Below are 56,363 nucleotides of genomic sequence, written 5' to 3' on the forward strand. Positions count from 1 at the left end.
TCGACTAAGATTCGACGTTTGCCCCAGGCCTTACTCACACGGTGGATTCAATAGGTGGATTCAGTTTCGTGTGTCATTACCCTGCATGGCCTGTTCATTTCGCTGGGATGATCATCTTTTCGTTTGTTGTTGTAAGTCGTAGTTTTTTTGCGTCGTTAATGGTAACCGGTTCAGATTTAGTTTTGTAGGCCACTGCCTTTATTTACAGTTTTTCGTAGCGTTTAATTGGGTTATTCTATTGTTAGGATGGGTTTTGTTTAATCAGTTGTGTATTAATGTTTAGTGGCAAGTACTCTATCTGTTTAGAAACGTGTCAATTAACTCGCGTAGTTGTTTTGGATTTTTTTTCAGAACAAACACCGGCAAACAAACTATATTCTGCATGGTGGTTAATGGTGGCCGGTTCAGATTTAGTTTTGTAGGCCACCGTCTTTATTTACAGCTTTTCGTAGCGTTTAATTGGATTATTCTATTGTTAGCCTCGGTTTTTCTAATCAATTGTGTATTAATTTTTAGTGGCAAGTGCTCTGTTTGTTTAAGAACGTGTCAAGTGATTAATTGCGCAGTTCTTTTCGATTTTTTCAGAAAAAAAACGGGAAATAAACTATATCCTGCATGGCTTCCATTTTCTAGGATAATACGTCTACTCGATTGCTACTCAGTTTTCAAATCAAATTAACGAAAGCTGTATCTCTTCTCTGAACAGCTCGAAATTAGCATGAAGTAACTTAAACTTTGAACATAGAATACTATTTCCACTGCTAATATAGTTCAGTATATCTCCCTGTGTTTGCACGCTATTTGCTTGTTTCTATTAGTCCCTTTATCTTACTTGTTTTGCACCTTAAAGGTAGGGGGATAACTCGAAAACCACAAGCTAGGTTCATTTATCCCCCTGACTTGACTTTTTACACACATCTCATCCCTTATATGTTGTAATTTATTGTAATTTGCAGTAGTTTTTTTGTGTATTAAGTGTCAAGAGAGTAATTTGTTATGAGTCTAATAAATCCACTCGTTTTTATTGTTGTTGTTGTGGTTTGTGTTTTTGTGGCTTTGGTTTGGCTTCCGTTCGGCTTTATCAGATTATTTTTTGTTAGTTTAGAAGGTGCACTGAGTCTCTAATTACCTACGGGCCCTTGTCCAGAGTATTTTCATTTGTTGAGAAAGCGCGTTGAGTCTGATTGGTTTCTGGTTCATTTTCAGAATGTTTTGCTCATTGAGAACGTGATGAGTCTCTGATTGGCTTCGGGCCCTTGTCAGAGATTTTTTTTGCTGTTGCTGAAAAAGCAGTGGGTCTTCAATTGTCTTCAGACCCTTAAAGAAGCAGAATGATTTTCGCTTGCCGAGGAAATTAATGGCATTGACTCTGATTGCCCCGTTTCAGAATCGTTTTGAGCGTTATTGGCTAAAAACATTGTGATTCTCTATCTAGCCTTGGACCTTTATCAGAGGGTTTGGTGTCTAATAGGAACACGTTGAGGTTTTGATTGGCTGCCGGCTTGTGGTGTCATTAATCAATGCCCAGCGTTTTTCCACCAAGTTTCTTGCAGCTGAGAGCCCTTATGGCCAAGACGAAGCAGAGTTACACAGCTGGGAGCGAAGCTAAGTCCTAAATATTGACGTTAATATATTGTCCCACAGAAAGCAGGAAGCGTGAATACCAGTAATGAGTTGATGGTTTCCGTGTGCCAGTAAAGGCAGAGTCAGGGATTTCAACCCGGATACTATGCGCAAATCAGAGTCGGGCATTTAAAATCCCTCTGGCATTTTACCGCATAACAAACCTCATTCTCTTGTAAATTGGAGGGAGAAAGGGGGGGGGGGGGTGAGGGTGAGTGGGGGCTTCCAAGCACTGGGAAAGACGCTACTGCCTACCATGCCCTCGAGTGGGGAATTTAAATGTCTTTTTTTAGTGGTAGCTAAGCAGTTTTCAAGGAGAATGTTTCTGCATCGTGAGCTGAAGTTGTAAAGAGTTTGACATTTTTACTGTTTCGGGCGGGGCGGGGTATAGACTACACTCGATAGTTTTTTAATGAAGCCACGGGCTTGTAATGTTGAGTTTGTACTTGAAAAGTAAAACGCTTTTTTTCCTAATTTTGTAGTCTATAACACATTTTTCAACTGATTGAACCATTTTTTTTCTACACGCTAGATGGTATATTGTTTTCAGCTTCTTCACAGTTTTAACCTTAAAGGAAGGCCGTTTAAAAATAGCCTTACACCATTCCTTAGGGCTTCTAGCACTTTCAAACTCTTCCAGCTGTTTTCATCCACTAAATTGTCAACTTCCAGTAAGTCACTACAGCCAAGGTACACTGCAGGTAGTAGTTTTCCCTCAAGGGCCTTGTTTCTTGGTGAGGGGGGAGGTACTCAGATAAGAGACGGTCAGGTGGGAGTGAGGATATGGTGTTATACCCTCATTAGTCCGAAGGCTGGGCCAAAAGCCCAGAACATAGTTTGTCACTCCAAAAGTAAATTCTTCTCCACATAAATATTCCATCACATTTATTCCATACAATTTGTAGTTGCAGAAAATACCCAACATCCATATATCCCCCTCCCTCTCACCAAGAGAGATTGGAAATTCCACAATGGGGGAGGGCTCAAAGTTTCAAAGTTCTACACTTTTGGAAGTACATCTTAGAGTCCAATGTTTTTTAAAAGGCACAGCCTTTCTTAAGAATAAAGGTAGTGCCTTTCAAAATATTGGATTCTACAATTTATTTTCCCAACGGTGAATTCAGCCATCCTATTTGTTGACTGGAGAGTAGGCTGGCTAGCAGGTGTTTTCTCCCCCTCCCCACTCAGAGATCCACGGATAGATAGTGGGGACAAGGAAAAAGTCAAACTGGGCGGGAAAAGTTCGAGGAAGAAAAAAACCAAGTACCCTCCACTGTTCGACTTTTTTTCTCATACCCACTATCTGTCCCTGTCTCCAAGGATGAGGACTATCAGTCTAATAGTTACTGCTGGGAATTTGATATGCGTAAATATGAAAATAAACTACAGTCGGACCTCTATTAAGCAGCCACCCTCCATTAAGCGGCTACTTTCTAAAGTCCCAAATTATTTTTTTGTCAGTAAAGTGCTGTATTCGATACCTCTATTCAACGGTCAACCTCTATTAAGCGGCCAGTTTTCAAAGTCCCCAGGGTGGCCACTTAATAGAGGTCCGACTGTATAAGAAAGTTAACATCTTGTGTAACAAGCAGCTGATAGCCTCGCAATGGAAACTCTCTATTTCTTTTAACATACATAGAGCATCCCTGAAAAGGCTTTTCAGCACCAACATTTAAAATGAATTTAACAAAAGGTGACAAATTAAAATAAAGTAGGCAACTAAGGCCCAGCCGAACTTTTCATGAGCCAAACCTAATACATTGAATTAAGTACATGAAAAGTTCAAGGTCTGAATCAGTTGAGAACGGCTGTTTCAATAATTGGAACGGCTCAGTCGGGAATTTCAGCTTTGGAACGGCTTTGATTCAGACGCCGAACTTTTCATGAGCCGAACCTAATGCAAAAATTATTATAATGTATTTCAAAGAAACAAATGGAAAATAAAAAAAAAAAACGCTTACATTTTGATTGGTTTTGCTTCAAGTAAATTAAGTTCGGCTAATTAAGTTCGGTGTCTGAATCAAAAGGTGGGATTTTGGTGATTTGGGCCGGCCTTGATTTGAATTAAATTCGGCTCATGAAAAGTTCGGTGTCTGAACTTGGCCTAAATAATTCTAATAATGGAGGTTTTTGATAAACAATTTCAAATACAAAAAAGCGATCATAATGTTGACTGAGGTTTAGATGACTCCATGCTACCATGTTCAAAGTTGTGTAAGTCAATTATGTGGGTAGTTATATAAAAAAAAGTGTGCTGAAGTTTAGTTGCATGTGATTAAAAGTAAAATCTGACATGCAAAGGATAGTGCTGACACCGAGTTAACATCAGCCAACATTTATATTACTTTTTTTACTTTAAATAAATAAATAAACAAACAAGTAAACAAATATTGGCAATACTAAATATTAATAGTAGACGCGTACTTGTGAGTCACAAGGAGAGCTTCAACACCTTACAGTTCAAAACCTTACAGTTCCTTCTGTATTTCTTTTTCTGTATATTTTTTGGAGACTTTCAAGCCATTTTATCTTAACTTTTGTGATCATTCATTTATTCTCCTGCCCTACATTTTTGTAAAAGTAACAACATTGACTGGGGGCCAGAAAATAGATGCTAGGTCACACTCTAGTCATGACTGACACCATGAAACCATGTTTTCACCCAAACTCCTCTAATTAAATTAAGCTCAGTAAGCAACTGCGACGACCATTGGAAATTACCAGAAGGTTTTTTGCTTTGTTTGCAAGCTCTTTTAAGCGATCACTCAAAGACTTTGATGTACTGTTTGATGTTAACACTTAAATAAAAATTGACCCTTCTAACTCTCAAACAACCATCAATCATGAAGTCCTAAAGTCAAAATGTTGTACTGTCATGTGAAACAAAAGACAAAAACAAAAAAAAATTAAAATGAAATAAAACAATGCTTTATTAAATGTGTACTTAACTGCATTTTAATGCATGCTGATGTATTTTTCAAGTGTTTTGGGAACCACTCCTAGATAATGAAGTCCAAACTTTTTTACAGCTCTGGCACTGATGCACTTAAGATCCAATTTTTTTCTTTCTGAAAGAATCCTGCGGGCATCATCAGTTTTAGCTTTGTCAAAAGCGGTTTCACCCTTGTTGTTGACAAAATCATGATGAGCACCTCCATCTAACAAAACCTCCAACATCTCGGTCAAAATGTGAAGTTGGTCATTACTTCTTGGACAAAAAAGAACGGCTTCATGAAGTGGAGTATCTCCCTCACTGTTGGTAGCATTGACATTGAAACCTGTATCTAAAAGAAATTTCACTGTTTTCAAGGGGCATGGTGGTTTATGAAAGATATGTCCACATCCATCAACACAAACCATATGTAACAATGTATTTCCTTCATTATCACAGGGGTTGATATGGACAAGTTTCCTTAATACTGATAGATCTGAGGTTTTCTCTTCCTCACAAAGTTCAGCTTTTGAAAATAAATACAACAGTTCCAAAAAGAAATCTAGAAAGTCTTCTGGCTCCTCTGGTCTCTCCTGGATCAATATTTTATCAAAAGATCCAGCTTCACGTAACCTGTCCAACTCCTGAGTGAACTTCAGCTTTAATGCTGACAGTTTCTCAAAAATAAGGATGGTTTCCTCAAGTACTTCAAGGACTACTTTTCCTGCTTGAGGGAAAATGTTTTTCGTCATTCTGTAAAGTACCTTAATTAACCTTTTGAGATTGTAACGGATTGATTTGTTACAGTTCTGGGCTATCTTAATCACATGTCTGTGCAGTGCTATACAGGCATACAAATTCCTGTTACCCCCACAGTAAGAAGCAAACTTTTCAATGGGCTTTAGAAGCAGTTCGCTTTTTGTTCCAAGGATTCTCTCTCTTATGATAAGGCCCTCTATACAGATGACTTCATCATCACGTTCTATCTGAGCTAGTTCCTCAACAGTTTCACTCTCTTTTCTGTATTGATCAGCTTCCACAGGTTCCATGGGGTGTTTAAACAAAGGATTTAAATGGTCTTGAAACCGTTCTGTCATTCCACGCATCATGTACTCAAATGCACGCATACAGCCTGAGGCATCAGGAAACTTTTTACAAGCAATAGAGGCACCAAGAAGCTCTAAGGCATCAATTGATTGTTCCTTTGTGCATTCTGGTCTGTTGATTAACTCCTCTACCATAAAAGCCACACATTCATCGCTTGCTAACAGAAGAGGTGTTAAACCATCCTTGTTGACCTTGTTGTACAACTGGGCTGTTCCAAAATCCAACAACTTGTGAACGATCGTAAGCAAGCCACATGTTATAGCATGGTGAAGAGCTGTGTTACCGTCTTTATCTTGAAGATCCAAGTTAGCTCCATGCTCGACGAGGAAGGTGACTGCATTCGCTTGCTTCCTTTTGACTGCTATCATTAGAGGGGTGTAGTTCTCTTCATTAACTGCGTCCACATTGGCTCCATGTTCAACTAAACAGCTCATAACACCAACATGGCCATGTTCAACAGCGACAAATAAAGGTGTACCACAGTAGTTCCGGTACACTGTATCACCTCGACCTTCCACGTTTGCCTTGTAACTCAAAAGCACTTTCACACAGTCAATATTTCCCATTTGAACAGCAATCATCAGCGGAGTATCCTGGCGTTCAAACAAATGTAAGTTTACATAATTATAATTAGGGTAAACTGTTTCCAACGCCGAAGCTCTCTCGCTGGGATTCATCTGCTGAAGCAGTTCAGTGAGTAAATCAGGAAATCCTAAAGAAGCAGCTTCAAAGACTTCTTCGGATGGATCAGGATATTTCCTCCAGACATCACGCTGAAACCGGGAAGGAGCTTCGCCATTTGCCATTCCGAAGGTCTCGTGGAAGGCCGAATAACAATAACAAGTTAGACAGTGACTTGTTTTCACTATTACCCACTTTGGAGAGAGAGTTGATCACGATTCAGTTTGTTAACGCTGGATGTCCAGCGTTTTGTCCCAGATCCATGACACCTGCTTCGAAAGTTCCGAAGTGGCCAGTTTGGAAAATGTTGATTTCGCGAAAGCTCGCGCTTAGCATGCCCGGAAAGGAGTTATTTCCCTCTTCCTCGTGCCCAGCTTCTAGCGGTTGAGAGTACTGGGTTCGGTTTTAGTTTCGTTTTAGTTTGGTTTTAGTTTGGTTTTAGTTCACCCTTCACCCATAAACAATCTCGCCCCCAGGACTGTGTGCGCATGCCTCGTCGTGCATTCTTCCCCTTCAAGGGGCAGTATGCCAAACTTGCCCATTTCTCCAAGAAGGTCAAACGAACTACATTTTTTTCAACACTAACGAATCACGCAAAATTACTGACTACATATCTTGCAACTCCAAAAACCTAATCTATTTAATCCAGTGTAAGAAATGCCACTCCCAGTACATTGGGGAGACAAAGCGCAAACTTAATGAACGTTTCGGGGAGCATCGCAGATCTATCCTGAATCACCATCAACTACTCAACCCTACTCCTGTCTCGCTACATTTCAACCAACCTGGCCACTCAATCAACGACGTCCAACTAATCCCCCTTGAACTTATACACAGCAAACGTGACTCCGTTAGAAAAGCTCGTGAAGCTCATTTAATCAACAAAGCTAAAACATTGCACCCTCTTGGTATAAATAGACGTGACGAAACACGCCAATGACATGTCTCACACTTGTAACTTAGTCCTAAACAACCAATCATTGTCATGCATTTTATATTTTAAATCTTCTTTGTAACGATCCTTTTATGTTTCTCACTTTTCTTTTTCGTTCAGCCCCCGAGGAAGGTTTGTATTGCAAACCGAAATATCGGGCAAAATTTTGTTTTTTTAAAAAACAAATATATTTCAGTTATTCTAGCTTTTGTTGTTTGTTCTATCAAGCTCGTCACCTCCGCCGTTGGGATCAGTCTGCCGTTAATATTTTGTCATTCAGTAAAAACCAGTGATAAACTGTGTTTGCAAGGACCACCGTGACAAAATAAAAGTACCGGATCCTGTAGTGAAGGATCTAATCAGCAAAAAAATTGTAAAGCAAATAATCTAAAAAAAGAGCAAGGCTGATTTCACGGTCAGGGAAGTATATTTTCCAATATTTCGAAAGGCACGGCCTTTCTTCTTCAGGGTATGTTTGAGACTGACCCTGTGGCAAGACACGTTACGTTACGTTAACGTATCTTGCCACAGGGTCAGTCTCAAACATACTCTGAAGAAGAAAGGCCGTGCCTTTCGAAATATTGGAAAATATACTTCCCTGACCGTGAAATCAGCCTTGCTCTTTTTTTAGATTATTTGCTTGGCAATATCATTGCCAGATTTCATACCGTGGGGGTCTGGGTACAAGTCTGTGTATTATGGGATATGGGACTCAACACCCAAATAGCCAGAAAGAGCACATCTAACTTTACAACATCCTTAAGTTTGGTGTTAATCAAGCGAGTATTAGGCGAGATACAGCCATTCAAAACCTAAGAAAATTTGGAACGCCGGACAAATCGTCCGTCACGTCCGGCGTCCAATACAAAACTGAATGCAAGGCTGGCACTACGGCAAAGGGCAGATTTATTAGTGGCCAATATTTCGACTAATAGAATTAGTCTTCCTCAGGGCCAGAGCTATAAATCTGCCCTTTGCCGTAGTGCCAGCCTTGCATTCAGTTTTGTATTTTCACGTTCAAGTGACGCCTGACACGAGGTCTTTCACAAGAGAGATCCGGCAAAATTACCAGCAAGTTTAATTCCTGCGTTGTGTGGACCTCTGCATTCAAAATTGAAGTTTTTGAATGGCTGTATCTTTCCTAATATTGGCTTGATTAACACCAAACTTGAGGATGTTGTAAAGTTCGCTGTGCTCTTTCTGGCTATGTGGGTGTTGGGTCCCATATCCCATAGTACACAGACTCGTACCCAGACCCCCACGGTATGAAATCAGGGAATGGGAGATCGATGGGAGATATCATGATTTTTGGCCAAAATTTACTAAATTTAAACTTTGAACACTGTGTTCTCAATCGCTAATTTAAAGAAATATTAATAGTGATTCTAAGACGAAAGGTTGAACCAAAATATAGTACAAACAGCGATTATAGTGCGTTACAACAGCGAAATTTGAAAACGTCCGCCAGACGTTTTCAAATTTGAACCCCTCTCCATCTTGGTCATCTGCCACCGAAAATATCCGCGGATAGTTTCTTTGCATTCTGATTGTCTTTTAATGGAATTTTGTCATTATATCTTGGCTACTATCAACCGAATAGCGTCTTCCCGATTTTCAATGTGTTACTAAAAATAGCGTGATACTGTCCCTTTCAGCTCACAGGCAAGCCAGCGCAGCAAGCCAGGCGTTGGGAAGGAAGAAGGGGAAGCGAGCGCGCGAGCTAAGCGAGAGAACGCCAAGTAAAGGGAAGAGGAAACCTTCCTTTTATAACCTCGGCGCCGCGTTCCCCTCGGTTCGTGTTCCCCTCCCGCGTGTGACTCATTTTCCCTCTCTCATCCCCCTTTCTAGCCCTTGGCAATTGACTCACGATTCGCGAAGCATATCTTTCATTTTCACCAACCTGAAACATTTCGTGGAACTCTGCGACACATGATAAGACGAATTTCTTATCTTTCCATTTTTCAGTATAATAATGCTTAGATGGAAGTGACTAAGGTATTCCAGTTTTAGCACCACGGAGACTATAACCAACTAAAAAAAAAAAAAAAAAAAAAAAAAAAAAAATAATAATAATAATAATAATAATAATGCAAATTAAAAATAAATATCTCAACTGGAAGGGAGGCCTACCAGTTGGCTATTTACAAAGCGTGGTCGAGGATTTTAAACCGGGGACCACCACTACCATGAAACAAATCCAGCTATTGGTCAGCCAAGGTCCTTGAGCTAGGGACGGTGCCTCCCCTTCCCTGTTGGAGATTTTGTGCCTGAAATTGTCATAACATCAATTGGAAACTATTTTATTCACGATGGCATTGATACTAAGCACAATAAAACTTCGGCCATTGAAGACGGCGTTCTCCTACCGCAAGTGAAACTTCACTTCCCTCGATGCCTAGCCTCCCACGCAGACTTTCTCAGGGGTTCGCCACGCGTGGGGCAGAAACGCGTGACGAACCCCTAAGAGCGTCTGCGTGGGAGGCTACTCGATGCCGGGATGGGGCTAAATATAATAGAAGAGGACAAAGGCGTAATACAGAGTAGACTAGCCACGCACTGGTCATTTTACCTTGAGTACAACTCCCTTCAAATCGACTGCGTTTGACGCTAGTAGTCGGCTCAATAGAGAGTAATGGAGACAGGGACTTTATTGACGGGGAGTGGGGACTCAATGAGGGGATGGGAGCTTTATAAAGGGGGTATAATAGTGACGGGGACCTAATAAAGGGAGGCAAGGGCAGAATATAGCTTAACATTTACAAGTTTGTAGCCGATTCCTTTTAGCAGCTTAACATTTACAAGTTTGTAGCCGATTCCTTTTAGCAGCGTTAAGCGCTTTATATTTCTTGATACTAGTTCGCTGTAGGGATACATTTATTGAGTAAACTCACATGTAGTCTTTTTTTGTCGTACACTACTTAATCTTGCCCGTTGAATCTTCACTCACTGTTTCGTTCCCCCTTTTCCCCGAGCTTGTTGCAAATTTTTCTTTCAGTGTTCCCTACCTCGTTATCGTTTAATACCTCGCAGGGTTTCCGTCATCCTTGACTGATAACCGTGTTTGCTCAGGTACGCCGTTCGTGTTCATTTCCTCTCAGGGTAGATTTTTCATATCAATAGGTAGATACAGTGTGTTCCTTCAGTTTCGTGTGTCATTACCCTCGCCTGTTCATTTCGCTGGGATGTCTATCTTTTCGTTTGCTGTTGTAACTCGTAGTTTCTTGCGTCGTTAATGGTGGCCGGTTCAGATTTAGTCTTTTAGGCCACCGTCTTTATTTGCAGCTTTTTGTAGCGTTTAATTGGGTACATTCTATAGTTAGCCTGGTTTTTTTAATCAATTGTGTAATAATTTTTAGTGACAAGTGGTCTGTTTGTTTAATTAATTGCGCAGTTCTTTTCGATTTTTTTCAGAACAAACAACGGGAAATAAACTATATCCTGCATGGCTTCCATTTTCTAGGATAATACATCTACTCGTTTGCTACTCAGTTTTCAAATCAAATGAAGGAAAGCTGTATCTCTTCTCTGAACAGCTCGAAATTAGCATGAAGTAACTTAGACTTTGAACATTGAATACTATTTCCACTGCTTATATAGTTCAGTATGTCTCCCTGTGTTTGCACGCTATTTGCTTGTCTCTACCAGTCCCTTTATCTTACTTGTTTTGCACCTTAAAGGCAGGAAGATAACTCGAAAACCACAAGCTCTGCATGTAGGTTCATTTATTCCCCTGACTTGACTTTTTACACACATCTCATCCCTTATATGTTGTAATTTATTGTAATTTGCTGTAGTTTTTTTTGTGTATTAAGTGTCAAGAGAGTAATTTGTTATGAGTCTAATAAATCCACTTGTTGTTGTTGTTGTGTTTTGTGTTTTTGTGGCTCTGGTTTGGGTTCCGGTTTTTTCAGATTTTTTTTGTTAGTTTAGAATGTGCAGTGAGTTATTGAATACCTCAGTCCGGGCCCTTGTAAGAGTATCATAGTTTCATTTGTTGAGAAGGCGCGTTGAGTCTGATTGGTTTCTGGTCCATTTTCAGAATGTTTTGTTCGTTGAGAACGTATTGAGTCTCTGATTGGCTTCGGACCCTTGTTAGTGTTTTTTGGTGTTGCTAAGAAAGCAGTGGGTCTTTAATTGGCTTCAGTCCCTTTTTAGAAGCGGCATGATTTTTGCTTGCCGAGGAAATTAATGGCATTGAATCTGATTGCCCCGTTTCAGAATCGTTTTGAGCGTTAAAAACATTGTGATTCTCTATCTAGCCTTGGACCTTTATCAGAGGGTTTTGTGTCTAATAGGAACACGTTGAGTTTTTATTGGCTGCCGGCTTGTGGTGTCATTAATCAATGCCCAGCGTCTTTCCACCAAGTTTCTTTCAGCTGAGAGCCCTTATGGCCAAGACGAAGCAGAGTTACACAACTGGGCGCGAAACTAAGCCCTAAATATTGACGTTAATATATTGTCCCACAGAAAGCAGGAAGCGTGAATACCAGTTAGTTGATGGTTTCCGTGTGTCAGTAAAGGCAGAGTCAGGGATTTAAACCCGGATACTATGCGCAAATCAGAGTCGGGCATTTAAAATCCCTCTGGCATTTTACCGCATATCAAACCTCATTCTCTTGTAAATTGGAGGGAGAAGAGGGGGGGGGGGGGATGAGGGGGAGTGGGGGCTTCCAAGCACTGGGAAAGAGGCTACTGCCTACCGTGCCCTCGAGTGGGGAATTTGAATGTCTTTTTTTAGTGGTAGCTTAGCAGTTTTCAAGGAGAATGTTTCTGCATCGTGAGCTGAAGTTGTAAAGAATGTGACATTTTTACTGTATCGGGCGGGGCGGGGTATAGACTACACTCGATAGTTTTTTTAATGGAGCGGGCTTGTAATGTTGAGTTTGTACTTGAAAAGTAAAACGCTTTTTTCCCTAATTTTGTAGTCTATAACACATTCCCAACTGATTGAACCATTTTTTCTACACGCTAGATGGTATATTGTTTTCAGCTTCTTCACAGTTTTAACCTTGAAGGAAGGCCGTTTAAAAATAGCCTTACACCATTCCTTAGGGCTTCTAGCACTTTCAAACTCTTCCAGCTGTTTTCATCCACTAAATTGTCAACTTTCAGTAAGTCACTACAGCCAAGGTACACTGCAGGTAGTAGTTTTCCCTCAAGGGCCTTGTTTCTTGGTGAGGGGGGAGGTACTCAGATAAGAGACGGTCAGGTGGGAGTGAGGATATGGTGTTAGACCCTCATTAGTCCGAAGGCTGGGCCAAAAGCCCAGAACATAGTTTGTCACTCCAAAAGTAAATTCTTCTCCACATAAATATTCCATCACATTTCTTCCATAAAATTTGTAGTTGCAGAAAATACCCAACATCCATATATCTCCCTCCCTCTCACCAAGAGAGATTGGAAATTCCACAATGGGGGAGGGCTTAAAGTTTCAAAGTTCTACACTTTTGGAAGTACATCTTAGAGTCCAATGTTTTTTAAAAGGCACAGCCTTTCTTAAGAATAAAGGTAGTGGCTTTCAAAATATTGGATTCTACAATTTATTTTCCCAACGGTGAATTCAGCCATCCTATTTGTTGACTTGAGGCTAGGCTGTGTAGCAGGTGTTTCCACCCCTCCCCCCTCAGAGATCAAGAGGGAGATAGTAGGGACAAGGAAAAAGTCAAACTGGGCGGGAAAAGTTCGAGGAAGAAAAAAAAGAACCGCCCACTGTTCGACTTTTTTCTCATACCCACTTTCTGTCCCTGTGTCTTCAAGAATGAGGACTAATAATAATAATAATAATAATAATAATAATAATAATAATAATAATAATAATAATAATAATAATAATAATAATAATAGCCGTTTATTCACAAATCCAAGTGAAAAGGAGATAAATGAGGTTTTCCCTTTCTAGTTTATCTCCTGATAAGAAAATAAATTAAAACATTAATTATTTACAACTGTTTGAAATACTTAACATAATTAAACGTATAAGAGTATCAGTCTTATAGGTTTCCCTGGGAATTTGATATGCGTAAATGGGAAAATAAGCTATGAGAAAGTTCACTTCTTGTGCAACAAGCCGCTGATAGCCTCGTCATGGAGACACTTCATTTTTTTTTAACATGAGCATCCCTTAAAAGGCTTTTCATCATCAACGTTTAAGATGAATTGAATAAAAACATGACAAATTAAAATAAAGTAAACAAATGAATAAATGGAGGTTTTTGATAAACAATTAAAAAAAAAAACAAGCGATCATAATGTTGACTGAGGTTAGATGACTCTGGCATGTTACCATTTTCAAAGTTGTGTAACTCGGTTATGTGGGTAGTTATATAAAGAAAAGTGTGCTAAAGTTTAGTTGCATGTAATTACAAGTACAATCTGACATGCAGAGGATTTCAAAAAACCCAAACTGAACACTCAATCTGACTCTTTTAAAGCAAATCTACTTATCTCATTAACACCCTGTGCATGTCAGTTGTGTTTTTAATCAAAAGCAACTAAACTTTCACACGCTTTTCTTTGAAAGTGGTGACATGGAGTCACCTAAACATCAGCCAACATTATTATTTACCTACCCGCCTCGACTAGCCTCAGCTATTTGTGGGTAGGTATATAACCAGCTTGTAACTGTCTGTTTTAATAAAGTATATATTGTTGTATTATCGCTTGCTTTTATTTAAAAAAAAAACAAAACAAGTAAACAAATATTGATAATAATAAATATATAAGGTAGAAAACAAACTTGTGACCAGTTTAATGGACAATTCAATTAATATTAACCCAGTGGTGACTAGCATCTATTTTCTGGCTTCCAGTCAATGTTGTTACTTTTACAAACACGTAGGTTAAGAGAATAAACAATATGATTACAAAACTTAAGATAAAATGGCTTGAAATTCTCCAAAAATAGAGAGAAAGAAATACAGAAGGAACTGTGAAAGAATATAGATTATGATGATAATAATAATAATAATAATAACAATAATAATAATAATAATAATAATAATAATAATAATAATAATAATAATAATAATAATAATAATAGAGATTAGTGTGCGATCACTGGTTGGACGAAAGAGTACTCAAGTCCTAGAGAGAATGCAGAAGGCGGTTTTATCGGCGACGCTGAACATTACAAGAACTTTCAAAGTAGTAACATGATAATGTTTTATTATACCAAGATTGATAGACCAGCCATGAATAGACCAGCTATGACTTTTATACATTTTTATATAGACTATGACTTTTATATATTTTTATATATTTTATATTTTTTATATATGTATATATATTTTATTGATTTATTCACATGCTATTTTAAGTTTCGCTTGGCTCACAGGTTACGCTACGCGCCCCGTGGTGCTTCATTATACTGTGCATACAGATAGTTTTACTGCACATAATAATAATAATAATAATAATAATAATAATAAACAATTTCTTTATTAACACACTCCAAGCTATTTACAAGTTAAGAGTTCTAATTTTAAAATATCCAACTCACAAAAAATTTGCTAAGAAAAGTTTGATGCATTGAAATATTATGAACAATAAAGCTAAAATTAAACCAGGAAATCAGCCAGCAAAAATTCAGAGTAAAAATCCCAAGTCACACATGTCATCAGTGAAATCCCCTTGTGGAATTTTGTGGAAAGGTGTCCTGGAGCCTCTTATGTATATGTGTACCGACCTTAAAATCTAAAAAGAAAGCAATGTTCTAATCCAAGTGATGGTAATATAATGGCTTTATTCACGGTATGTCCACTAGGTGGCTCTTCACCTGTGAATATTTAAAATTACAAAACTGTTAAGAAATGCAAATAAAAAGTAAACAACAATATTTTGAACTAACAAATTAACTATAAAAACTATAAATAGTGTTTCTCCATGACTGAAGACTGTCTATGATCAGTTCAATTAGATCAAAATTGAACCACAAAAAAACAACAACAACAACAACAACAAAACACCAATGCTTGACTAAATGTGTACTTGACTGCATTTTAATGCATGCTGATGTATTTTTCAAGTGTTTTGGGAACCACTCCTAGATAAGGAAGTCCAAACTTTTTTACAGCTCTGGCACTGATGCACTTTAACTCCAATTTTTTTCTTTCTGAAAGAATCCTGCAGGCATCATCAGTTTTTGCCACGTCAGCAGCTGTTTCACCCTTGTTGTTGAGGAAATCATGATGAGCACCTCCATCTAACAAAACCTCCAACAGCTCGGTCAAAATGTGAAGTGCGGCATTACTGCTTGGATCAAAAAGAACGGCTTTGTGAAGTGGAGTATCTCCCTCACTGTTGGTAGCATTGACATTGAAACCTGTATCTAAAAGACATTTCAGTGTTTTGGGCAATCCAACCAAACAAACCATATGTAACAATGTATTTCCTTTACAATCACGGGGGTTTATATGGACAAGTTTCTGTAATACTGATAGATTTGAGGTTTTCTCTTCCTCACAAAGTTCAGCTTCTGAAAATAAATACAACAGTTCCCAACAGTTATGTAGAAGGTAATCTGGCTCCTCTGGTTTCTCCTCCTGGGTCAATTCAAATATTTTATCAACAGATCCAGCTTCATGTAGTCTGTCGTACTTCTGAGTGAACTTCAACTTTAATGCTGATAGTTTTTCAAACTCAAGGATGGTTTCGTCAAGTACTTCAAGGACTACTTTTTCTGCTAGACGAAAATTGTTTTGAGCCATGTTGTAAAGCACGTCAATTAACCTTTGTAGATTGTAACGGATTGATTTGTTACAGTTCTGGTCTATCTTAATTGCATGTCTGAGCAGTGCTATGCAGGCATGGAAATTCCTGGTATTCTCAGAGTAAGAAGCAAACTTTTTAATGTACTTTAGAAGCAGTTTGCTTTCTGTTCCAAGGATTCTCTCTCTTATGATAAGGCCCTCTATGTAGATGGCTTCAACATCACCTTCTATCTGAGCTAGTTCCTCAACAGTTTCACTCTCTTTTCTGTACTGATAAGCTTCCACAGGTTCCATGGTGTGTTTAAACAAAGGATTTAAATGGTCTTGAAACCGTTCTCTCATACCACGCATCATGTACTCAAATGCATGCATACAGCCTGAGGCATCGGGAAACTCTTTACAAGCAATAGAGGCACCAAGAAGCTCTAAGGCATCAATTGATTGTTCCTTTGTGCATTCTGGTCTGTTGATTAACTCCTCTACCATAAAAGCCACACATTTATCGCTTGCTAACAGAAGAGGTGTTAAACCGTCCTTGTTGCACAACTGGGCTGCTCCAAAATCCAACAACTTGTGAACGACTGTATCAAAGCCACATGTTATAGCATGGTGAAGAGCTGTGTTACCGTCTTTATCTTGAAGATCCAAGTTAGCTCCATGCTCGACGAGGAAGGTGACTGCATTTGCGTGCTTCATTATGACTGCTATCATTAGAGGGGTGTAGTTTTCTTCTGTAACTGCGTCCACACTGGCTCCATGTTCAACTAAACAACTCATAACACCAACATGGTCATATTGAACAGCAACAAATAAGGGTGTAGCATCATGGTAGGCTATTACTTCACGACGTATGTTGTTGATCACTACAATACAATGAGGACCACCTCGACCTTCCACGTTTGCCTTGTGACTTAGAAGCACTCTCACACAGTCAACATTTCCCGTTTGAATAGCAATTATCAGCGGATTATCTTCGCGAAAATTTTCCTCCCAAAAGTAAACTGTTTCCAACGCCGAAGCTCTCTCGCTAAGATTCATCTGCTGAAGCAGTTCACTGAGTAAATCAGGTTTTTCAGAAACGACAGCTTTAAAGACTGGATCATCAGGATACACTGGATATTTCGTCCTGATATTACGCTGCAACAGGGAAGAAGCTTCGCCATTTGCCATTCCGAAGGTCTCGTGGAAGGCCGAATTACAATGACAAGCCAGACAGTGACTTGGTTTCACTATTAACCACTTTGGAGAAAGACTGGATCACAATTCCGTTTGTTAACACTGGATGACCAGTGTTTTGTCGCAGATCGATGACACTGTTTCGAAGTGGCCATTTTGGAAAACGTTGAATCCGCGAAAGGGGCGCGCCAAGCATGAAGGGAGCTATGTCCCTCTTCCTCGTGCCTAGCCTCTGGCGGTTTAGAGGACATGTCGTGTTTAGGGGAGGACTAAGACCCCTGCGCGCTGCATTCCTCCTCTTCAGCTCACAGGGAAGCCAGTGCAGCAAGCCAGGCATTGGGAAGGAAGGAGGGAAAGCAAGCGCGCGTGCTAAGCGAGAGAGCGCCAAGGAAAGGGACGAGGAAGCTTCCTCTACCTCTGCGCCGCGTTCCCCTCGCGCGTGTGACTCGTTTCCCCCCTCTCCTCCCCCTTTCTAGCCCTTGGCAATGTAATAAGACACGATTCGTGAAGCATATCTTCAGTTTTCACCAACTTGAAACATGTCGTGGAACTTTCCGATACATGATCGGACGAATTTCCTATCTTTCTATTTTTCAATATAATAATGCTTAGAAGTGAGGTAAGTAATTTATTCCAGTTTTAGCAACACTGAAAAAAAATGATGCAAACTAAAGATAAACATCTTTAAAAATCCCAACCCTGGCAGGCAGGCTTGCCAGTTGGCTATTTACAAAGCGTGGTCGAGGATTTGAAACCGGGGACTACCATCACACAAATCCAGTGAATGGTCAGCCAAGGTACTTGAGCTGGTACTTCTGTGTTGAAGATTTTGTGCCTGAAATTGTCATTTAATTAATTGGAAACTATTTTATCCACGATGGCATTGATGCTCGAGTACAATAAATCTTCAGCCATTGAAGATGGCGTTCTCCAAGTGGAACTTCCCTTCTCTCGATGCGGGGATGGGGATTAATATAACAGAGGAGGGACAAAGGCATAATACAGAGTCAGGACTAGCCAACAACAACAACAACAACACTTTATTAAAAAAGGCTGTTACAAGTTAGTTATATACTTACCCGCAGATAGTTAATGCTATTCGAGGCAGGTAGGTATGACTATAGTGAACTTAAAGGGGAAGTATCATGGGGTTTTTGATATTTTTTGTTAAAAATGATGAAATGAGACCTTCAGATCAGCTGCCAAATAATTCTAGAATGACGAGAGGAAAGAAATCAACTCAATTCTTGAAAGGAACAACTCGTGATCTGTTTTAGTGTATTTTGGAAACAAATTTGCGAGAACTTGAAAAACATTAGCCTAATATTTTTCAAGTTTCAATCCATACCGGCCTACTCTGTCTCTGGCCATAGGCACTAATCGACAGTTTTATTGCACTGGGTGGATAATTTATAACAAACTTAACAATTATTTTGTTGTTTCTGCTGACAGACAAACATTTTTGGGTTTTGAAATGACAGCAAATTTGCGTGATACTTGACATACTTCCCCTTTAAGTACAAATAAATTTGGTGTTAACAAGTTGACAGCCATTTTACCTTGTGTACAACTCCCTTCAAAACGACTGCGTTTGAGGCTAGTAATCGGCTCCGAGTAGAAAGTAAAAGAGACAGGGACTTTATTGACGGGGAGTGGGGACTCAAAGAGGGGATGGGAGCTTAATAAAGGGGGTATAATAGTGGGGTGACAAGGACGTAATATATAAGGTAAGGTAAGGTAAGGTAAAATCTTTATTTAGACACGGTGTTTCCTTCAAGACTATACAATATTTAATTTAAAATCTAACTACCTAACTTAAATTAATGTTGTAAATAGCTACTACAACAAGAGAAATGATAAAATCCTGCTTTACAAGGAAGCCGTGTATAAAAACAAAATAAAATTTATATAAGACTACTGTCAAAATCATGATTCTTTAGCTTAGATTCAAATTCATTAAGAGACAGCGACTTTCGAATATTCAAAGGCAGACTATTCCACAGTACAACTTCGCTGTAAGACAGACTTCTTTTACAATAATTAGTGCGGGGCGGTGGGATAGCAAGCATACCATCACTATCTCTTAGATTATAAGTTAAAGTATTAGAACGGAAGGAGACAAGGGCTCTTATATAGGGGTATGGGGGCTGAACAGAGGCGGTAGGAGGATTATTGTTAAAAGAGATCTTTAAAGTGATGCCCCTGACGAATAATCTTATGATTTTGCAAACCTTTCCTAAAATGCTAAGAATATAGCTCAACATTTACAAGTTTGTAGCATTCCTTTTAGCAGCATTAAGCGCTTTAAATTTCTTAGAATACTAGTACGCTCTAGGGATACGTTAACTGAGTAAGCTCAGATGTAGTCTTATCTCGTCGTACACTACTTCATCTTGCCTGTTTAATCTTCATTCGCTGTTTCGTCTTCCCCTCCCCCTTCCTCCCCAAACTAGTTGCAAATTTTTCTTTCAATGTTCCCTACCTCGTTATCGTTTAATACCTCGCAGGGTTTCCTTCGTCCTTGACTGATAACCGTGTTTGCTCAGGTACGCTGTTCGTGTTCATTTACTCACACGGTGGATTCAATAGGTAGATGCAGTGTGTTCCTTCAGTTTCGTGTGTCATTACCCTGGCCTGTTCATTTCGCTGGGATGTCTATCTTTTCGTTTGTTGTTGTAAGTCGTAGTTTTTTCCGTGGTTAATGGTGGCCGGTCCAGATTTAGTTTTCTAGGCCACCGTCTTTATTTACAGCTTTTCGTAGCGTTTAATTGGGTTATTCTATTGTTACGAAGAAGCAAAGACTTAGAAAAACATTTGACTATAAAAAATTGCGATAAAACATTTCGTAAAAACATTATAAAAAGGTTAAAAAACACGACGTTTCGATGTACATTACATCATTATCAAGTGAAATTAAAAATGCAAGATTGCGGCTATAAATACAAAAATGGACAATAGACATTAATTAAAATAGTAGCATTGAAGAATGCTACCAGTTAAACAAAAAGTTTCGCACGTATAGAGTCCGTTTGAGTGTTCAAGCAAGGCTTAAGTTTCTTGATGTACAGCATTTCAAATACCAAACAATCAAATTTGCTCCGACACCTTCTCAAGATGTTAAAATGGCCCTGATTCAATAGGTGTTTGCTCCCGTGAGCTTCAAGAAAATGTTTGCCAATTGCCGAGTTCTTGTGCTCAGCAACGCGTTGAAAAAGGTGTCTGGCTGTATAGCCGACATAATCTGCATCGCACAGATCACATGAGAAATAGTAAACAACGCATTGCTGATTCACAATCGACGGCTTAACTTCCCTAGGCTTAAGATCATGTTCTAATTTCCTACTAACAAAAACTGGCTGCAATATGGGGCCAATCTTATTACTTAGGTCGTTAAATTGCCTGCGAACCGCATTGGCAGCTACTTGATCCTTAAAAGGAAGGATAATTCTGATCTTACGACCGCCTTCAGGCTTCTCTTCCGCTGCCTGTTCCGATACATTACGAAGAAAATTACTAATGATGGAATCTATGAGAGCCCTAGGATAATCTAGGCGACTGAAAATTGAGCGCAATTTGTTACATTCTAAATTGAAAGCTTCTGTTGTGGAACATAGAGCGTACGCGCGATGTAACATTTTTGTTTAACTGGTAGCATTCTTCAATGCTACTATTTTAATTAATATCTATTGTCCATTTTTGTATTTATAGCCGCAATCTTGCATTTTTAATTTCACTTGATAATGATGTAATGTACATCGAAACGTCGTGTTTTTTAACCTTTTTATAATGTTTTTACGAAATGTTTTATCGCAATTTTTTATAGTCAAATATTCTATTGTTAGCCTCGGTTTTTTTTAATCAATTGTGTATTAATTTTTAGTGGCAAGTGCTCTGTTTGTTTAAGAACGTGTCAAGCGATTAATTGCGCAGTTCTTTTCGATTTTTTCAGAACAAACAACGGGAAATAAACTATATCCTGCATGGCTTCCATTTTCTAGGATAATACATCTACTCGTTTAATTTGCTACTCAGTTTTCAAATCAAATAAAGCTGTATCTCTTCTCTGAACAGCTCGAAATTAGCATGAAGTAACTTAAACTTTGAACATTGAATACTATTTCCACTGTTTATATAGTTCAGTATGTCTCCTTGTGTTTACACGCTATTTGCTTGTTTCTATCAGTCCTGCAGTTTGTCGTACTTGTTTTGCACCTTAAAGGCAGGGGGATAACTCGAAAACCACAAGCTCTGCATGTAGGTTCATTTATTCCCCTGACTTGACTTTTTACACACATCTCAACCCTTACATGTTGTAATTTATTGTAATTTGCTGTAGTTTTTTTTGTGTATTAATTGTCAAGAGAGTAATTTGTTATGAGTCTAATAAATCCACTTGTTGTTGTGTTTTGTGTTTTTGTGGCTCTTTTTTGGGTTCCGGTTTTTTTCAGATTTTTTTTGTTAGTTTAGAATGTGCAGTGAGTTATTGAATACCTCAGTCCGGGCCCTTGTAAGAGTATCATAGTTTCATTTGTTGAGAAGGCGCGTTGAGTCTGATTGGTTTCTGGTCCATTTTCAGAATGTTTTGTTCATTGAGAACGTATTGAGTCTATGATTGGCTTCGGACCCTTGTTAGTGTTTTTTGGTGTTGCTAAGAAAGCAGTGGGTCTCTAATTGGCTTCAGTCCCTTTTCAGAAGCAGAATGATTTTCGCTTGCCGAGGAAATTAATGGCATTGAATCTGATTGCCCCGTTTCGGAATCGTTTTGAGCGTTTGGACCTTTATTAGAGGGTTTGTGTTTAATAGAGTTTTTTATTGGCTGCAGGCTTGTGGTGTCATTAATCAATGCCCAGCGTTTTTCCACCAAGTTTCTTGCAGCTGAGAGCCCTTATAGCTAATACGAAGCAGAGTTGCACAGCTGGGCGCGAAACTAAGCCCTAAATATTGACGTTAATATATTGTCCCACAGAAAGTAGGAAGCGTGAATCACGGCCAGTAAGTTGATGGTTTCCGCGTGCCAGTAAAGGCAGAGTCAGGGATTTCAACCCGGATACTATGCACAATTGAGAGTTGGGCATTTAACATCACTCGGGTATTTTACCACGTATCAAACCTCGTTCTTTTGTAAATTGCGGGGTGGGGGGGGGGGGGGAAGTGGGCAATGGGGGCTCCCAAGCACTGGGAAATAGGTTACCGCCTACGGTGCCCGTGAGTGGGGAATTTGAATGCGTGTACCTTAGTGCTAACCGTTTTTCTATGGCATGAAAAAATGAAATACAACTTTTATTTTTGTTTTCCGTTTTCCTACAACATTGAAAAATGGAATTCCAAGTTCTATTTTCGTTTTTGGTTTGTTTACGACTTTGGAAAACGGAATTCCAATTTCCATTTACGTTTTTCGTTTTTTTTATGTCTTTGGAAAACGGAATTCCAATTTCCATTTTCGTTTTTCGTTTTTTTGCGACTTTGGAAAACGGAATTCCAATTTCCACTTCCGTTTTTCGTCTTTTGTTTTCCTACGACATTGGAAAACGGAATTCGAACTTCCATTTTTGTATTTAGTTTTTCTATAGCATTAAAAACGAATTTGATTTTTCTTTTTCGTTTTTTTATGGCATTGAAAAAACGAAAAAGGTTAAATGAGCAAAAACAGTCGCTCTGCACGTGCGTCTTACATTTTGGTACATTTTTTTGCCGTCCTCTGCAATGCAATAACGTGAAATGACCACATTTAACTTGTACGGCGCTCCTACCAATTTGATTCCTGGATAGTTCACCATTTTTGTAAAAGTTGAGCGCGATGAAATTTGTGCGAAGTAGCACAAATGAAATAAAGGTATATTTTAAGGTGACATTTTCGTTGCCGTTGCCGTCGTCGTTGCTTAAGCTCTCTAAAGTTAAAGCTTCTGCCTTATGACTTACCCCAAACATTTGAGCCAACCTTTCTGTAGTCACTTGTGATTTTTTGAGTGTTCTTTCGACTCTTCGTTCTCCTTCGCCGGTGAAAAATATCAAATAATCCTCCTCTGTCATTGCTAGTATAAAAGTATTAAGACTATAAAAGTGAACACGAACGCGATCGAAGCTAGCCCACGAACTATCAACTGCTGTAGAAAACAAATATTGGGCGGGAAGCTATTGTATCGTAATTGTTTTTTTTTTTCTCATTTATTATTTCCGGGTGAATGTCAGTTTCACTTCCGTTTGGAATCTCATTCTTAAAAAATGAAAATCGAAAATTCAATTTTTCGTTTTTTCAATGCCATAAAAAAACGAAAAAGAAAAATCAAATTCGTTTTTAATGCTATAGAAAAACTAAATACAAAAATGGAAGTTCGAATTCCGTTTTCCAATGTCGTAGGAAAACAAAAGACGAAAAACGGAAGTGGAAATTGGAATTCCGTTTTCCAAAGTCGCAAAAAAACGAAAAACGAAAATGGAAATTGGAATTCCGTTTTCCAAAGACATAAAAAAAACGAAAAACGTAAATGGAAATTGGAATTCCGTTTTCCAAAGTCGTAAACAAACCAAAAACGAAAATAGAACTTTGAATTCCGTTTTTCAATGTTGTAGTAAAACGGAAAACATAAAATAAAAGTTGTATTTCATTTTTTCATGCCATAGAAAAACGGTTGGCACTAAGGTACACGCATTATTTGAGTTTTAAGGTGATGCATCTTTTTTTAGCGGTAGCTAAGTAGTTTTCAAGGACAAAGTTTCTGCATCGTGAGCTGACCTGACCTGAAGTTGTAAAGAGTGTGACATTTTTTCCTGTATCGGGCGGAGCGGGGTACAGACTACACTCGATAGTTGTTTTAATGGAGCCACGGACTTGTAATGTTGAGTTTGTACTTGGAGAGTAAAACGCTTTTTTCTTAATTTTGTAGTCTATAGCACATTTTCTACTGATTGAACCATTTTTTTCTACACGCTAACTGGTATTAGGTTTTCAGCTTCTTCACAGTTTTAACCTTAAAGGAAAGCCATTTAAAATAGCCTTACACCTTCCTTGGGTCTTCTAGCACTTTAAAACGACAACTCTTCTAGCTGTTTTGATCCGCTAAATTGCCAACTTCCAGTAAGTCACTACAGGCAAGGAACACTGCATGTAGTAGTTTTTCCTCAAGGGCCCTGTTTCTTGGTGAGGGGGAAGGTCCCTAGATAAGAGACCTTGAGGTGCGAGTGAGAATATGCCGGTGTAAGACCCTCATTAGTCCGAAGACTGGGCCAAAACCCAGAACATAGTTTGTCACTCCAAAAGCAAATTCTTCTTCACACAAATATTCCATCACATTTATTCCATAAAATTTGTAGTTGCAGAAAATGTGCAACGTCCACATACCCCTTCCCCCCTCCCACAACAAGAGAGATTGGAAATTCCACAATGGGGATGGGAGCTCAAAGTTTCAAAGTTCTACAGTTTCAGAAGTACATCTTAGAGTCCAATATCTTTTTTAAAGGCACAGCCTTCCTGAAGAATTAAAGCAGTGCCTTTCAAAATGTTGGATTCTACAATTTACTTTCTCAACGAACGGTGAATTCAGCCATCCTATTTGTTGACTTGAGGCTAGGCTGGGTAGCAGGTGTTTCCACCCCTCCCCCCTCAGAGATCAAGAGGGAGATAGTGGGGACAAGGAAAAAGTCAAACTGGGCGGGAAAAGTTCGAGGAAGAAAAACAAACCGGGAACCGCCCACTGTTCGACTTTTTTCTCATACCCACTTTCTGTCCCTGTGTCTCCAAGAATGAGGACTATAAGTCTAATAGTTTGCCCTGGGAATTTGTAAATGTGAAAAAAAGCAATAAAAAAGGTCCCTTCTTGTGCAACAGCTGATAGCCTCGTCATGGAGACACTTTATATTTTTAACATACATAGAACATCCCTAAAAAGTGGAGGGGGACAGGGGGGCGGGAGCCCGGGAGAATAGGGGGCGGGAGGGGTACGGGAGACGGGAGAGGAAAGGGCGGGAGGCGGGAGTTCTAAGAGGACGGGAAGCGGGAGAGCAATACAAAACGGTGAATTTCTTCACTTATTAATGCGTTAGAACACTAGCAAAAAAAGAACTCAACAATGTTGTACAATGTTATTTGTCTTCCCTATAGCGTCCTCCGAGGCTTTACACAATATTTTATATCCGAGGGCACACGAAAATTCGTGCTCAGGCGATAAACAGGGTTACTTCCGGTGAAATTGTAAACCCTTTCATGGTGTTACGCCATCATGAGCTCATGAAATGTCAAGCGTGGCATGTGTACACATGTGTGAGTGCCGCGCAAGTTTTTAGAAGTCTTAAAAGAGGTGAGCAAGGCGAGCAAGTACGCGTCTTGTAAATTTAGTATCAGAGATATAATCAGAGATATAAAAAAATTCAATGTCGTCAAAGACCATTTTAGTAGTTCTTAGTATTTCTCAGTGCGGTAGTAAGAAATCTGGGGCATGGACGACTTTCTTGGGAGTTAGCTCCCAATGACCGTCAATCAGACTGTACAAAAGATTTTGCTGCATGGTGTATGGGAATTTGCGAACGGAATGCTGTTTCAATGAGCACATGGAGAGTGCGGAGTGGTTCGTTTAACGACACCGGTTTTTTCTTTGGACAAGGCAAAATCGATTCCTATTACAATAGGCAGCCAGCATGGGGAGCAGTCAGGAGCGACTTTATAGAAAAGAGGAGTAGGATTAGGAGTAGGAGGAGATCAGTGCAGCCTCCTCTGCACATTGATGAAGACTTCTTTTTGATGAACAGTTTGTCCGGCCTAATTTCGGACGCTTTTTGCATTTAATGCATTAATTCTTTCCTTAGAGCAGTAGCAGCGAGCTTAGAATTCACCACCAGAGATTTAAACCTTGGATTGAAAGTAGGTCCTAAAGTTTTATTTTACCATTTCCCGAACTAAAAGCAATTTTTTCACGCAGTTTTAGGGAGTAAGGATATCGAGAAAGATATCAAGATTATAATTAGTGTATCAAGTAAACGCGATGGATCCGCAATAAGGCGCCGAGAATTAGGCAGACATACCACGCTCTAACTGGGGCGTTTGGCTGCCAGCTCGCCATGTCCTACTTCCCCATTTGAATTACATGATCCCAGCAAATGAATAATTAAAAAATGCAACAATTATTACACTGCACGATGGACTAAGACTGTTGTCATTAAAAGAATGGTTAAACCGTCAAACAAGACGAACATGTTAGTCAAAAATTAAATACAAACAGCGGTGATAAACATAATAAACTTGCGCATTTTAGCTTGACCTGGCATATGAAACGTCAGGTTACATAAAATGCGCAAGTTTATTATGTTTATCACCGCTGCTTGTATTTTATTTCTGATTAAGCTACGATGGCTCAAGAACAAAAGTCTCTATGTTAGTCAAAACTTCATTACTTCAGAGTACAAAACCTATCAATAATGTTAACGTTAATCAAAATATATATAGTAAAAAAATGAATAATGAAAGGCCTGAGAATGGTACGTCCTGGTACAGCTTTATGACTAATACGGGTTTTAAAGCCTTCTAATTTACTTGGCGACGGGAGAAACGCGAAAAAGGGCGGGAGGCGGGAGGCAAAGGTACGGGAGGCGGGAGGTTCCGACCCCCCTGTCCCCCCCCACTAAAAAGGCTTTTTAGCATCAACGTTTAAAATGAATTAAACAAATATATGAAAATGAAATTAAAATATACAAATAAATAATTCTAGTAATAGAGGTTTTTGACAAACAAAATAAAAAAAAAAAAAACAATCATAATGTTGACTAAGGCTTAGAGCACTCCATGTCACCATTTGTAAGTCGATTATGTGGGTAGTTATATAAAGAAAAGTGTGCTTAAGTTTAGTTGCATGTGATTAAAAGTACAATCAGACATGCAGAGGATTTCAAGAAACCCAAACTGAACACTTAATCTGACTCTATTAAAGCAAAACTATTTATCTTACTAACACCCTCTGCATGTAACATTGTATTATTAATCACATGCAAGTCAACTTTTGCACACTTTTCTTTATATAACTACCCTTATAATCGGACTTACACAACTTTGAAAGTGATGACATGGCATGGAGTCATCGAAACAACAGCCAACATTATTATTGATTGCGTTTATTTTAAATAAATAAATAAATAAATAAATAAATAAATAAATAAGTAAACAAATATTAACAAAAATACTGTATAAATGGTAGAGCACAAACTTGTGACCAGTTTAATGGACAATTAAATTAATATTAATCCAATGTTGACTAGCATCTATTTTCTGGTCCCCAGTCAATGTTGTTACTTTTATGTAGGTCAAGAGAATAAATGATATGATCACAAAACTTAAGATGAAATGACTTGAAATTCTCCAAAAACACAGAAAAAGAAACACAGAAGGAACTGTGAAGAGAACATAAAATTTGATAATAATAATAATAATAATAATAATAATAATAATAATAATAATAATAATAATAATAATAATAATAATACTTTAATACAGTTGAAGCTCTCCTTGTGACTGCTCTCGTAGGCGACCAGCTCTAGTATTATTTATTAAAAGCTCCCGTAAGCGACTGCGGCCACTTTTGGAAATTACCAAGAAGTCTTTTGCTTTGTTTGTGAGCTCTTTTAAGCGACCATTCAAAGACTTTGATGTACTGTTTGTAGAATTCAACACTTTAATAAAAGTTGACACTTCTAAATCTCAAACAACCATCAATCATGAAGTCCTAGAGTCAAAATGTTGTCATGTCAAACTTCAATGTTTAATTTGTCCTTTACATATGGTGAACTGATATTCCTCAGTCAGACACATTATCACTTTAGCAACACATCAGCACATTCTTTATTAGCTGTTGTGCAAATTATACTATTTTTTAATGATAACAATTTTTATTTGCCTTACGTGACAGCACATTTACAATACTGAACACTACTAACATTCCTTACAATACTCACAATACTAACCGCAATAACCATATCTACATCGTTAACAGTACTTACTATACTTACAAATACTAAAATAACTAATACATCCTGTCCATGCTACATGGAAGAAAAAAAAGGAAAGAAAAATACACTTATTTGAGTCTAGACAGGAAATAAATTGTAAAAATAGGTAAAAACAACAATGATAGTAATACGGGATGGCATGAAAGAAGAATGACTGTGTCAGACTGTGCCACTGAGAAATAAATTTTTTTGAGATAAAGGGTTGCCATTTGTTGTTAAAGACAGTGATAGTATTGTTTTTGGTGGCTATAAATTGTTCCGTGAGGGCTTTCTCATGCAGTTGTAGTTTAAAGAGCTTGAAGTCTAAGGATTTCTCGTTTAAGAAGCACTTATGTATGAAATATTTTGCAACGAGTAGAGCAAGATTTGTTAAACCTTTAAACTTGCGAGAGCAAAAATAACCATACAGTATTGACTTGTTTGATAGATTGAGATTTACATTTGTCATTATAAACCACTATGCGCGAAAGGATCTCCAAAAATGTTGGACAAAGGGACAGTCAACCAGCAAAATGCTGTAAAGTATGTGTGTCAAGATTGCATAGGTAGCACGTGTTGCTGGTAGACATTTTAGCTTTCATAAGTTTATCCTAGGTGTAGAAGATATTATGATTTATCTTAAATTGAAACAGTGCTAGTTTGACTTCCTTTGTCATGTGAAAGGGGCATCACTAAAGTTTTGGGAGCTCCGAGGCTCTGACGCCTTGGCTTAACATTCCTGCAAATTATGCTATACATACATCTGATATTGCAATCATCTGAATCAACATTTAAAAAGTTTTTGTCTAAGTAGATGCATGACTTTTACTTTCACCAGCCATGCATGAACAAAAACTCCGGTCAGCGACCTGCCTCTATTGTATCAGTGATTAGTCACTTCAAGAGCATATTCTTTTAAGTGACCAGCCCTTGTTACGATCACTTTTTCAAATAATTTCCCGAGGTGATTGCTTACAAGAACTTCCAAAACTATAAATAGTGTTTCTCCATGACTGAACACTGATCAGTTCAAATAGATCAAAATTGAACCAAAAAACAAAACAAAACAAAAACAATGCTGGAATAAATGTGTGCTTAACTGCATTTCAATGCATGCTGATGTATTTTTCAAGTGTTTTGGGAACCACCCCCAGATAAGGAAGTCCAAACTTTTTTACAGCTCTGGCACTGATGCACTTTAACTCCAATGTTTTTCTTTCTGAAAGAATCCTGTGGGCATCATCAGTTTTAGCCACGTCAGCAGTGGTTTCACCCTTGTTGTTGGCAAAATCATGATGAGCACCTCCATCAAACAAAATCTCCAACATATCGCTAGGATCTATGCTGGGACCGATATCGGGATCAATACTGGGATCAATACTGGGATCAAAAGAAACAGCTAAGTGAAGTGGAGTATTTCCAGCACTGTTGGTAGCATTGACATTGAAACCTGTATCTAAGAGAAGTTTCAGTGTTTTGGGGCACAGTGGCAGTGGTAGCCATGTATCATAGGAATGTTTACATCTACCACCACAAGCCATATGTAACAATGTATTTCCTTCACAATCACGGGGGTTCATATGGACAAGTTTCCGTAACACTGATAGATCTGAGGTTTTCTCTTCCTCACAAAGTTCAGCTCTTGAAAATAAACACAACAGTACCAAAAAGAAAAGTAGAAAGTCATTTGACTCCTCTGTTTCCTCCCGGGTCGATTCAAATATTTCATCAACAGATCCAGCTTCATGTAGTCTGTCGTACTTCTGAGTGAACTTCAACTTTGATGCTGATAGTTTCTCAAACTCAAGGATGGTTTCCTCAAGTACTTCAAGGACTACTTTTTCTGCTAGAGGAAAATTGTTTTTAGTCATGTCGTAAAACACCTCAATTAACCTTTCTAGATTGTCACTGATTGAATTGTTACAGTTCTGGTCTATCTTAATTGCATGTCTGTACAGTGCTATGCAGGCATAGAAATTCCTGGTATCCTTATAGTAAGAAGCAAACTTTTCAATGGGCTTAAGAAGCAGTTTGCTTTCTGTTCCAAGGATTCTCTCTCTAATGATAAGGCCCTCTATGCAGATGGCTTCATCATCACCTTCTATCTGAGCTAGTTCCTCAACAGTTTCACTCTCTTTTCTGTACTGATAAGCTTCCACAGGTTCCATGGTGTGTTTAAACAAAGGATTTAAATGGTCTTGAAACCGTTCTGTCATTCCACGCATCATGTACTCAAATGCACGCATACAGCCTGAGGCATCAGGAAACTTTTTACAAGCAATAGAGGCACCAAGAAGCTCTAAGGCATCAATTGATTGTTCCTTTGTGCATTCTGGTCTGTTGATTAACTCCTCTACCATAAAAGGCACACATTTATCGCTTGCGAACCGAAGAGGTGTTAAACCGTCCTTGTTGCACAACTGGGCTGCTCCAAAATCCAACAACTTGTGAACGACCGTATCAAAGCCACATGTTATAGCAAGGTGAAGAGCAGTGTTACCGTCTTTATCTTGAAGATCCAAGTTAGCTCCATGCTCGACGAGGAAGGTGACTGCATTTGCGTGCATTAGTTTGGTTGCTATCATTAGAGGGGTGTAGTTTTCGTCCGTAACTGCGTCCACATTGGCTCCATGTTCAACTAAACAACTCATAACACCAACATGGTCATGGTTAACAGCAACAAATAAAGGCGTAGCATGGTAGATTAGCTCAAAAGGTTCGTTCAATCGAATACAATAAGGACCACCTCGTCCTTCCACGTTTGCCTTGTAACTCAGAAGCACTCTCACACAGTCAACATCTCCGCTATTAATAGCAATTATCAGCGGATTATCTTTGCGACGAAAAAGATTCATATGTCTTAGGCGTCGTCCACACGTATCCGGAAATTTGTGAAAACGGAAATTTTTTTTTACGAATACGGCTTGCGTCCACACGAATCCAGCGTATTTTCCGGCCGTATCCGGAAATTTTTGAAAACGCTCTCCTGAGTGGAAATTTTTTTATCCGATACGAATACGTATACGTGTGGACGGTCGTATCCGGAAATTTTCGAATACGCTTTTCGTCATTCTCTTGGATCCAGTCTTCACGGCGAGCATTATAAACAAACATGGCGTACAGCAAGGTTGTAGCTTCTTTGTTAGTTGCTCTGATTTCTAGTTTGATATCATGCGTTCAGATAAATGCAGCTGTGATAAATTTACACAACCAATACATTAGAGATCGACAGGATGTTTTGAGATTGTTATCAATGAACAGTGGGCATCATAAAGTCAAAAAAAGAGCGAACCATCACAGCAGGCGATTCTGGACGCGACCAGGAAGGACAAGCGCATGGTGGGACAATTTTATCAATGGCACAATGATCGAAGAAGAATGGAGAGAGAATTTTAGAACTGGGCACTAGAGCAAATCAGAAAATTTCCAGATACAATCGGATACGTGTGGACGGCTGAAAACGATTCGAATACGCTGCGTGTGGACGAGAAAATTTTTCGCATCCGCAAAAAAATATTTGCGGAAAAAAAAATTTCCGGATACGTGTGGACATGGCCTTATATCCTTATCCGAATACAACAAAAAGTGAACTGTTCCCAACGCCGAAGCTCTCTCGCTGGGATTCATCGGCTGCAGCAGTTCACTGAGTAAATCAGGATTTCCAGAAGCAACGGCTTCAAAGACTAGTTCTGATGGATCATCAGGATATTCCCTCCTGACATCACGCTGCAACCAGGAAGAAGCTTCGCCATTCGCCATTCCGAAGGTCTCGTGGAAGGCCGAATTACAATGACAAGCCAGACAGTGACTTGTTTTCACTATTAACCACTTTGGAGAAAGACTGGATCACGATTCCGTTTGTTAACACTTCCCAGATCGATGACACTATTTCGAAGTTCCGAAGTGGCCATTTTGGAAAACGTTGAATCCGCGAAAGGCGCGCGCCAAGCATGAAGGGAGCGAAGGGAGCTCTGTCCCTCTTCCTCGTGCCCAGCCTCTGCAATTAAGAGGACAGTCGCTTCCTCGTCCCCAGGCGTCGCTCCTTGATCGTGTGCTGTTCGTGTGGTGTTGTGGGACTGATTTAGCGCGGTGCGCGTGGCGTTGTGGGACTGATGCATTGACGCGTTTCGCTTCCTTCCCATTAACCCCCGCGCTCCCTTATTTTTTTTTGCTCGGCGCCTGGGGACGAGGCAGGGACAGTCGTGTTTAGGGGAGGACTAAGACCCCTGCGTGCCCCTGCTCGTAGTGCGACCCCCCCGTAGTGCATTCCTCCTCTTCAGCTCAAAGGGAAGCCAGCTGGTGCAGCAGGCCAGGCGTTGGAGGGGGAGGGGGGGGGGGGGAAAGGGGAAGAGAGCGCGCGAGCTAAGCAAGAGAGCGCCAAGGAAAGGGAAGAGGAAGCCCGCGCCGCGTTCCCCTCGCTTCGCGTTCTCTCACGCGTGTGACTCATTTTCCCTCTCTCCTCCCCCTTTCTCGGCCCTTGGCAATGTATGGCAAGATTCGCGAAGCATATCTTCCATTTTCACTAACTTGTAACATTACGTGGAACTTTGCAACATATGATAAGACAAATTTCTTATCTGTCCATTTTTCAGTATAAAAATGCTTAGAAGTGACTTAGGTAAGATAACCAAATGGTTCATTTAGCTTCCTTACTTTGCACATTATTCTAACTAATAATTAATTTAATTCTATATATCACCACTAAAAATTGTAAGAATGAACATGTACATTGAAAAAAAGCACAAATAAAGATTATTATTATTATTATTATTATTATTATTATTATTATTATTATTATTATTATAAGTAATTTATTCCAGTTTAAGCACCACGGAGACTATAACCGTCTGAAAAGAAAAAAAAATGCAAATTAAAAATAAACATCTTTAAAAATCCCAACTGGCAGGGAGGCTTACACTGTTGGCTATTTACAAAGCGTGGTCGAAGATATTAAACCGGGGACCACCATGAAACAAATCCAGCGAATGGTCAGCCAAGGTACTTGAGCTAGGAAAGTTGGCTCCCCTTCCATGTTGGAGTTTTTGTGCCTGAAATTGTCATAACATCAATTGGAAACTATTTTGTCCACGATGGCATTGATACTTAAGCACAATATATCTTCGGCCATTGAAGACGGCGTTCTCCTACCACAGGTCAAACTCCCGTTCCCTCGATGCGGGAATGGGGCTTAATATGGTAGAGGAGGGACAAAGGCGTAATATAGAGTAGACTAGCCACGCACTGGTCATTTTACCTTGTGTACAACTCCCTACAAAACGACTGCGTTTGAGGCCAGTAATCGGCTTAGTAGAGAGTAAAAGAGACAGGGACTTTATTGACGGGGAGTGGGGACTCAATGAGGGGATGGGAGCTTAATAAAGGGGGTATATAATAGTGGGGTGACAAGGACGTAACTATAGGGAGACAAGGGCTCTTATATGGGGTATGGGGGCTGAACAGAGGCGGTAGGGGGATTATTGTTAAAAGAGATCTTTAAAGTGATGCCTCTGACGAATTATCTTATGATTCTGCAAACCTTTCCTTTTACAAGTTTGTAACATATTTCCTTTTAGCAGCATTAAGCGAAATATTGGCTTCTACAGTTTATTTTTCCCAAAGAACGGTGAATTCAGCCATCCTATTTGTTTACTTGAGGCTAGGCTGGGTAGAAGGTGTTTCTCCTCCACATTCCCCCTTCAGAGATCCAGGGGGGGATGGTGGGGACAATGAAAAAGTTAAACTGGGCGGGAAAAGTTCGAGGAAGAAAAACAAACAAGGAACCTCCCACTGTTCAACTTTTTTTCTCATACACACTATCTGTCTCTGAGTCCCCAAGAATGAGGACTATTAGTCTTATAGTTTTCCCTGGGGATTTGATGTGCGTAAATGGGAAAATAAGCTATAAGAAAGTTCACTTCTTGTTCAACAAAGAGCTGACAGCATCGTCATGGAAACACTTCATTTTATTTTAAACATACATAGAGCATCCCTGAAGGTGAAAAATTAAGGCAAAGTAAACAAATGAAGAAATTCTAACAATGGAAAATAAAAACAGGTGATGATAATGTTGACTGAGGTTAAGACGACTCCATGTCACCATGTTCAAAGTTGTGTAACTCAGTTATGTGGGTAGTTATATAAGGAAAAGTGCACAAAAGTTTAGTTGCATGTGATTAAAAGTACAATCTGACGTGACATGCAGAGGATTTCAAGAAACCGGAACTGAACACTCAATCTGACTCTATAAAAGCAAAACTATTTATCTTATTAACACCCTCTGCATGTCAGATTGTATTATTAATCACATGCAAGTCAACATTTGCACACTTTTCTTTATATAATTACCCTTATAATCGGACTTACACAACTTTGAAAGTGGTGACATGGATTCATCGAAACATCAGCCAACATTATTATTGCTTATTTTATTTTAAATAAATAAATAAACAAGTAAACAAACATTGACTCAATACTAAATAAAAATGGTAGAGCACAAACTTGTGACCAGTTAAATGGACAATTAAATTAATATTAACCCAATGCTGACTAGCATCTATTTTCCAGTCCCCTGTCAATGTTGTTAATTTTATGTAGGTCAAGAGAATAAATGATATGATCGCAAAACTTAAGATGAAATGGCTTAAAATTCTCCAAAAACATAGAAAAAGAAATACAGATGGAACTATGAGGAGAACGTAAATTTTGATAATAATAATAATAATAATAATAATAATAATAATATGTATACATATTTTATTGATTTATTTACGTGATATTTTAAGTTTCGCTTGGCTCACAGGTTACGCTACGCGCCCTGTGGTGCTTCTTATACTGTGCATACAGATAGTTTTACTGCGCATAATAATAGTAATAATAATAATAATAATAATAATAATAATAATAACAATAATAATACTTTAATACAGTTGAAGCTCTTTTTGTGACCGCTCTCTTAGGCGACCAGCTCTAGTTTTGACCGACACCATAATACCTTGTTATCACCCAAACTCCTCTAATAATTTATTAAAAGCTCCCGTAAGCGACTGCGACCACTTTTGGAAATTACCAAGAGGATTTTTTCTTTGTTTGTGTTTTTCTTTGTTTTCTTTGTTTGACACTTCTAAATCTCAAACAATCATCAATCATGAAGTCCTAGAGTCAAAATGTTGTCATGTGAAACTTCAATGTTTAATTTGTCCTTTATATATGGTGAACTGCTATACCTCAGTCAGACACATTATCACTCTAGTAACACATCAGCAAATTCTTTGTTAGCTGTTGTGCAAATTATACTATACATACATCAGATATTGCAATCATCTGAATAAACATTTAAAAGGTTTTTGTCTCAGTAGATGCGGGACTTTTACTTTCACCAGCCATGCATGAACAAAAACTCCTGTAAGCGACCTGCCTCTATTGTATCAGTGATTGGTCACTTCAAGGGCATATTCTTTTAAGTGACCAGCTCTTGTTATTACTTTTTCAAATTTCTGAGGTCATTGCTTACAAGAACTTCCACTGTAATGACTTTATTCACAGGATGTCCACCAGGTCGGTTTTAACCTGTGAATACCTAAGATTACAAAACTGTTAAGAAATGCAAATAAAAAGTAAACAACAATATTTTGAACCAACAAATTAACTATAAAAAACTATAAATAGTGTTTCTCCATGACTGAAGACTGTCTATGATCAGTTCATTTAGATCAAAATTGAACCAAACAAAAAACAAAACAATGCTTGACTAAATGCGTACTTAACTGCATTTTAATGCATGCTGATGTATTTTTCAAGTGTTTTGGGAACCACTCCTAGATAAGGAAGCCCAAACTTTTTTACAGCTCTGGCACTGATGCACTTTAACTCCAATTTTTTTCTTTCTGAAAGAATCCTGCAGGCATGATCAGTTTTAGCCACGTCAGCAGCTGTTTCACCCTTGTTGTTTAGGAAATCATGATGAGCACCTCCATCTAACAAAACCTCCAACATCTCGGTCAAAATGCTGGGATCTATGCTGGGATCAATACTGGGATCCAAAGAAACAGCTCCGTGAAGTGGAGAATTTCCAGCACTGTTGGTAGCATCGACATTGAAACCTGTATCTAAGAGAAGTTTCAGTGTTTTGGAGCACAGTGGTATATAATAGGAATGTTGACATCCACCACCACAAACCACATGTAACAATGTATTTCCTTCACAATCAAGGGGGTTTATATGGACAAGTTTCCGTAATACTGATAGATCTGAGGTTTTCTCTTCCTCACAATGTTCAGCTTTTGAAAATAAATACAACAGTCCCAAAAAGTAAGATAGAAAGTAATCTGGCTCCTCTGGCTTCTCCTTCTGGGTCAATTCAAATATTTCATCAACAGATCCAGTTTCATGTAGTCTGTCGTACTCCTGAGTGAACTTTAACTTTGATGCTGATAGTTTCTCAAACTCAAGGATGGTTTCCTCAAGTACTTCAAGGACTGCTTTTTCTGCTAGAGGAAAATTGTTTTTAGTCATGTCGTAAAACACCTCAATTAACCTTTCTAGATTGTCACTGATTGAATTGTTACAGTTCTGGTCTATCTTAATTGCATGTCTGTACAGTGCTATGCAGGCATAGAAATTCCTGGTATCCTTATAGTAAGAAGCAAACTTTTCAATGGGGTTAAGAAGCAGTTTGCTTTCTGTTCCAAGGATTCTCTCTCTAACGATATGGCCCTCTATGCAGATGGCTTCATCATCACCTTCTATCTGAGCTAGTTCCTCAACAGTTTCACTCTCTTTCCTGTACTGATAAGCTTCCACAGGTTCCATGGTGTGTTTAAACAAAGGATTTAAATGGTCTTGAAACCGTTCTCTCATACCACGCATCATGTACTCAAATGCACGCATACAGCCTGAGGCATCAGGAAACTCTTTACAAGCAATAGAGGCACCAAGAAGCTCGCAGGCATCAATTGATTGTTCCTTTGTACATTCTGGTCTGTTGATTAACTCCTCTACCATAAAAGCCACACATTTATCGCTTGCTGACAGAAGAGGTGTTAAACCGACCTTGTTGTACAACTGGGCTGCTCCAAAATCCAACAACTTGTGAACAACCGTATCAAAGCCACATGTTATAGCATGGTGAAGAGCTGTGTTACCATATTTATCTTGAAGATCCAAGTTAGCTCCATGCTCGACAAGGAAGGTAACTACATTCTCGCGCTTCCTTTGGACTGCTATCATTAGAGGGGTGTAGTTTTTTCCCGTATAAACTGCGTCCACATTGGCTCCATGTTCAACTAAACAACTCATAACACCAACATGACCACGTTCAGCAGCAATAAATAAAGGTGAAGCATGGTAGAACCAGTACTCCAAACCACCACTTTCGCAATTGTACCGTGATTTATGATAATGACCACCTTGACCTTCCACGTCTGCCTTGTAACTCAGAAGCACTCTCACACAGTCAATACTTCCCATTTGAACGGCAGCCATCAGCGGATCAAACATATACGAGCTTACACCATTCCAAGGGTAAACTGTTTCCAACGCCGAAGCTCTCTCGCTGGGATTCATCTTATGAAGCAGTTCACTGAGCAAATCAGGATTTCGAGAAGTAGCAGCTTTAAAGACTTGTTCTGATGGATGATAAGGATATTTCCCCCTGATGACACGATGCAACAGGGAAGGAGCTTCGCCATTTGCCATTCCGAAGCTTCGGAATGACAAGTCAGAAAGTGACTTGTTTTCCCTATTAACCACTTTGGAGAAAGACTGGATCACGATTCACTTTGTTAACGCTTGATGGGGCCAGTGTTTTGTCCCAGATCGATGACACCTGCTTCGAAGTTCCGAAGGGGCCATTTTGGAAAATGTTGAATTCTTTGCGAGGTGCGCGCTAGGCATGGAGGGAGGCATTTCCCTCTTCCTCGTGCCCAGCCTCTGGCGGCTTCGAGGATTGGGGACATACACAGACGGTTTAGTCCTCCCCTAATCATGACTGCGTGCATCGCCGTTCATTCTTCCACTTCAGCTCACAGGCAAGCCAGTGCAGCAAGCCAGGCGTTGGGAAGGAAGGAGGGGAAGCGAGCGCGCGAGCTAAGCAAGAGAGCGCCAAGGAAAGGGAAGAGGAAGCTGCCTTTTACCTCCGCGCAGCGTTTCCCTTGCTTCGCGTTCCCTCGCGCGTGACTCATTTTCCCTCTCTCCTCCCCCTTTCTAGCCCTTGGCAATGGAAGACACGATTCGCGAAGCATATCTTCCATTTTCACCAACCTGAAACATTTCGTGGAACTCTGCGACACATGATAAGACGGATTTCTTATCTTTCCATTTTTCAGTATAATAATGCTAAAAAGTGACCAAGGTAAGCAATTTATTCCAGTCTTAGCACCACGGACACTAAACCAACTGAAAGAAATAATTGGCAAATTAAAAAAAAAAAACATTACACCTTCACGCCGATTTAAGTGTGTCATTGAGAAATGGGCGACTCCGCTAGATTTTGTTGCCTGAAGGCTCTCTTTATTGGGTGTCTCGAAAACGAAGACCCTAAGACCCTAAGACCCCGAAAACTCGAAAACGAAGACCCCCAAAATTTCCAAGTGTAAGTACAAAAAAAATAAAATAACATAAAAATACATTAAATAATTATTTATACCTCAAGTGAAATTTAATTCCTTCCTGTGGTCCTACCATGGTTATCCACCATCTTGAGCTGAGCAACCGCGTTTCTTGGAATACTGACCGGAAGTGTGTTTCCCGCTCCACTGGACCGGAAGCGCGTTTCCGAACTTCTCAGTTGAGCTGCTGGGTTTTTATTTAATAACCAACTAGCTCCTACTTTTTTGCTCCTTTTTTCCCAATGCCCTCGCGCGCTTGCCCCGCTTGGCTTGAAGGAAACGGAAACGACTGCTACGCAGGCTAAATGGTCAGCCAAGATCCTTGAGCTAACAAAGAGCTGACAGCATCTTCATGGAAACACTTCATTTTTTTTTAAACACACAAAGAGCATCTCTTAAAAGGCTTCTTACGATCAACGTTTAAATGAAATATTTTTAAAAAAGGAGAAAAATTAAGGCAAAGTAAACAAATGAACAAATTCTAACAATGGAAAATAAAAACAAGCGATCATAATGTTGACTGAGGTTAAGATGACTCCATGTTACCATGTTCAAAGTTGTGTAAGTAGATTATGTGGGTAGTTATATCAAGAAAAGTGCGCAAAAGTTTAGTTGCATGTGATTACAAGTACAATCTGACATGCAGAGGATTTCAAGAAACCCAAACTGAACACTCAATCTGACTCTATAAAAGCGAGACTATTTATCTTATTAACACCCTCTGCATGTCAAATTGTATTATTACAACTCAGCTTTTGCACACTTTTCTTTATATAACTTCCCGTATGATCGGACTTACACAACTTTGAAAGTGGTGACATGGAGTCACCTAAACATCAGCCAACATTCTTATTGCTTGCTTTTATTTTAAATAAATAAACAAACAAGTAAACAAATATTGACAATACTAAATATAAAAGGTAGAACACAAACTTTTGACCAGTTTAATGGACAATTAAATTAATATTAACCCAATGGTGACTAGCATCTATTTTCTGGCCCCCAGTCAATGTTGTTACTTTTATAAACATGTAGGTCAAGAGAATAAACAATAAAGAGGTTAAGAATGACGTTTACGGCAAACGGCAAACGTGAGATATGACCACGTGACCCTATCTTTGCCGCTTGCTATTTTCAGCTTCTCTGTCAAAACGAGTAGTTTTGCGTTCAAATCAAAGGCCAAAATTAGTTTGCACTATTCTTATCTTTGTACTCTTTATTTCAAGAAAACATAAATGCGAATCTCACGTCTGCCGTTTGCCGTAAACGCGATTCTTAATATCTCTAATATCTCCAAAAATACAGAGAAAGAAATATGGAAGGAACTGTAAGGAGAATATAAATTTTGATGACGATGATGATGATGATGATGATGACAATAATAATAAACAATTTCTTTATTAACACACTCTAAGCTATTTACAAGTTAAAAGTTCTAATTTTAAAATGTCCACCTCACAGAACATTTGCTAAGAAAAGTTTGACACATTAAAAAATAATTAACAGAAAATCAGCCAGGAAAGATTCAGAGTAAAAATCCCAAGACACACGTGTCATCAGTGAAAAGTGAAATCCCCTTGAGGAATTTTGTGGAAAGGTGTCCTGGAGCCTCTTATGTATGTGTGTACCAACCTTAAAATCTCAAAAGAAAGCAATGTTCTAATCCAAGTGATGGTAATGTGATAAGGTTCCTCATTCTTTTCTGAGAGCTTCTCGGCTAGACGTTAGAGAAAGCAATTGCAGTCGGCTTCCATCCCACCGTTGGTTCAAAAAACTAGGGGAGTGAAAGATCCCATCCCAGGCCAGAGAGACAACTTCACTCGTGGCCCTCCATGTCTGCTACACAGCATGCTTGGCGACTTACTCAGCATGAAACCACCTCTCACCTCTGTTTTCATTCAGAGCCTTGCCTCTACCAACATTTCAGCTTAATAATGCCAGAATGGAGGCTTCTGCAGAGGAAAATGGCTTGAAAAAATACTTATCAGGCGATGATTGTACCAGATTCATGCTCATGCACTCACTCTAACAAACAACAACCGTCACTTGCGTCACATGGCAATTTAGCCTGAGTCCACAGTTATTTAGAGCACAGATATTTTTATTTTATCTCCATTAAGGTGGTACTGGAGGCTAAATTGGTGATTTTTTGCACTTTTTACTTTGAAAGAAACATTAGAAATATTAACCCCAAGAGAATGTAATTTTCAGCGCTAAAGCAGAATTGTATCTAGATTGTAAAAAAATTTTTAGTTGTTCGAAATAATTCAAGGAATTCGTGGAATTTAAGGAATTTAAGGGGGTGGTGTGATTGTCCTTTTTTAAGGAATCAGCCACCACTGAAAGGGGATTTCACTGTTTGCAATAAAAATTGACCCAAAGATATAGCATGCAAAGATACAAATTTTCACCAGAGTGCGTCACTGGAAAGCAAAAAGGAAAAATTTTAGGATAAATAGCATAAACTCTTATTTAGATGAAGTTTGTCACCTTGTCCTGTCCTTGATGTCTCGAGAAATATGACGCACTCTGGCGAAAACTTTCGTTAACACATCTAGTTTCTTTCCTCCAAATTTCACATCCTTCTGATTTATCGTTCAAATGAATTCACATTTACTGCGTCCTAATATGGAAAATTAAAGCAAATTTTCCCGGCAAAATCGACCATAACTTGAAGAAATTGACCGCAATCTTTCTATTTCTTTCTCACACACTGGCGGCCATGTTGTTGATGCCTGCAATACCAGTTTCCAGCGGAAAAACACAGGAAAATTGTCCCAAATTTGGTTCTTATGCCCTTTTTCGTGACACCATTCTTCCCGCGAAACCAATCATAAACGCGATCATAAAACAATGACGCCATTGCATGGCAACGCCACCTCGTCCGACCGCAAAGGGATCAAATCGCCGTTGTGTTGACAGCTCTTTCGAGCTCAATTTTGCGCTGCTAAGTTATTACGAAGGACGTTTTATATGGCTGCTAGTGAAGGAAAACAAAGTAATTTGAATAATTTTCGCGGCACTGGTGCTTCCTCGAGAATTTCGCTTGATTTTGACAAGCTTCGGAACGCTGGGTGGACGATTACAGAGCGTAAAGACTCATCCCAACGGACACATTACAAGTATGTATCACCAGAGGGACGAACTCAAAAGAGTGCAAAAGACGTGGAAAAAAAGCTCCGTGACGAGGGTACACTGAATGAATTCTTGAAGGACGAAGGATCCCAAGAAGAGGAGAGCAAAAATAAATCAGAAGACGCCGATGTGCCAACATCAAGCCGCGGAATTCCAAGCCGCTCGCAAGCATTTGATGAGGACTCGGACTACGAGCCACCGGATAAAGTAAAAGCTTGCGAAAGCAGTGTGAAGCAGTGAGTATTTCTGTATTTCTGTAAGATAAGGTTCTCATGTTATTTGTATTTCTTCCTAATATTTTTTTTTTGTTACTTGTTGCAATTTTCACAAGTTTGTGGTGGACATCACAAAGCAGTTTTTGGCTTTGAAACGTGTAATTTATGTGCATATCAAGTGCGTTCTCGTGAGATGTAGTTGTCTCCAGTTTTCAGTTTTTGTTTTTCATTTCGTTGCAGGATCGAAGTTCCCGAAGGACTGTTTGTTGGCACAACTTCCAGCGTAGTCACTCTTGTTGAGAAGTTCAATAAGTATTTCAAATGCCCATCAAACAAAGGAAGGTGTAAAGGTATGTAGGCTTTTTGTGATTGTTGGTAGAAGCTTGTGTTACAGGAATCTGTAACAGCGAACAAGTAACTTTTCCTTTTTAAAACTGTTTGTATCCCCGTTTTAGAACTGGTTTGAAATAACTGCCTGGCAAAGAAACGTTTTATCTTGTTTTCCATTTAAAAGAGAATGATACTTTGTTTCGAATGATTGGTATTCATAAAAGTATAGACCGATTTAGCTTGGTGTGTTTGTTGACCCATTTCAGACCACATAATGTTCCCTAGAGAATTGGTCCTTTATCTGTCTAAAAAATATTTATTCATATAATCCTGAGCATGATAACATTTGAAAGAAACTATTCCCCAGAGTAACATCATGTGGTCTGAAATGGGCAACAGAGAAACCAAGCTAAAAAGGTCTATTGGCTTCTGTGGTAAGCATAAAGTCAAGTATCTTCTTGCGATCCCCTGCCCTCTGTCTCATAATGCCTTCTGTCGCTGTTTCAAAGTTCGCTTGTTTTGTATCTTCTTACAAATATACTGAATTCAATCCCTGTTTTGATTAGTTATTACAAATGAGCTGCACATCTTACATCATGGAGAATTTGTTTTCTATGTTTTGTCCAATTGGTGGACAGTTTTGAAAACGAGGACCGCTTTATTTATCTCAATTCGGCAAGTGAAGGCATAGAAAAAAACTTAAGCCAAAAGTATTTTTGTTTTTACCACGTTCCATCTTCATCTGTGATCTATAACTGAACAGATGCATGGCAACATAGATAGTCGCTACTATTTTATCAGAATTTACCCTGGCAGAGCCTCACTTGTGCGATAAACACAAGCACAAGAACAAGGTACATCGTTGTGCTTTATTACGTTTGCTTATTTCACTAGTAGGGACCAATGTAAAGTAACCCTGAACTAAAATAATCTCAAATAATCCTATCTGCAAGGATTCCTCTGCCATTTTTGCTGTATATCATTAGATTGCCTGGGAAGTTCTGTTGCTGCCCTTACATAAAGCTTATTTTATGGCTAATTGCAGAAGGGGAATCAATTAGTGTTATGTTTGTAGCACAACACTCACAAACATGTTTGCATTATAATATTGGGAAGTGTGCCTGTAAAGTAAATAGGACTAAGATTAATTTTTGTTTCTCTTTAAGGGGAACTTGTGCTAGTTGCCACAGAAAAGAAAGGACTAGGAGGGGCAATGAAGTTTTTGTTCAGGTGCAATGGATGCTGGGTGGAAGAGATACCTTTTCAGAGCAGCCAACTAGCCACTGAATCCAGACGCCAGATAGTGTCCTTAGCCCTATCTTTAGCCTTTTTCATTAGTGGGCAAGGGTATGCCTCATACCGTAAAACTCTGGGTAAGGGTTTAGGGTTGGGGATTGTGTCTGAGAAACCCTATCTACAAATTGTGGGCCTAGCACTACCTCATATAAAAGAAATCCTTGATGAGATGTGTGAGGAAGCAAAAGCGCAGATGCGTAACATCTCAGATGACACATTGGGAAGCTGGGGGAGGGCTGTCACAACCTGTGATGGTTGTTGGCAGATAAGAGGGCATTTTAGCCAAAATTGTACTTTTATTATAAAAAATTATTTGACTGGTGCTCTGTTGTATTATGGACACCTTTCCATGCGGGGTGCTGATAACATCAGCACTGAGGAACTGTGGCAGGGGACAGCAAAGGCTGCAGAGGGTCACTTGGCCCAGATTTTATGGGCCAAGGCCAAGGAAGAGGGAATTAAAGTGGAGGTGAATTGGCAGGATGCTGATTCGTCCTCTGCTAAGGGTTTTCGTTATTCCTTTGCAAACGAACAGGAATCAAAAGTTATGTTATGTGGTGGGCATGTGGGGAGGGCGCATGGGAAGAAGCTCCAGGAGCTTCAGGGAAAGGGTTCATTTTCAAAAGCCTTTATTGACTTACACAAACAGCAGTTCCCCCAAATTGAGTCAGTAAAATGTGTTTGTCTTGGGAAAAAACATACCTATGTGTCCACGCGGAGCAAGCCAGCTTGTGGTTGCATTGGGCCTGCCTTTATACAAAGTGCAAAAAGAAACCACTACTGTGCCCTTGTGCATGCTGGGAGGGACCCGGGTGTGTATAGAGAAACAATGCTTGCGCTGGGAAAGTACCATTGTCGCGACATCCACCAGTGGGAGGGTGGTTCCTGCTCCTTCCACCCATTACTTAAGTGTTCTTGCAAAGGGTGCAAAAGTGACGTTGAAGGGTTTGTGGAAGAACTTAAATGTCCTGGGGAACCTTATCATTCCACAAATGTTCTCAAATGTGAATTCCATGCCTTAGCATACGAGATCGAATGCAGCCAAAGGGCAAAAGAGGCAGAAAGGGTAATTGATCCTGGGTTGGGAAAGGGCCATTCCAACCTCCCCGAGTCCACATTTAGCGTCCTAACTAAATTTAGGGCTAAGGACATAAATCTACATCGAGAGCATTATCAAGCATCGACAAACTTGGGACTTATTCAGGCATGTATGACCTGGTGTTACCAAGCAAGAGGCCCTCAATACCATTGGATTATGGACCTGTATACAAGAATGGGGTTACCCGTTCTGGATGGAATCAGACAAATGGTATGTTAATTTTAGTATTCTTTTAAATGTGATATGTGCAATTCTTGTTGATATCAATAGTGAGAATTTCCTGTCACCCCAAACCTATAATTTTACCCTCCCTCGCTCTTGCCAGCAAAAAAGAGCAATAAATAGTGGTTAGGTGGGCGGGTGGGGGAGGGGGGGATTTTGGAATTATTTTTTGAACTAGACAATAGAGACAGGCCATAAACCTCTTTTGAAATACGTCCTATTGCAGTGAGTCAGGACAGTCCTGTGATGTGAATTAGGCAGAATTCCACTTAATACTCTCATTTGTTATAAATCATTGGTGTTCCATCTTTACAAATATTTCCGTTTATTTTCCAGTGTGAAGCTGACACGGAAGATAGAAAGAAAAGGCTAGACAGAAAGAGGACGGAAGCTGGTAAAAGGAAGAGGGTTCAACACAAAATCACCAGGACAGAGGAACAGGCACTAAGGTATTGTGTTTGGCAAACCTCATCTTCATGGATTTCCTCGAATAATAGCTAGGGGCAAAAATAATTTTTAATCACTTCAAAAGGGGGCGATTATTGGAAGGAGGTGATTATTTTAGATCTTGCTCGCTGGAAATTGTTCCCTTTACCTTTTTTTTTTATTGGGAGCTTTCAATCAATGAGTTGTGTCCCATCTGGCTACTCAGTGCTATTCTCTGATTTTACCATGGTAGAGTTCAACAAGGAGGAAGGAAAGGGGAGGCGATAATTCAAGGGAAACGATTATTCCATATATTTACTCTCAGAAGGGTAAAGCTACATGTGTTTGAGAAAATAGTAATACAGTACTTGTTTTGCTGTAAACACGTTCTCCTTATTCATATGGTTAGGCAAATAAGGCTATACCTTACATTGTGTACTTTTATCTTAGGAAGAAATATGTACAAAGACTGCAGATACGTCACTCTTATGGAGACGACCCCGACGATGATCAAGTGAGTGAGGACATTGCCACAGAAGTAACACAAGCAGCCTTGGCCAATGGGACAGCACCCTCCGCACCAGTGTTAGAGCCTGTTCCTGCCCCCGCTGGAGCCGAAGTTGATGTTGGTGGCAAGAAATGCAAGTGGTGTGGTAGTACCACCCACCAGCGAAAAAGCCACAAAGACTGTCCTTTTAATAGTTCTAAGAGTTAAGGCCAAGCTTTATATATATTCTGTAAAGTTGAATTCTTTCCATGACAGACACTGTTTCCTACTAAGTCAGTGTCCAACTTAGGAAAAATGGACTGAACTTACTTTCCTGTGGATTGTTTTACTGTCTAGGGGACAAATTGTGTTTTCCATCACAATATTGAATAGTTATTAATTTTCACAATTTTAGTCACAATTTTGATTATCCCTGCATGTAGATAATGCAAATATATGTTGTTAGGTGAAATTAGTAAAAGTAACATCAGGCTGTCAGTCTTTGCCAAAGTACATCCCTGACTGTATTCCCACTAGCATGCAAAATGAACCAGTACAACTTTTTGAAACAAAAACAAAAATGATTGCATGTTTGCTTTATTGAAAAAAAGGTGATTATTTACACACGCAAATGAAAAAAATTCTACAATATTCCAACTGAACAGGGAGATTGATTGACATGCAAATAAAAATAAATCTTGTATTGAACAACTTATTTTTCACAAATTATATCAGCTGATAAAAAATTATTGTAATAAATAAATAAATAAGTAATTTTACAATCCATAGTATCGAACAAAAAAGTATGCAAAAATTTATTCATGTGTAAATAAAATCTACTTAGTACATGTATGTAATCAGGTCTTTTTCTTGGTTTTGGTTTGGCTTGTGCCTGGCCATTTAGCATCAAAAAATTCCTTCATGGACACATGGTACACCTAGAGAGAACAGAGAAAAAAAGTGTTAAGTTCAATCTTCCAAGAAATATGCTGTAATTCTGAGAAAATTGTGAACTATCACTGAGATTGAAACTGACCCCCCCCCCCCCCCCCCAGCCTTCTCCCTTCACTTCCCCGGAAAAAGCAGGCAGCCCCGGCATTATTTCATTTTTTTTTACACGTTTTGTCAATATATTTTCAAATATTCTGTTTAGAGCATTAGGGTGGGTGATTACTCAAGGAAATACGGTGATTTTAGGTTAGTTTCCGACAAAAGGCTTTGCAGCAAACCTAATTAATTTCAATAATGAATAAATACATACCGCAGGCCCTTGCGGATCTGGGTAGTCGCCCAGCTCTCCACCTATAACTTCCCTCACAGCAGTCTTGATTTTCAGAGGGTAAACATAGGTGGGGAGTGACTTTCCCCGAAAAGCACCTCTTCCCACGCCATTGCCAAACTAGTAGAGATATAAAGAAGAGCAATTAGACACTCCAAATTATAAACAATTTTTTCTTGCACACGCAAGAAGCGACGCAAAGAAAACTACGCAAGATCAGTTGTCGTGTGATTGATTCCCAATGCATTGTAAACCCATGCGTGTGAGAGTAACCAAGAGGTAACATACGGTCGTACGTAGGTGTGCTCGCTGTTGAAGAAAGAAAGCTAACCATCCGTAAAGTAAACTGCCTAGCTAGGTTGGCAAAAAAACGGATCATACAAGCGACTCGCAATTATTCAAAGTGAAACCGACGAAACACGTGGATACATGGAGAGGTCGACAACCACGTGTTATTCGTACTCGTGAAGATCTAAACCACGAGATGCAAAATGGCTCGACCTAATTGTCAACTGTGTTGCATTTGAGGTAAGGTAAAAGAAAGGTCATACAATAACACTCACCCAAAGAATCCCAAAAAACCGGCGGAAAAGTCTGTGCCGGCAGTCTTCACGACTCTCCCCCTTCTGTGGCTGGATTCGCCGCAAAATGTTAGCGAATCCGGGCGGTGTGCCGGCGAAACTAAAGGAACAATAGCATCAATGTTAGTAGAATTGAATACAGCTGAAAGATGGTCGTAAAAACATAAAATATTATGAAAGAAATTATCATTTACCCGTCATCGCGAAAAGCTCGGTCAAGGCGCTGAAGAGCTTCTTCCATGTTGACGGACTGGTGCGAAAGAGGAATTTATTTAGCGAACGTAGAGGTTCTATGTTCTCTTCTGTCAATGAGAGTTTCATCTTTCAGTTTGCACATGTACTTATTAACAGATCTGTCAACGCAACACTTCAATTAGACACATGAAACCTCGTCCAGCACAGTATGCCCTCGTCGTTTTTCCCGCGAAAGGACCCTTGGAAACGAAACTTCGTTCGTTTATATTTCGGAAACGCGTCGCTTCTCAGACCCTAAATTTTGCATGCAGGTTTCTTTATATGTGCTCTACAAAATCACAAATTCTTAGAGGAATCCGAAAGGTCGACCTTAGCCTCCAGTACCACCTTAAGTGGTTCAGACTATTTATTGCCAAAAAGTCAGTGAAAAGATAACATGCATAGGTTTCAAAGGGTTAAAACTCCCATAAGCGACCGCGACCACTTTTGGGAATTACCTTGAGATGTTTTGCTTTTGTTGTAAGCTCTTTTAAGCGACCACTCAAAGGTTTTGATGTACCGTTTGTAGAATTCAACACTTTAATAAAAGTTGACACTTCTTGATCTCAAACAAGCATCGATCATCAAGTCCTAGAGATGTTTAGTTTGTCCTTTATACATGGTGAACTGATATCCCCCAGTCATACACAAATTTATTGTTACTCTAGTGACACATCAGCACATTCTATGACAGCTGTTGTGCAGCACTATACATACATTAGGCATTGCAATCATCTGATTAAACGTGTAAACGTTTTTTGTCTCAGTAGATGCGTGACATTTACTTTCACCAGACTCCTGTAAGCAACCAGCCTCTATTGATTCAGTGATTGGTCACTTATGAGAACTTATTCTCTTTTGTGACCAGCTCTAGTTATGACCACCCTTTTAAATTCCCGAGGTAATCGCTTACGAGAACTTTCACTGTCAGTAGTGGCTTTATTCGCACTATGTCCACTAGGTGGCTCTTCACCTGTGAATATTTAAGATAACAAAACTGTTAAGAAATGCAATTATAAAAAGTAAACGACAATATTTTGAACCAACAAATTAACTATAAAAACTATAAATAGTGTTTCTCCATGACTGAAGACTGTATATGATCAGTTCATTTAGATCAAAGTTGAACCAAGAGACAAAACAAAACAAAAACAATGGTTGACTAAATGTGTACTTAACTGCATTTTAATGCATGCTGATGTATTTTTCAAGTGTTTTGGGAACCACTCCTAGATAATGAAGTCCAAACTTTTTTACAGCTCTGGCACTGATGCACTTTAACTCCAATTTTTTTCTTACTGAAAGAATCCTGCGGGCATCATCAGTTTTAGCCACGTCAGCAGCTGTTTCACCCTCGTTGTTGAGGAAATCATGATGAGCACCTCCATCTAACAAAACTTCCAACGTCTCGGTCAAAATGTGAAGTTCGTCATCACTGCTTTCACTGCTTGAGTCAAGGCAGCACAGCCGGGTTTCGACCGCTTCCAACTCGGAGGCGGTTTGCGTCCAGAAAATCCATCCGATCGGAAATTTTTTCGCCCACAGTTAAAGCTCTATGATCCTTGCACCCGCACAAATGTCTCTTCTTCGAAAATCCTCGAGCATTACGCTCGAGCATTACTGTCATTACTCCGTCTTATGAAGGGGAGAACAGTGGTGGCATAAAAAGCCCAAAACAGCGAAAATAACGAAAAATCACAACGGACACACAAGGGGTGAGTTTGTTTTAATCATCTTACGTAAAAAATGAGGATATATTAAAGTATTTAGCGTTCTAAATGAACGATATTTCATTCCCCATACAACGTCTTATAAAGCGCGCAAATTCTCAACGGTTCTCGTGTAACCTAACACCGCGTAAGATGAAAGGTCACGTTCCAACTCACACAGCCGTGACGCTCTCTCCTCCCCAGAGGTTCGATGGGGCGTTATTTGTATCCGCTGAACGAAGTGAGTGCAGGCGCAAAAGCTGAGAGGGTGAACCTCTGCCAGAAGCATGTCGTTTTCTTGTACATCCTTGTCGTTTTCTTGTACATTGATAGATTTCTCGGTCATCTCTAAATTTGACAGTTTCATTCTTGGCGGAAGTCAGCATTTACTTTGTCTCTACAGTTTGCGGTCATTAATTTGAAGGTGAGATTTCACAATTTCTAGAAAAAAGCAAAATCGTTTGTATTCGAAGCCCCCCTTGAAACCCGTGGAAAGTGGACTTAGTACATTTCCCTTCGTGAAAGTCAACAATAGTCACGAACAAATAATTGCTTTTTCTGGGCTCGAAAGGCCTTTTAGCCTTTTATAACCTTATTTTAAAGACAGTTGTTTCATTACAGTACATAACAAGCTTCCCGTGAGAACTAAATGCTTATTAAATCACCGAAAGATCATTATAACTTCTTCTGATTAAACTTGTTTACAAGATAAAAATATCAAGTTTGGTCGTTTCGGAGTATAGAAAAAAAATACGCTTTAATTAAAACATTAAGCTTACTTGCTCTAGTCTCTTTTAAGACCGAATCGACAGTTTTTGTTTGGTCTCAGCTGGCAGACGTTTCCTCAATAAATCATTTCTTTGCATGCACTCTTTTATCTCCACCCGATCGCCGCTCGTGTAACTTGAATTTCATTCTTGTAGTGATGATTCAAGGCATCACAGCAAAATAAAAGCGTTTTCTAAACAGTCATCATGAGATAAACAAACTTTCCCCGATTTCTAAGCATGTAGGTAAGTTTTCGTGAGTAAATCTCCCACATCGCGCAACATGACAATTTCACAAACACCCGCCTTTTTTATGACATAAGTACGCACACCACCCTAGTTACAAAATGACTCCCCCGGATCGCAGCCTTATTGGGCGTGGTTTCTGGCAGAGGTTCCCGCCGTCGCCTTCCACGGAATTTTACGCCTGCACTCCCTTTTCTCAGCGGAGCCTCTGCGGAGGAGAGAGGCCGTGACGCATATTTGAATAAATAGATAATTAATTTTTCGCTTTCTCTAAACGTGAGCTTGGGACGCCTGTGGTTTCTCCTGTTTCTAAATCTCCGAAGAGGACATTTTGGAAAATGTTGACTCTGCGCGAGGCGCGCGCTAGGCATGGTGGGAGCCATTTCCCTCTTCCTCGCGCCCAGACCTCACAAATATTTGCCAGTGAATATTTGAAATTATGGGATTGTTAGTATATTCGCCAGGAAAGAGCATGACGAAAAATGCCTACTTGCCAAAAATCAGCATCTTATTGCAATTTAGGGGCGAGATATAACCTGGCTGTTATGCCATGATGACTCCATAAGGAGCCATAATCAGGGATGGAGACCGTTCTACTCAGCCAGGAGAATTTCCTGGAGTTGCCACCTGTGGTTTAGTTTACAGCTATAGTTTAGTAAGGTTAGAGGAAGGAACTTAAACATGTACAGGGTACTAAAATGTTATTTTTACATTCACAGTATTTAAAAATGATGTATTTTTGTCGAGACCGAACTGGACTTTCTCTTCCATTTTCCATATAAGGTAGTAGCCCCACGCAAATTTGCGTGTACTCGCCGCGTGGGTTTATGACGTGAAGGGGCGCAATTTTTTCTAAAAATAGATTTTTTGTACAACACTTGGGGAAGCATGGATCCTACGCTTACGGTCTCCATCCCTGATTATGTCTTCTGCTCCATACAAATCCTTCTAATTTTGTCTCAGTTCTGAATGTTTGGAACTGAGACAAAATTAAAAGGATTTGTATGGAGTCATCAGGGCATAACAGAGCCAATATCTCGCCCCCAAATTGCAATAAGATGCTAATTTTTGGCAAGTAGGCATTTTTCGTCATGCTCTTTCAGAATATACTAACAAATCCCATAACTTCATAAATTTGATTTTTGTGACGTCATCACTCTAGAATCAAATCCCATAATTTCATAAATTTGATTTTTGTGACGTCATCACTTTAGTATCTATTATGATGGCCTTTAAGCTTTGGACCCCTGCCCTTTGCAGCCAGCGCGTTACCATCTCTCGTGAAAACTAAAAACTCTGTATTCGCTCTAAACGCTGGTCGCTCTCGCACTCCAGGTATGCTATGCAATTCTGCCTTCGCGTAGTATGTTATGTTCTTGTCCGCCGCTTTCGACTTCAAGACCCGCGCTGATCACGTACCAGGTGCTTCCAACACCATCGCTGACCACTTATAGCGGTTACCAATAACACGCGACCTACGGTATTCAAAAGAGTCAAATAAAGTTGCGTTTTGGTGGACGTCAATCAAAGAAAATCCGTTGAAATTATTTTGAATTCTGACAAGATTCCAAGGTAACCCCGCGAGAAACTAACAATTTTACCTCGCTAAGAGAAGGTAAACTTTATTTAAATTGATTCTCGAGCCAGGAACAAGCACAAACCGAAAGGGTATTTTTGAATTAAAATTTTCAATTTTGACTGCACGTGATAATGTACTCACTTGCACGCATCGCTGATTATCAGGTGTAGCGATTTCAAATGTTTCATTAAAAAATACGGCTTCGTCTAAATGATGCCCATTTTTCTAGATAATCTGGCTGGGAAATCAACTTTCATAATGTTTACCACCCTTCAGCGGATAAAACTGTCAATTTCTTGGTTCTGTTGCCTTGAAATGGTCTCAGAATTCAAAATAATTTCAACGGCTTTTCTATGATTGACGTCCACCAAAACGCAACTTTATCGGAGTCTTTTGAAGGCGATAGGTCGCGTGTTATCGGTAACCGCTGTAAGCTGCTGGCATCTTTCTCCCAGTCAAAAGACTCATTTTGAGGCTCTTACGTCAGGCATCTCAACCACTCTCGTCCCATGCCCCCTTGAACCCTTCAACTTCGAGGCCGGGTTGTTCGAAAGCCGATTAACGCTAACCCAGGGTTAAAAGTTAACCGAGGTTTTCAGATCGCTCGTAAAACATGCTTTTGAAAGCTTATTTAAGCTAATGGTAAAGGAAAGTCTAAGTCAAGACTGAGGGACAAAAATCTTTTGGAAAAATCGCTGTTAATCAGTAATTAAACTCGAGTTATAGTTCATATTAACCCAGGATTAGCTTAATCGGGCTTTGAACAACTGAGCCCTGATAGTTAGACTGGCCAATCCTCCTGTCTTTGCCTTTTCTTCAGTTTCCGCTGCTACCATTCCTGTTACAAGAGGTTCTCCGCGCGCCTCACTTCAAACCTTAGTGGAGGACATCCAAGCACAGGCCTACGTCTCGGAAACCATGCGCAATCTTCACTCACACTGGAGAGCTTTTCTCCGTTTCTATAAAGTTATAAGTAGTTATATAAAGAGTAGAGAAACAAATAGGGAGTAATAAACTTATTTTTCCGCAATAATTTTTCTTATTTTCTGTTTGAAATAGTACAGAGTTCTGTGAAAGTGCTTAATGTCACTCAAAACAAGGAAAGCTAGGGAGCGGCTTAAGTTCGGGGGGGGGGGGGGGGCTATAATCGGATGTATTTTTTGGTTTACAGATAGATGGGCCTATAATCGGAGGGGCTTATAAGCGGAAGTTTACGGTATAATGACAAGACGACAAACGCCGGGAGAGATAAACAAGAAAACACCAGACTGTAGATGAAGAGACAGGCAGGGGCGCCGTTTTTTCTGTTTGCCACATAGCCCAGGTCTTACACCGTTAACTTGATTCACCTTTTCCAGCTCTTTTAAAAAGCTGGTGTCTGTCTGCGGGTTCGACCCAACAAATTTTCCCCGCACGGCTTCCGCCGCCGCGGAGCCACTTCGCGCACTTCAGGCGGGCGTTCCCGAACATCCTCACGGTGACTCGTGCTCATCTTTCCACCCGTACCGGGGTGGCGGACACGATGGCTGCCGTACTACTTCAGTTGTCTTAATATTAAGCTTTAATTAAGTTTTCATCTAAGTCCGGGTGACACACTTGAGGCTTAGGCTATTCGTCGTATTATTTTTCTCTACTTTATTTTTTAAATCGTTATTTCATTTTTTATCCTTTCATCATCTGAAATATTCGTATTCGTTTGGGCCCTCAATTTTTAATTTTTAATGATTTCGATTAAACTTCTTTTGGCCCAAATGTCTCGTCTCATTTGTAATGTAGTAAGTACTAATTTGTAGGTTTGATTCCATCAAATAATTTCTAGAATGTATGAACTGCTGTTATCTCTCTAAAAATATTAGCTTGCCTTTTTGTTACCCAAACGACATATTTGTCCAAACTGGAAACAAAAGCTATTTTAAAACTTTGCTATGAACACAAAACTTTTGTCAGATACTACCAAAATCAAATTCGTCCTTGCTTGAGCTTGAGTGTTATTGTTATGTGAATTACACTAAAAAAGGAGAAAAATCTGAGATAAAGAAACTGTTGTCTCAAGCATCACCGAGGTATCTAGACTATGATCACACGGCGCCGATGAAAGGTATTCAAGTTGCCAGTAGTCATTAAAAATGACAAATCAGATCCGTCCAGCTAATGCTTGACACCTTAAAGAAATACTCTCTTGTCAAACCCGGAATTTACTTTTTATCATTTTGCCGATCTCCGTTGTTTTTCATCAATAACTGACAAAACCATATACAACGGCCGGACGTTTGTGATAAGTTGAAATTGACTCGTCCCATTGAAATCAGGAAACGCAAAACATGCTGGCTGATTGATGTGTTCCGGCAGTGAAGAATTTTTTTCCTGTAATTACAATAATGATATAGTGTTGGGCGATTAGGAAGGCGGTTGTCTCATGGGAAAATAGGAAACGAAAGACTGTTTCTGATTTGAAGATGCGTTCACAATTGTTTTTCAGCTATATTTTCGCTTTAATTGTCTTGGAGACACTGAGCCAAGTCTATTGCCGAATCCCCGTTTTTAAATTAGTCTTTAGTCAAGAAAATTTTTAAAGGCCTCTTGAGAAAGACCGTTTCGAGGTTTTCGTTGCAAAACGAGTTCTTTTTGGATTAATAATTAATTTTAAAATGGCCCAGGACGAGAAAAAATCGACATCTGAATTACATTATCGGCCAAAGAGATGCCCAAGATATTTTTTTTGCGGCATTTGTAATATTGTCTCGATAGCTGAAAATACAGATGGTGGCCGGAGAGAAAGCGAAAACAAACCACCCAGTGGCAGAGAAAACCGTTTTGAGTGCAAATTTACAACGAATCAAGATACGATTGAATCGCAGTTGCATCTGAGCTCCAAAGATGAGGCAAGCGTAGAATCACGAGAAGTGAACCAGAATCTGATTCCATCAAAAGGATTAGTCCTTTGTCACGGTACAGGAATGGCGAAAATTTGTTGGAACGCTGACGACGACGTCGAAAATGTGGACAATGTTGAAAGAGAAAGCGTCGACAGCGGTGCAGAAGAGATGCTGTCAGGAATTTCCCAGAATACTGTTGCGCAAGAAAATTTGGAAAAACCATGCCAAGGCAAAGTGCCAACTAGTTCCCGTCAATTTCGTCAAGATGAAGACTGTGCCAACGAAACCAAGGGGCGAGGGCAGCAAGAGAATTCTATGCCTAAAGATCAGAGGATTTTCCCACGAGAACACTCTTTGGAGTCATTTCTTCCGCCTGAAAATCCAACTATTGTCAAGGAAGCGTCATCCCTTGAAACTATCGCCAAAGATGCCTCGGGTTCCTCTAGTGTACCCGAGATTAAAGTTAACGGCACTGTTGTAAAACCCGCCTGGGTCGAGGCGGAATCAAGCACTGCTGTCAGTCGATGGAAGCGGACAGTCGCTCTAAAAGTGAATGCCAACCGGAGAAAGAGAATGCAACGGGATTCCATTACTATGAATGAAGAGTACGAATTGATGATAAAGAACTTAAAACATTACGGTGTGCTGTGACGATATAAAAGTGCGAGTTGCAAATTAACTCCAGGGTGTTAAAAAAGCACGAGGCCTGCGTGGCCGGCGTAATCGGGGAAGGGGAGGGGGAGGGGGAGGAAGAGAGGCGAGACTAATCTGGTACCCAGATCTCAACATATCTTGCAACTCCAAAAACCTAATCTATTTAATCCAGTGTAAGAAATGCCACTCCCAATACATTGGGGAGACAAAGCGCAAACTTAATGAACGTTTCGGGGAGCATCGCAGATCTATCCTGAATCACCATCAATTAGTCAATCCTACTCCTGCCTCGCTACATTTCAACCAACCTGGCCACTCAATCAACGAGGTCCAACTAATCCCGCTTGAACTTATACGCAGCAAACGTGACTCAGTTAGAAAGGCTCGTGAAGCTCATTTAATCAACAAAGCTAAAACATTGCACCCTCTTGGTATAAATAGACGTGACGAAACACGCCAATGACATGTCTCACACTTGTAACTTAGTCCTAAACA

The 56,363-nt window shown here is 39.5% G+C and overlaps 6 protein-coding genes and 1 long non-coding RNA gene across 8 annotated transcripts; 2 read left to right on the forward strand and 5 right to left on the reverse strand.

Moving 5' to 3' along the window:
• Positions 1-2,495: 2,495 nt before the first annotated feature.
• Positions 2,496-17,332, reverse strand: LOC146453867 (protein fem-1 homolog B-like). Its single transcript, XM_085096105.1, has 2 exons — positions 17,226-17,332; positions 2,496-6,537 (listed from the first exon to the last, which is right to left on the reverse strand). The coding sequence occupies exon 2, from the start codon at positions 6,466-6,468 to the stop codon at positions 4,579-4,581; it is 1,890 nt and encodes a 629-aa protein (XP_084952231.1). The 5' UTR covers positions 6,469-6,537; positions 17,226-17,332; the 3' UTR covers positions 2,496-4,578.
• Positions 17,333-27,689: 10,357 nt separating this feature from the next.
• LOC146453868 (protein fem-1 homolog B-like) lies at positions 27,690-32,019 on the reverse strand. The gene is made up of 2 exons (XM_085096112.1): positions 31,686-32,019; positions 27,690-30,988 (listed from the first exon to the last, which is right to left on the reverse strand). Exons 1-2 carry the CDS (start codon positions 31,886-31,888, stop codon positions 29,236-29,238), a joined length of 1,956 nt encoding a protein of 651 aa, XP_084952238.1. The 5' UTR covers positions 31,889-32,019; the 3' UTR covers positions 27,690-29,235.
• A 2,055-nt stretch (positions 32,020-34,074) lies between these two features.
• Positions 34,075-38,024, reverse strand: LOC146453869 (protein fem-1 homolog B-like). The gene has a single exon (XM_085096113.1). The coding sequence runs from the start codon at positions 37,820-37,822 to the stop codon at positions 35,900-35,902; it is 1,923 nt and encodes a 640-aa protein (XP_084952239.1). The 5' UTR covers positions 37,823-38,024; the 3' UTR covers positions 34,075-35,899.
• A 2,082-nt stretch (positions 38,025-40,106) lies between these two features.
• LOC146453870 (uncharacterized) lies at positions 40,107-49,007 on the reverse strand. Its single transcript, XR_014859407.1, has 2 exons — positions 48,577-49,007; positions 40,107-40,584 (listed from the first exon to the last, which is right to left on the reverse strand). It is a non-coding gene; the product is annotated as an uncharacterized LOC146453870 (long non-coding RNA).
• On the forward strand, positions 41,704-46,791 carry LOC146453871 (uncharacterized). Of its 2 annotated transcripts, none has more exons than XM_085096128.1 (5): positions 41,704-42,104; positions 42,324-42,433; positions 43,580-45,018; positions 45,367-45,479; positions 45,907-46,791. In XM_085096128.1, exons 1-5 carry the CDS (start codon positions 41,707-41,709, stop codon positions 46,169-46,171), a joined length of 2,325 nt encoding a protein of 774 aa, XP_084952254.1. In that variant the 5' UTR covers positions 41,704-41,706; the 3' UTR covers positions 46,172-46,791. The 2 variants fall into 2 exon arrangements, with proteins under 2 accessions (XP_084952254.1, XP_084952255.1); XM_085096129.1 differs by having other exon boundaries at positions 45,367-45,486; positions 45,925-46,113.
• Positions 46,754-48,387, reverse strand: LOC146453872 (uncharacterized). The gene is made up of 4 exons (XM_085096130.1): positions 47,998-48,387; positions 47,786-47,903; positions 47,205-47,342; positions 46,754-46,881 (listed from the first exon to the last, which is right to left on the reverse strand). The coding sequence occupies exons 1-4, from the start codon at positions 48,042-48,044 to the stop codon at positions 46,801-46,803; spliced, it is 384 nt and encodes a 127-aa protein (XP_084952256.1). The 5' UTR covers positions 48,045-48,387; the 3' UTR covers positions 46,754-46,800.
• Positions 49,008-54,764: 5,757 nt separating the features above from the next.
• On the forward strand, positions 54,765-55,876 carry LOC146453873 (uncharacterized). Its single transcript, XM_085096234.1, has one exon. It carries the CDS (start codon positions 54,987-54,989, stop codon positions 55,863-55,865), a length of 879 nt encoding a protein of 292 aa, XP_084952360.1. The 5' UTR covers positions 54,765-54,986; the 3' UTR covers positions 55,866-55,876.
• The last annotated feature ends 487 nt before the right edge of the window (positions 55,877-56,363 follow it).

Source organism: Pavona decussata, unplaced genomic scaffold (genome assembly GCF_977016875.1).
Source record: "Pavona decussata unplaced genomic scaffold, jaPavDecu1.1 SCAFFOLD_322, whole genome shotgun sequence".
Classification (NCBI taxonomy): Eukaryota; Metazoa; Cnidaria; class Anthozoa; order Scleractinia; family Agariciidae; genus Pavona; species Pavona decussata.

What these genes read in the sequence shown, in the direction of transcription:
- LOC146453867 (XM_085096105.1), bottom strand. Translation starts at nt 6,468, where the DNA reads ATGGCAAATGGCGAAGCTCCTTCCCGGTTTCAGCGTGATGTCTGGAGG.
- LOC146453868 (XM_085096112.1), bottom strand. Translation starts at nt 31,888, where the DNA reads ATGGCGAATGGCGAAGCTTCTTCCTGGTTGCAGCGTGATGTCAGGAGG. An exon ending in TATTCGGATAAGGATATAAG is followed by an intron (nt 30,989 to 31,685) that starts GCCATGTCCACA and finishes ACGACGCCTAAG; the next exon opens with ACATATGAATCTTTTTCGTC.
- LOC146453869 (XM_085096113.1), bottom strand. Translation starts at nt 37,822, where the DNA reads ATGGCAAATGGCGAAGCTCCTTCCCTGTTGCATCGTGTCATCAGGGGG.
- LOC146453871 (XM_085096128.1), top strand. Translation starts at nt 41,707, where the DNA reads ATGGCTGCTAGTGAAGGAAAACAAAGTAATTTGAATAATTTTCGCGGC. An exon ending in AAACAAAGGAAGGTGTAAAG is followed by an intron (nt 42,434 to 43,579) that starts GTATGTAGGCTT and finishes TTTCTCTTTAAG; the next exon opens with GGGAACTTGTGCTAGTTGCC. An exon ending in TGGATGGAATCAGACAAATG is followed by an intron (nt 45,019 to 45,366) that starts GTATGTTAATTT and finishes TTTATTTTCCAG; the next exon opens with TGTGAAGCTGACACGGAAGA.
- LOC146453872 (XM_085096130.1), bottom strand. Translation starts at nt 48,044, where the DNA reads ATGGAAGAAGCTCTTCAGCGCCTTGACCGAGCTTTTCGCGATGACGG. An exon ending in GGTTTTTTGGGATTCTTTGG is followed by an intron (nt 47,343 to 47,785) that starts GTGAGTGTTATT and finishes TATCTCTACTAG; the next exon opens with TTTGGCAATGGCGTGGGAAG. An exon ending in CAGATCCGCAAGGGCCTGCG is followed by an intron (nt 46,882 to 47,204) that starts GTATGTATTTAT and finishes TGTTCTCTCTAG; the next exon opens with GTGTACCATGTGTCCATGAA.
- LOC146453873 (XM_085096234.1), top strand. Translation starts at nt 54,987, where the DNA reads ATGGCCCAGGACGAGAAAAAATCGACATCTGAATTACATTATCGGCCA.